Source organism: Anopheles marshallii, chromosome 2, assembly GCF_943734725.1.
Source record: "Anopheles marshallii chromosome 2, idAnoMarsDA_429_01, whole genome shotgun sequence".
Taxonomy (NCBI): Eukaryota; Metazoa; Arthropoda; class Insecta; order Diptera; family Culicidae; genus Anopheles; species Anopheles marshallii.
In genome coordinates, this window is record NC_071326.1 from 10,034,840 (window position 1) to 10,106,928 (window position 72,089).

A 72,089-nucleotide genomic window follows, 5' to 3' on the forward strand; every position below is an offset into this window, starting at 1 on the left:
GGAATGCGGTAGTCGCCACGGAAGCGCACTGGACGTCCTTTTTTTTCAGGTACCTTTTGGTGCTTCGCTTTGGTGTGCTTACGTGCTCGGTATTGTGTGGTAACTGGGACAGCATTATTGTAAAGGATGATTGAAATTTACCGCTTGATTGCATTTCGAAGTAGTGGCCTCGGACGGTTGTGCGCTAGAGCGCGTTCCACCTAATACACTTAGATACGAATCAATAAGCCAGTGATGGTGGTCGGAGAAGCGAACATGGAAACATGGAAAAGTGGCACAGATTTTGCAGTCAATTCAATGCGTGCACCAAAGGAATGCGTTTCCTGTGTCAAATTGAAGAAGGTTAAAGTTAGCTGGAAAAGGCAAGGGTATGATTTTCCAGCGAATTCCGGCATCGTTGAAATGTTCCTTAAATCCATTACTTGTACACGACAGCGCAATACATCGCATAATTTTCGGACGAATTCGTCAACCCCCCCTCCCGTTTTGGGTAATATTTATAGCGCTCTATGATAAGAATGACTATTTAACACGCCTGATTGTTCACCATAAATTGTGTGCCAGTTTATGTCCGCCGCGTGTCTGGTGCTGTGGGTAAATTTTATGCGGGTTTAAAGCCACCAGTCATCGTCGAAAGATGGCCCCGTAAACCGGCCGTTGTTCTTCACCCAGATTTTGCTGACGTCGGTCGAGGGTTGGACTCGGTTCGTCTCTGGTCGGACGCCGGTTCGTATTTGGCGCACGATTAACTCCCTGCCTTTTTGGCCAGGGACAGTACCATCTGCGTAGTTTTCTGTCAGCCGTATCGTCAAGCGTATTGCTCATCATAAACTTCCTGCTGTTCTTTTGTGCCGCGTTAACTGCTTGCCTTATCACTCGCGCTTCAGTCTCGGCTGAGTCCCTCGAGTGCTCATGTCACCTTTTCCGGCTACCGGGGTTGCCTCCCGCTGTAAGTGCTTTTACCATGGGGTCTATCAGAGTGGTCTTATTTCACCAACGTAACCTTCCAGCTTCACTTGGTCGACGGGGAGGAGTTCTAGGCTCCGCGCGCGAAAACGTAAACCCGCCGTCACGTTCCGGGGAACCCTTTCGTTGCGGATGAATTTTCAACTTTATGGTTGGTGAAAACAATAAAACCCTCCCAACCGGCTAACTGCCTTTGCACGGTAAAAACAAGCAGCAGCAATGACCGGTGCAACAACGAGAGGTAATGCGAAAGCTCACTTCCTGCAGTGCTATGTGAGCCGTGCTTAAAGTAAGCGTTGTGGGGTATATGGGGCAAAATCTTACCAAGAGAATAAGTCTCTTAAACCATGTCGTAACGTTTCCGGTGAGGTGTTTGTGTGTGTGTGTGTCGAGAGCAAAAGCGGACATGAAGATGAGCCCCAAGCACTTGCACAGAACAGTACTTTGAAGTGGTTATAGACGGTGCAGGCAACAACTTGCCGGCAGCTGGTATCGAGCCAGTTAAGGAAACGGTGCACTGTTTGCGGTTGGTATTGGACTTCCCCATTTCCCATTCAAAAGGTGGAAAATTGCACGATTCGGTGTGTTTTTGTGCACGGTACAGCTTCACCCGAAGCAGTTGACTGGTTTTGCAGGTTGAAGGTCTGTGCCACAAAGGACATATCGGAAGAATCCGATGGGAATTGATAAGAGCGCAAGGTGTAAGATACTTGAAGTAAGTGTAGCGTCTTTGAGTGCACTTCTTACATTGATCGTTTGCACTGTAAAACTGATACAGTCGTTCCAGGCAGCAACGTTCGAAAACAAAAGAAGACATCGAGCTGCAACGATACCAGACAGATCTTTAAGTTCCCTTTCATGGGGTAAATGCATAAGGAAAGTGTTTTAGGTGGTTTTAATAATATGTCTAAGGAAAGGTTTTTGCTGACTTAAAACCGTTGGGGCTTTGTTCGTTAAATCCTGTTATTATTAGCGTGATCGTTTAAATGCTCTGATGTTTGCCAGTCGGGTAGGTTGCATTCTGTAACGCAACCAACTAGCAGGGAGTAAAAACGAAATCAAATCAAATATTAAATAGTCTCTAGTGAAACATTAAACCACCTTCCCTAACTACCGCTTTTCACGAAAAAAGCTCCAGCGCTTGTACACTTTTCACCGACCATTGGACCAACTCCCTTAAGAAGCGAGAGGCAGCACATTAAAGTGCAGTAAAGCAAAGCAAAATACAATACGGGTTTAAAGTAGATGAAAAATGAAGACTCTGAGATTACTGTTACTTTATTGTTGCAGTAGTTACAAAAGGGAAGATGTAAAGTTATGATGCAATGTATCTATGGAAGGAGTGCGTGCAATTGTGCTGCATTAGTTTATGATGTATTTTGTCCATTGGTAAAAGAACATTCAATCCAAAATCCAACATCTAATAGCATCCAAAATCTTGCTGAAATCTGAAATAGAAGCATCAGACGAATCAGGTTCAAGTATGTAGCCTGTCTATAAACAAACCACTTCTAGACAATTCGTTGTACGGTTTTGAAAAACAGGGCATGAAAGATTAAAAGAAGACGTTTTTAAGAAAATAATGCAATTTTATGATGCATAATTATCGTTCGAGATCCTAAACTCTGAGAGCACTAACTCTCAGAATGACTCAAGGTTATCGAATGGAAGAATCTGTTCTGGAATCTGCTGTAAAAGAACCTGAGAAAACTCTGAATATGACCTTATTAGTCAAGGTACATCCTTCTAAGGAGAATAGATTACATACTTACTTACTTATCCGGTGTTTCAACCGACATTCGGTGTTGTCCTCGAAATCGAATAGAGATAGAAGAATAGATTGCAAGCATGTAAATTCATACTAGAAAGAAGAAGGCGAAAAGGATAGAGAAGAAGATATTTAGGTACTCCTAAATGTATTTAGGTACTCCTTTTAATAAAGTAAAGGTGCGGAAATAGGAACAAGACCTAAACCTTAATCATCTTAAAAATAGATTGGTTTGTAGGCCCCTTAGGTCTTGGTTAAGATGTCCTTAAGAGACGTTTCACACATTCTTTTAGATGTCCCCAAATGAATCCCAGTGATCTATTCAACCATGGAAGTCAAAAGAGAAATCAAGAATGGTCAGACATCACGGTCACATTTGAGACACATCTGTGATAAAGAAAGGGTGCCGAACCACGCTCAGGTGCATACCTTCAAGTTAGTCGACCACGAGGAACGCATTATTACTGGGCGTCTCCATCGCCATTCACGTACGAAAAAAGTGATGCAATTCTTTTGTAATGTATCCTAAATGTATTTTTATGTTCAAAATAAACGCATCCTTAACGCAAAATAAACGCATTTTGTTTTTTTTTGTTTGATGCATTGTGTGCATCCCAATTGATTGTAGTAAATTATAGCTGCTGGTAATTTCTGCTCTCCATACGTTTCAGTTTCAGTACGAAACTAATTTAGTAATTATCCGCATAATGGTACGATTTTTCCCATTAAGCGCATCATCACCGTTTATCCCCGAATAGCATTGCTGCCGACGGGCTGTGTGTCTTTGTGTTTCCTTCGCATGCGGAACAGAATTGGAGTGTAGCTTATTTGCCTGTTTACTGACGATTTTCCCTCCATTGTGTGACCGTAATCAGTGCCGGTGGGTGAAACCGACGAAACAAACGAAAGACGCAACAGGAACAGAGAGAAACCGGATGGAATTTATTGAAGCCTCATCGGGACGTAATTTTCCGCTGCGACCCTGCCAGTAATGTCTTAATCGTGTCCTCTCACGAATTAACACAGCTGTTAAGTGGGTGGGTAGTTTACATTTTCCCTTCCTTGCTCGTTTTCCACACTGAATCTACAGCTACACGCACACATACACATCCACATACACAGGGGCACTTACAAGAAGGTACGATTGGTGGAGTCGGGCGTCCGGAGAGAAGCGGCACCGTCAAAAAACGGTTTCACAAACAATCGTACGGCTTGAGGTCGGTGGTGGGAAAATTGTTCGTTCCGTGTCTTGCCAAGCCTTGCTCGCTTGTGGCGTACTTGGTGGCTTTTGCGTTCGGGTGTCATGTAGCTGATTTTCAAATTATAACAATATAGTGCCGGTACCGGAAAGGGTTTTGTTTGCTTGGCGCAGCCCCCGGTTCGTTCACTCGACTCCTCGCAAACAATCTCTTATAATGTCTCCTCCGACCTGCGTCCCATTATCCTGATCGAGCGTCGGGATCGTTAGGGTTGCTCGGAACGCTCAGACGGGCAATAACAATGGGCCCGGCTCGTTGTCATGGTGCTGATCGTGGTGCTTTAAAGTGGCTGTGTGTCTGCATACCGGATGTTCTACCACGCTGATGCTGCTGATAGGGTGAAAGTTTTCCAGGAAAGCGACAATATCCGCTTGGAAGCTGTGTTTTCGCCGGGCCGTATTTTTTGTGTTTAATAATTTTTTTGGGTTGCGGAAACTGAAGGATCTGAGTTTTAGCATTCAAAATTTGTACATGTTGTAAAACCGTATTTGAGTTTTATATCTTCCTTTTCAAGCGAGTTTCCGGTTTGTTACGGATACTTTTGTTGTGTAAGTTGATCATGGTAAATGAGTTGTAACCAATCAAAGTGTTATGCTGCCTGCGTTGCATGGGGATTATGAATGGAATAGAGTTGATATTGGTAATTGCCTCTTAGTAATGGTATCATATATGTATTTCACGATTTGGTCTAATATCAAAATAAAACTATTGTATTTCAATTCTAAAATTATAAAACATTTGTATTACAATAATAACTACGGTAATGAATTACTATTTACAGCTCGAATTGCAATAAAATACATTTATACAAACAGGTTTAAAATTTGTTCGTTTCTTTTGTTTAACCTAGTTGCAGCTTTGTACGAGAACCCCATTAAACGTATGACATTGAATGAAACGCACGTGAGCACACCGATGTGACACCGTACATATAAAGATCGGCACGAATCCACACGTGAGAGCGTAGAACCAACTCTAAACCACAAATCTTCGGTTAGATGAGATGTCGTACCAACCACTAGATATAGCGTACTAGGTCATTACTCTTCTAGCAATGCACCACTCCGACACAAGTGACTCTAATTAGCTATGCAATAGGATATAGTACGATCTCGAAAACGCAGCACCACCGGGCGCTGCTCGGGGAATATGAATGAATCAAGCTGCCGGAGAGGATTACTGGTAGTCAGAAAGTTTGAATTATGACGTTTCATTCAAGCACCAGATAAAAGAATGCATTAAAATTTAGACAAAAACTGAAATTGAAAAGCTAACAGATAGAATGTCCTATACACTACGCCCTGCTACGATGCATGAGCAAATAATGGTTGAAAATGGTGGGGCGTGCATGACATTCGCGAGTGTTAGATTTTGCATTTGAAATTGCATTGAGGTTTCTTGTCTCAGGAGATTTTTATGAGCCTTTGTTTCATAAGCAGAAGAATCATACAAATTGAAAATTCATATTGCTTTTGTGACGTACGGACGATTTCTCCAGAGAAATAATTCCTCAAATTGTGGTCTCAACTCAATGCTATATATTATTTCTCTACAATGTTATCCCTAAAACAACTTCCATATCAACAAGTTCCTTCAATGTGGACACAGCAAACAAAATATGTTAACAGTAATGAAGTCATCTAACAAAGTATGAACAGTTCATTACAAGATGGCAGTTTTCCGTGAGTGATTATGCAATCAAAATCTCCGGTCTTATTCACTTTACGATCCTTATGTGTCATTTCTATGGAGTTGCTATGAAAACTGTAACTAAACATAAATTAACGAAAAGGGTTTGCTTTGGGAATGCACTCAATTTATGACGGTCGATGCTCAATTCCGTGTCCCATCATGATACGTTAAGAAAGCTGGTACCAAATACCCTTCCCGCCCCGCGCTAGGCACGGAACAGGGACTTTAAATTGAATACTTTCATGTTCGCACTCATGTCCTTATTTATTGCTTCAATTAACTCTCGCCAAGCAAAACGCCCTGACCGGTGATGCATGTGCCAAGCCTCAGTCGAGACGCGGCGTGTGGTGAGCTCGGCGTAATAATGAGCACATAAATCCGTAATTTTACATGAATCTTCAGCAAGTTCATTAGCAAGTTGCTCCAGAGTGGGTAAGTGCAGCCATAAATTGCTAACCCATACCGGGAAGAATACCGGGAAATATAGAGTGGTTTGCTGAGTGAGAGCTACAAAAAGAACACAGTGTAATTAGAACACCAGCACGATATGACAGGGAGTTGTCTGCTCGTGTCATACATCAACAGTTCAACAACAATCTTGACGTAATAAAACATCGATTTGTATCAACGGTTTGTTTACCACGACATTTACACGATCGAATTAGACAGTACAATCAATATTACTTTCGAAAGCTTAAGTTAACGGGAACCGAGCTCCATTAGGGTGCGAATAATTTAATCGTTTGTACAATTTACCGTGAACAGCATCTGCATCCCCAATGCAAAACGCATCCAATGTGAACGTTGCACGCGAATAGTTCACGATCGTTCACCGTGCACTCTTTGCCGAAGCGATTTATTTCCACACATTGTAACGAAAGCATCGTCGATGGCCATAGCCAAGCACCACGGGGAAAGCTTCACTTTACATTCCCGTGCAGTAGCGATGGCACACTGCAATAACTTAACATTTGATGCTACTTTTATTACATTTTCAGGTACATTTAATACGTCATCTTATGTCGTGCGATGCGGAGATGGTCGTTTCACAACGTGCTGGGTTTAGTTCGAGTTTCGAAGCAATAGTGGTGGTAGTAGTTACCAGCAAACTGTACATGCACACCTCGACTGCGAGTGATTGATGGGCAATTAGGTGGAAAGAGCGATCTGGAATTGAAAAGTGAAGTAAAAGGCAAAACTCCACCATCAACCATCGCCATCGATTGTGGTTCAGTTCGGCCTGGTGGCAACGGTGAATGTTGTAGGAAGGATACCAAAAACTGTCACTCTGCCAGAAGGCGAAAGCGCAAGAGGAAGGTAACTATTGATTTTTATACTTCCACCTACAAGGGACGTGCTATGGACACCGAACCGTGAGTGTGGGCACAAAGTGGGCAGACAACCGGGCAGCGCTAACAAAACGTCAGCATGGTGGCGATATCATCGCTCAACGGGCAGTGTAGAAGAAATAAAACCCACCGGAGGAGCAAAACCGATCAACATAAACGCAGCACGGCAGCGGGTTTTGCGATCGTATCCCAATGCATACCAATTGCTGGTACATGCTCGAAGACATCTTTGGAACCTGCAACTCCTACGAATGGTGGAAAACGTCCATATCCGATCGATCGATCAGCTCCGATTGCAACTAGTTGCACATACGCTTGCCCCCTCGGTAGAAGTGGAGCGAAATAATCGGAACCACAACCGAGGCCACTGAACCGAGAAAACACCGAACGAAACCTACGTTGACGCTTGCGGTACAGAACCAATCCGATGCTCTGCCCCTTTTTTTCACACGAACCGGACTGAACGATATGTTATTCGAGTGGTAATTCGCTTCCCGCTGGCGTGGCTGTTCTTGTGCCGTGCTGCAATCCATTTCGGTATCTGTGGTCGATTTCTTGGAGATTCTCCATTTCTTCACTGTGCCCGGATGGCCTTCGGGTGTATGGCATGAATAAAATATCAAATGGAAAATTGCAAACATAAATCGTGTCAACTTACTTGCTCAACGTTCGCCGGTCACAGCAACGTTGGTGACTTTGTACTACCCTTACGTGCACAAGACGAAACACTTTTTAAGGATGCGTTTCTCGCCGATGCATCCATTCGCTCTGGAATAATGGCATTTTGTGATTAAATTTGTTCCCTTTCTCCGGTCAGTAACTACGTTAGACACGATAGTTGATTGTCCACTATCAGTTTAAGGGCTGAAACAAATCGTTTATGAATTGTGGCTCGCTAGTGATTGATTGTCATCGATGTCACAAAGTGCTGCGATGCTTTCGGAGAGCATGTAACCCGGGCAGGACATTTTTTGCGCTTTCGGATAAATTCGGATGCCCCACAACACTTTACGCATTCAATCACAGCTATGTTTGTGACAGGCTTGACATCCTCCAGCTTACCTGCAGCTGGTCCCGGCATGGAGCGCTTGTCAAAATTACTAGAGATTCCGGCAATTCCCCAAAAAACCCCGCACCATAAAATGTCTCTGATAAGACAATTCGGTCACCGTGTTCCCTGCGGCAATCAAAACTTGGAATCAAAACTACCCACGGTTAGGTTTGGCAAACAATCATTAATCAGTCCGATCATGTTTATCGATGCGGTTAACTTTGGCAACGGTATACGCGGTACCGAACCAGAAATCTAGCTCGAATGTTTGTTTTGTCGGTTCCCCTGCCGGTGTCGTGGTGCCACCCACTGGCATGGGCGGAACGACCAGCGTATAGCTGAATAGATTCGTGCCGAAAACTAGTTAGGATAAAAACCACGTTCAACCAAGTTCAATAGGCAAGAAACGAAGTCACAAAACTTTTGTCCATCTGGCACTGACGTGCTTGCCGTGGTACGGTGTTTGCGATGGGAAGTTTGATGCGAAACTCCCCCCGGGGCGGGCATTCGATTGCTGTGAATGGATGTACAAACAAAAGAACCACCGGCAGCTCGTTCCGCGAGCTGGACTGTCAAAACGTAACCGTAACGTCATGTTTCGCGTTGTGTCGGAATAAATAGTGTCACTTTTTATTAAGCCCGTCCGGGCCAACGGATGATGCTTGGTCGTGTGTGTGTGTGTCCCGGGCCTGGAGCACCTTAGGATGCGGAGGTATCAGGATAGAGCTCCTTATCGATCGTGTCGCCCATGCCCTCGCACAGTCCCGGGTAGGTTGTGCTGCAGCTGGCGGACGATTCGCTACCACCGGCACACTTGGCACACTGCGATCCCTTCCGGTAGACGGGCTCACCGTGCTCGTTGCTGTGTGAGTAGTTGCAGACGTAGTACACGTACGAGCGCTTCCTTGCGTCGTTGTAATAGCGCGTGGCACCGCAGCCAACCTTCGTAATGCGGTCACTAGCCATCTGCGCGAAATGTCCCACATCCACGCTGTTGGAAATAGGAAAACCCATGCCACGGGTGGAAAGTGAGTCGATAGCCGATGGATGTAGTAAAAGTAAACGCATGTCGGCATGAGTGCCGGTCAGACCCAAGCCCAATCGGTACAACTTACCCTTCGCCAACGGCGCGATAGTCATCCATGACGGTCTGATTGCTTTCGACGTACTCCTGCCACCACTTGTTGGTGAGATCGGTGATGGCTCGTTCCAGGTCGATGGTGACATTGCCCGTTCTCGACTTCCGGCCAATGTTCTGGCCCGCGTTCCGGTAGCGCTTGGTGCTGCGACATTCGTCGTGCAGGTACTGGCACGTACGAGCGTTATACTCGGCCAGGGTGGCCAGCTCATCGTCCCACACCTGAATGGTTCAATCAATCGCGTTGGTTACACCAAACCGTGGGAACAGTGGGAAAGAAACGAAAAGCACATGAAACAGGTACGTTCGAATGGAAGGATCTGCCATTGAGTTCGGATAGAACAACGGCACACAAAAAAAGTGATTTGAAAACTGTCATCCACCCGGGCGTTTTGGTCCTGTGATGGATCGGTGGTAAATTGCATTTGACGCGGGGGCGTCCATCTATCCCATTTTTCAACACGGCAAAAACTCTTTTATTTTGATTCGATATTCAGAGCACCTTTACGGAGAGCTGCATAAGGGCAGAGGTCGTTTGATGTGATTCTTAAAATTGGTGCTTCATGGTGGATCAATAAAATCACGATTGCATTGGGCGCCCTTATTGGGCGCCCGATTGCTCTGTTTGTTCAGCAAAGTCAATCGTGAAAGGTTCGAAGGTTAATCAAGAATTGTCATTTAATGGAGCTTTGAAACATTCTTGATTAATTAGACCATCCAATTTTCCGTTTTGTATAACCAGAGTAGATATTAGCTTCATCTATCTGAGGTTGGAGTTAAAAGATTGCAACTTCGTAGATGAAATTCACCGAATGCTCCAATGTTCTGACGAGTATTTGATACTATCTTCGTCATATTCATTTAATACAACTATTTGTAAATCTAAGAGTGTACATGAAGTACAAGCTCTTAAGCACACACAACCTTTATACACTGTTCATTCATTTTCAATGAACGTCCTGAAAACACTTTAACAATGCGCTAGTGTACAAACACGTACACCCTCGAGAGCCCACTTACCAGCACAGCCATCCTTTCCGCTCCGGCGAATCCCTCCATTTTTCCGCTCGCCAGCTCACTGCGCAACCCATTGTGCAGTTTCAGGATCAGCTCTTTCAGCGGTGGCTCCATGGTCACGAGCTGCACCGTCTCGGCGGGACAAAGTTCACCGAATTGGTCCGTGGCGTTACACCCGATATGGGCATGGTTTGGTTTGCACAGTGACTGATCGCAGTAATCACTACCGTCCGCGCTACTGTCGGCACTGTAAACAGGCGATGGTGCCGTCGCTAAGGCCATGGCCGCTAGTGCCATGAGCACGCTAAAACCGACACGCCACCGCGTGGTGGTTGCGCTTTCCGTACAGCTTTTCATTTCTCCCGATCCGTGGTTCCGGGACGCGGTGATCCGTTTACGGTGGAATCAAGTGTAACTAAGCGTTACATTAACGGTGGTCCTATTTATAAACACTTGACCACAATGGGAAGCTCCGCTTCGTGCGAAAGTCAATGGCGTAGTTGGGTGGGGGAGGGTGGGGAGATGGACATGCTGTTTGTTTCTCACGCACATCATTCAAATCGATCGGCTGTGACCTCGCACGTGCGTTTACGGTTCATCCGGGGTCGATGGAAATAAAGTTATTGCTAAATTATCATGATTGTCTTCGGGGCGAATTTATTTACCGAGTCGTTTTCCCACCGGTTAATTTGCACACTTGCACTCTCGTGGCATGAATTTGTGCGATAAATGAGCAAATGGTGTTCGCGTGATCATGCGGGCATTTGTATTTACATCCTTGATTTACTGATACCGGGCACGTTTCGGAGTGTCAAGCGAGCGTCGCTACCGATTCGAGACGTGGCAAATCGATTTTCAAATTAACCCAACATCGTAATCGTAATAGCTACTACATGAAGCGGAATGAGCTCCATATCTCTATTCGATTGTATCGCGCTTTGTGAAGCCGACAGATGAAAAAAAAAAACGCATTATAAGCAACCGCTGGAACGTTGTGAGTTACGCACGATAAACGCTTCATGCAACAAGTGTTTGCGGCAAAATTGGAAATGAACGCACAGCATAGCTCGCTTCGCAAACAACACATTTCGCCATTCCGGTTTGGGTACTGATATGGTTAAATTGATGATTCATTCGCCGGAGAAAAAAAGAACATCAATCATTGTGTGAATATTAATGCACGAAACAATCGTTCTCATCTCCAACAATCTCCACGTCACGTTTTGTTGGACGATTTTTTTCCAGTTTTCCAGCTCATCTATTCGTAAATGGTACAATGAGTAAGAGAGTTGTAGACGATGGCTGTTTTGCGTACTTATAAGGTATCTTGAGCTAGGTTAGAATAGCTTTCAAAGTCGCATTTTAGAATAAATTTCGTTATAGAACTTCCACCTAATGTTTGTATACGCTTCAAAGGCTTTGAAACTGGTCTAAAGCTGGTATAGCTTAGTAGAATATTTAAGCCATGTGTTAAAGACGTTAGCGAATAGATTGCTCGGTTTAATTCTTATTACACAACGATTCAACTAAGCCCGTCATCGTTGGACTGGACAATTAAATCTCCCAAAGAATGCTAAAATGATTGTGACTTTGCCTCCTGCCTGTTGAAACCCCTGTAATCCTTAGTTACATGACTATAATTCGAACCGAGCCATTTCCAACCGAGCACCACCGTAAAACCATAGACAACGATCACTTCATTTGAGAACCAATCGAACCATTAGTCGCTTTAGGTAAATCAGCATAATCTTGCAAAACTTTTCCAACCTAACGCCATCGCCAGGCGTAAATGAGCAAACAAACGGTCTGGAGAACAATTTCGCTAGCCTTCTCGGTGCCTTTCCCGGTTATGGCCGCAGCGAGCTGACCCTTCGGTGTTGCGTAACGATCACCATGGCTGCATTTGACTTTCCTCAAGTGACGCTTCAACGGACGTCTACATCGCCCCGTTTCATGCAAATTGTGTTCATCGGGCAAGCATACCTTGATTTTCCCACACTCCAGCGGTGCGGTTGTATCGTGGGTGGTCGTGTGGCGTACAGCCGTTGCGATGCGGCGCAACCCAGAGAGCGCTTCTGATGAGGGCGCTCGAGCATTGCATTTGACAATTATTCAAATGAAGTTATGAAAATGTAAACAAAACTCGACAAGCGGTACCTCAAATGCTGAGTGACGAAGGCGCGCTTCCGTTGCAGTAACCGGGCACGCAAAACTGACGAAGCCATTTGGCTACGACATGATTGGGTGGTCCGTTACGGTCGTGTGTATCATATCGGGCTACAGCATGCCTCAGTGTACAGCCACGCGCGGGCGCGGGCACGGTTACGCTGCCAGGCGGGCACTTTGTTTTAATGTGCCCAAGACTGTTAACTCAATTTCCGTTCCGCTGTGTGCCTGTTTGTAACGATGGGTTTCAATCCTCAAAGGATTCGCGTCGTACCGTTTTTCTCTTCGTTGGAGTTTTCCTGTCACCCACGTGCTTACGGTGGAGGACCTCATCTTCATCGTGCTTTTCCATGAGTTTTAAGTACTGGAGGGTTTTTTTTTCTTTGGTTTCTATTTTCAGTCGAAGCATTTTCACTCACAAATAAATGTGATATGCATACGGAGACAGAGAAGCCATCCATCAGCCGCATCAAAACGTGTATCCGTTGCCACCGTAACCGCGCTCCATGCTTAGCGATGGCATGCTATGTTTCCATCTTTCTAAAAATGATTGCCCTCCATGCTCACTTTCACTTCCGGGGTGAAGAAGCCGAGTCGCTGTCAAAGTTTTTTTTCTACTCAGCTCTCGCACATTCATAATGAATTAAAAATTACGAATTCGTAGTACGAAACGCTCACACGGCACCGACACCGTGCGCAATGTAATGTAATGTATTGTAATTTCTCAAATGGAAATGCATAAATGTTGAAACAACTACACGTGACATGGTTCGCGCTGTGCACAAAGTTTCGCTCGCTAACGCTCGCCTTACACCCGTGTTGTGCGTTATTGAGGGATTCTCGAAATGCGAACAAAGTCCCGCCGGGGGTAAAGTGCTTCCGGGTGGCACGGAATGCTGGCAGTGGATGCTGCGTCTAAATCGTAAGTGCGAGAAATGAATTCAATTTTATTCATTTGGTTTTGTTTGTATGATTCTGCAGTATGCCTTTCGAGGGTGGGAGCTTTCGGTCTGGCTGTTCGAAGAATCGTGCCACTCACTTTTCATCGCTTTTGTTTGCACGTTGTTTTCCCCCACCCCCTACAACAAAAATCTGCTCCGGCGTGTGAGCCATACTTCAGATTGAATGCGGAATGCTGATGGATCGAATGAGCCGGCTGGAAAGAAATTTATTTAACTACATTAAGTACATTTTCATGACGGAGCCGGTGCCTTGTGCGAGGGAGAAAATGAACTGGCAATTAATTCACAGAACGCATCATTCGCAACGTTTGTTGGACAAATTTCATCGCAAAGACACATCGCAAGTGTAAGATAATTCGGTGGAATTTGTCATGCAATGTGGTGTGCGTATGTTTCGAGTAAACAAATTAGTCAAATATCACGGCGAACGTGCGGCGGAATGGCTGTAGAAAAAATTTAAATGAATGCAACACAAATTTCGGATAACATTTCCCAGCATGTCGTTAATAAACGCACCAACAAAGGGACGGTATTGCTGCTTACTTTTCTCATTCCAAAAGTGCTTAATTTATTTTGGGAAAATTCACTTCCTTCCACGTTATTGGTTTAAGCATACATGGGTTTGCCGCATGTTTCACATCACTCGTATCCAGCGCACAGAACAATTCATGCATTGCAGACTCTACGCTAAACCTCCATCTTTTCCATAATCTCCATCCTAGTTCTCTCCTTCACTTTTCCTCACTCTCTCTCTCTCTCTCTCTCGTCACTCGTTTCTCTTGAGAGTGTGGAAACTTTTTTGGTTTTGATTGCTAGAAATCAGCGTTGAGATTTAGGAACAATAAAATGATAAAACTTTTAAATGCTTTCACACCACAGTTCACTGACACAGAGTTCCGTTTCGCACAGTAGATGCGACCCCGCCTCCCGATGCATTTCTCGCCATACTTTCAATAAAAAACCATCCAAAATTTGTATCAACATTTGTATCCAATAGAGAACATACTGAAAGCGTTACGAGCGATGATGCCGGGCCAAATCTTAACCCTTATGCACATCCTTTTTGCCGTAGCATATCGTTAGTGTGAAGGGTTTTGTTTAGTGTGTTGCAGTAGTAATCGTTTTTTGTTTTGTGGTTTTATGTTTGCCAAACTACCCGCAACCTTCTTACTCGCGATAGGAGCTTTGTTTTTTTTTTGTTTCTTTACTTTAATGCTTACATGTAGTACACATACACGTACACGTACACTCACACATACACATATTGAGAATTCTATTTTATTTGTGTTTTGCCTTTTTGCTTTTGTTAAATCTTAAATTTGCTTCAGGTTTTGCGCTTTGAAACATGCTTAGCTTTTTAATCGGCGCCCTTGTTTTGGTGCTGGCGCCCCCGGTGGTCAACCGGGATCGACCTGGCATGGTTGCAATTTTAAAGGTGCAAGTGCATGGTATTAAAAGTGCACGCTATGCATCAGATTTGCGCTATGGGTCATTTACTGTATCATTTGGTTATACACCGCCGCGTGGTGCTGATCGTTGCCTGATGACGGTATTAGGACGCTGGTTTTTGCGTTTGCTTAGCGATAATTGACATTTAAATTTAAATATTTACTCGGCTAGTTTAAACTCTGCAATCGGAAATGTTGAGTTAGTTGGATCATTGTTTACCTTCACGTTTAGTTCCAGCGTTCCACAGTTTGGCGTCCACATCTTATGTTTAAATTGTTGTTTGCTTTTGTTTAATTTCGCCTTTGTGAGCTTGGCGAGCGCTGTTGTGTGTGATGCATTCGTTAGATTAGCACGGCATTTCCATAAGTTTATCATAAATTTAGTTTGTTCTTTGGTTTACTGTTGCGACATTGAGAGATTTATTCAATTGTTTAAAGTGATTCCTACCTTGCCAAGGAGCGTGAAATTCTGAAATTTCATTGCACAACACGCTTTACGTTTTCGTTTACTGAACAACGGCTTTTCTTTTATGCTTGTTTGCTTGTTTATTAGCTTCACGTACTAATGGTTTATCGGCTGAGTTTATTAAAGATAGATTTTAAACGACAGGCATGCATGCAATTCCATTTGGATTTAGTATGACTACTACGACAGTTCCATCGATAACACGTATATTGTTTTAGGGAGACATCAGTTAAAGTACTTCTTTTACATATTAGTGTGTTTACAAGTGTTTGCTTTCAAACGGCATCAATTACGTAAGCATCTAGTGAACATTCGTTTGTTTGTTTTTTTTTTTAAGAGTTTTGTGTTAATCATGTGCAATTTTAAGTTGTTTTATGCAAAGCGCCTTCCTTGAGAAGCTATGTGTGAGGTGTTGTGTTTCGCAAATGTCCTTATAAATACCAGTTCGGCTTCGAGTATTAAGCAAATGTGATTATGTCGTATACAAAATATAAGAATACGTTATGAAGGTAAAATAATTGTAGCCTAATGTAATGATTTTGACAATCTGTTATCAGAAATCCATCTATTACTTTCGAATGACGGAAATAAATGCAATTGAATGAGTAACAGTTTCAACTAGTATTACCTAATCATTGATTTATGTTAGACATTTTAGCAAAAATATTAAAGGAAAAACGAATCAAGCTCTATAAATGGGCCACAGATAAAAAAAAACATCGTATCAGCTTAACGTCACGGCTTTAATGGAGAATTAAGTATTAAATTTAATGAAAATTTTTGACAAAAATAAGCTTAAGTCTTGGTTCGATTTCGTGTAGAGAGCTTTCAATTCAATTCAACTAGCTTTTTAACTTCAATCTTTTTAAAGCAAATATTTAAAAATGAATGAAAGAATAATATACTAAAAGTGATAGTAACATTTTGTTGTAAAAAAAACCTAATTAATTAAATTATCTGAGTGATATGAGTTTTCGCCCACATTTTAAGAATTAAACTCTAAAAACTTAGACTCAACATATTATTATACAAACTTTTATTATTTACATAATTTTGATTAACCAACTCAGTTTTTTTCGAACCTTGATGCTGCGGGTTCAACTGTGAAAATGAAGGGCAAATAACTTTACACGTTTTTTGAGTTATCAATATACTATCATTGCTCTTGATGATCGAATTTGGCTGCTACTGTTCAACAGGATAATTGAAAGAGAAAAGATAAAATTAAATTGAAATTATTCAGACCAATTCTATAATTACATCGAACCATTCTGTGGTGATTTTTGTTTGATTGATTATGACCATTATACGCTCTTTGCCTCAATTTTTCTCCATTTCTTTACGTACTATCCGTTAGTGTTGAGAGACAATCGACTTGTGTCACAAACTGGCGCTTGAGATAATTTTTATTTAGTTAGTGCATGTTCATGTTCGTGTGTGTAAAATATTTCATACAAAAACCTCTAAACCGTAAAAAATGTGTCAACGGGCATGAGACGTGGGTCAGAGTGATAACATTATCAGTGTAACGAACAATATTCACAACAAAATATGTGTATAAATATGTATCACTTGCAACGCGTCCGGTTGGGCAACGGGATTCAATGTAGTGTTTATGTTAGTTTGATCGTTTTAAAACTTACTTCCCTGGTGCATTATATGGGTCATATCGTTGAATAAAATTTAGTAACTATAATCTCTGCTTGTTTTAGTCGTTGTTTAACCGAGTAGCGGCATGAGTATCATGGCAAATTCATTAGTTGATGCTTAAGGGTTTGTTTTTTTTTGTTTTTGTTATTTTCAAATATAAATTATCTGTATATAAATTTTGTCTCTTTGTTTTCTCTCTTCGTTTACCTTCACGCGCTCCGAACCATGGTCGTATTGCGTATTTATACGGTAGCATTTTGCACTAGAAACTAACGTAATCGGCTTTCAACATGATTAAGTGCCGCAGCAATGTGCAGTCTGGGCTTTTTTGTGATTTTTCTTTTATATATATATTTCATTCCATTTTACTTACGGTTTGTCATCTGGTTCAACGTGTGTGAGTGTGTATGCATAATGTGAAACCTCTGTGTCCTCGATCTGGTACAAGTATTCCTGGATGATGGCAATGGTTTTGTAGGATTTCGGGGCGTGTCGTCATATGTTGATGATGCTGCGCATTGGTTGTTGTTGTGGGGGAACCTATTCGTTACTGGTTAGTAGAATCTTTAAAAAGGAAATAAAAGATTAAAAAGAATATCATGTTAGTTGAGGGCGAGTAAATGTATCATGCGGTAAGTAGAAAGGATGGAAATTATACTATGCATGCATTACTATGACAAAACCATATAAAACCAACAACAATCTAAACACAAATGTCACGACGGGAATTCTTACTCCATTATGTTTGAATTAAACATCAAACATTAAACATTTATTTTTATACAATTCATAATGCTGAATGCTGCTCTCAATTAATACTGTGTTGGATAAATTCCTTGTGAAGTGAATCAATTTCCATTGAGATCATTCATAAATGTCACGAAAAATGATTATTGCCATACCCGCTCAACCCAATCGGTTTCAATCGATCGATTTTGGACATTCCTACACACATTCACATGGGACCCCAAATCTGAAACAAGTCACGTGCCTGACTGATTTGTCAGCTGAGAAGGTACTCATCTGTCTGCTCTGCCACGTGAACGTCTTGATCTTTCATGCGTTAAGCATTTGTTATATTGGTACATCTCAGTCACTGAATCTGAGATAAGATGAATAGAAGAGGATCTTCTTGGCATGTTTTATCGTTTCTGTCAGATGGAGATAAGCTTATTAACCCAACCACAGTGAAACTATCAGCTTAGCTTAAAAATGAAAGAAACTTATAAAACAATCAAATAACAGATTTAAGAGTTTCCGAAGAAATATCAAACTGAAGGGAATAAATGGGTTTAAGGAAATGACAGGACGCCATAGTGTATCTTTAAAGATGTGATTCAGATTTCCTTTCCTTCAAGCTCCATCTTAAAGGACAATTTCCTGTAGCAACTTTCCAACCAATCGATGGATCATCGAAGAAAGAAATAATATTACCTGTCTGGAAGTTAAATCAATATCGAGTGTAACTTGGTACGGACACGGAATGGTAGCTTTACAGATAGTCAGGTAGGTTCCAGTCACGTACGCAAAACGTTTCTTGAATGGTAAAACAAGCAAGTCAAACAGGTAGACAAATTACTCGTTGTTTGAGCGAAATAGAGCAGTCAACCAGGTACGGTCAATATTATTCCTACGTGGGCTTTCCTACTTATAATGTAGTTTGCAGACCTATCAGACATCCGGACATTTTAAGGTGCGATTTGGAACTCCTCAAGAAAGTCAATTTCTTTGATTCATGAACTATTGTCAAATTCTTTGCGTGAACTCAGCTTTACAAAACCTTCTTACCTTCTTGCTCAGGAGATTCAATGTGCTGTTCTAAAATGAATCTCCATAAACTTTACTTTAGATGTCACCAAGAGAAAGGTTCGTCCTAACCTAAACCGAGTCATCGCCGTTTTCCTTCATAACAAATTGATTGATGAGGCATTACGTGTTGATTGGGTATGACCGATCGCCAACAACTCATCCGTTGACAAGGAGAATTTAAATCAAATTAAAAAACAAAACGCATATCCAGCACTCACGTTTAAAAGTTTCCTTAGTCACTCACGCAAACACACGCACGCACGCACGCACACACACACCTTTTGGTTAGACGCTTCGCGAGCGATTCTAGTGCTTACTTTGGCGGCCTCTTTAAGCACCCTGCAGAATGTTTTCTTTGACCACGCCGGTGCCCGCATTTGGCTGCAATAAATCCAGCGGTGGTTGAAGAATGAGCGGCGAAGTGATCACCTGTATCGGTCTGAGTAGAGGATGAGGACACACAGATGCAGTTAGTACAGGGTCGGGTCGGGTAGTGTGGTGATGGTGGTGGCGGTGTTACTATACATGGGCGAGCACGAGGACTTTGAAACATGGTGCATGGAAGCGAAATGAAAATGGAAAAAACGAAAAACACAAACGATCATCCGATACAAGCGCAATTAACGTAGTCATTCATATCCCATCCAATTTCAGACCAGCTAAGCGGAAATGTGGAGTGTAAGGATACTGGCACAGGTGTATAGAAACTAGCGGACACTGACGGTTGGAATCAGGTGTACAATTTTTCATTTTCCAAACCTAATCTCCCACCCACTCGGTGGTGCTGCTCCGTTCAATTTGCTCATGTGCATAATTAGTGCATTCAGGCGCGAGGCGTTCTTCTTCGCGCGCAGTAATTGGAAGCACGAAAAGTGGAGAACAGGGTAAAATAAACAACAAAACCCCAAACAATGGCTAAAGCTTACAGCTTTTTGCTCCATAATTTCGCAAAATGCGCGGGAAAAATTCCCGAACTCTCACTACCACTGCGTCCACTGCGGAATAATCAACCATAATAGATGTAAAACAAACACACGCGCAGACACACGTAAAAAGCTACGTAAAAGAAAGCAAAATTGGAATTGGAAAGCATGCGGGAGAGCGGAAGCAGGTGTTTTGGAAGGGGGGCAGGCGGTGGGGAACATCGATGGAATGGGTTGCGGAACTTACTCGCCAATCGGTTGAGCCGTTCGGGAACCGTGCAGGGCCTGGGCCGTGCGTGCACGTGCAATCAGCGTCATCACGGTGCGCTTGGTGGGGTTCATAGTCGATCGTGGTCCTCCCAGCAGGGGTCGCTTACGTGCTGCACCAGTACCAGGAAGCATGAAAAAACACAAAAGGAAGACACACAAACACACGTACAGACACGTGAATGAAGTTTTTCTCGTACAATTTTTGCCGCCCGTATTCACCGGGAAAAAGCTGGCGCAAAAGGTAAGCGACGGAAACACCATCACTCTTGGTTTGCGTTGAGCGGAGGTTTTTTTTTGTCTACTTTAGTGAAAATTAAAACGGCCAGCAAGCTATCGGGCGATTCACTCGAATACAGGGGTCAGTTGGGAAATTTAGATTTTTCTCTGCATCTCCCCGCTGAGTTCCGGATTTTTCAGTTTCACTCCCCCCTCCCCCCCATTACTTTTTGATAGTTTTTTTTTTCGTCCTTTCGCCCCCGTTCAGTGTTGGGACGAACTTACCTAAGCTGACGGCTTTTACGCCGCGCAACGCCGGATGCAGGAATGCATTGGCCGATTCGACGAACGCCAACGTTTGCGCTTCCAGGTCACTCGTAGGTAAAGCTGTGGAGAAGAAAAGTTTAATTGGTAAAGAAAAACACTGCCCCCGATGAAGGAAAGACAAAAAGAGAGCAAAGCACACTGCCGGACCGCATGTGTTGCTTTCCATTCGAGAACGGATTGCTGCTTAAAGCTGCATTACTCGACACTCAGTGTCAGGGCAAAGTAGAGGTGCACAAAAGGTAAAAAGGTAGAAAAAAAAAACTTTGCTAAACGTTGCCGCAGATGGGCTTAGCGTGGTGGCGCGTTGTACAACTTTTGCAAACATTAATTACTGTCAGGGCGATTTGCTTGCTGGAACGTGTCGTGTTTTTCCTTGCAAAGCTGCACCAGGAGCATATAAAAGGACCTTACGGAACCGAAAGCTTATTATACGTTGTACAAAGCAGCAGAGTTCGGCTTTAATAGCGTTACTTCATTTATTTGTACGGCAGACAAAAGAGAGAGAGAGAGAGAGAAAAAGTGGCTCCAACTTCATGACGTTGGGAGACTTTTGCTGATCAAACAGACTCTTAATCCTTCCACTTCCGGCTTAGGCAGCAATTAATCTACCGAACACACGCGAGGGGGACGGTGCAATATTGGAGTGCTTACAGTTCACAAAATGATTCGCCGACGTCATGTTCACGTCCATCGGCTGCAGGAGGCTGCTCATGTCCGCATCGTTCGAAAGGAACTGGTTCTGCGATTGTTGGTGCTGATGGTGTTGCGATTGCTGCTGCTGCTGCTGTTGCTGCTGCTGATTATGGTGGTGTTGATGGTGCTGTAAGGTGAAGAAAAGACGCACACATGTAAGCACCGTGTGGTTGCGAAAGTTTGGACGAATGAGTTCAACTCACCGTCAGCGAGTTCGTCACATGCTGCAGTTCCGACACGACGGACGATGGTTGCGTGCTACCATTGCTGGTAAGTTCCGTTCCGACACCAACGACGGCCGAGGCATTACTTCCGGTCCCGAGCCCGGTGACGCCGTTCGGGACGACCTGGGCAGCGCTGACCACACCGTTCAGCCCCGTACCGTTGCTGAGCGGGCCGTTGCTAGTAGGCATGGTTCCGTTGGTGGTGCTTCCGGTGCTTCCGGTGCTACAACTGCTTCCGCTGCTGCTGATGCTCATCCCATTGGTGGGCAAACCATTACCACAGCCACCGTTGAGTGTGTTATCGTGGGCTGAGGTTAGATTACTGGTCGCTGTATGGGGATGGGAAAAGTAAGATACGTCCTCCATATTATCACGTAATAGCTGCGACCCGGACTAGGGCACTGAAGGGACTTACCGTTTTGTGAATTTAATGCCTGCATTTCCCACATTTGCTCCTGTCGAATATCGTCATGGTAATCCTGAGGAGAATTAAAAATAAGTGGAAAACAGCATTAATCTGGCTTGTCGGTAATTTGAAACCTAACACCCATAAATAATATAACAAAAAAAAAACATGCCGGTAATCATGCCGCCCATCTTAAGCCGTGTGAAAAACTGCATTAAATCAGGTGACAACCGGCGAGGACAATTTGTCTTATTAGCATTCATTTTTCACTCAACTTTTTCCCAACGATAAACAGACACAGCAAGTGGCACCTTTATACAACACTAAAAAAAAGACGATCTCACTGCAACTCGCGCAAAGAAAACATAACTCAGCACAAATGGCGAAGGCGGACGTGTTTGCAGGCAACCAGTCCCATGCAGCATCCAGCACGATGGATGCAGTTCTTGTGTGCACTTGCAAAACCAAGCTTGGATGGGATGGCATAAAACATGGTCCGGGCGCGACGAAAGCATCCGCCAATGATAGCGTATCATCATGCAAATGTCACAAAACACTTCTTCGCTTCGAAAGAAAGGTTGAGTGTGGTTGAATGATCTGTTGTTTTTTTTTTTATTTTTTGTTTATTCCCGTCCCATTAAGCTGTATCTGGCCTTCCCCCGGTTACAGCATCACAAAGAAGAACTGTGAGCACTCGCGACCCGGACTGCATATACCATTACCATGGCATATTTCTATAAAATATGCAAATGAATTGTACCAGTTTTTGTGACAAGTTGAAGCCATTACCTTTGAGTGGGGCGGCCAAGTATCATGCTCGGCATTCCGGGATGGCGAGCATGTAGCGACCGCTGCCGTGATACGTGCGCTCTTTTACGGTAGTTTCTGTTGCACTCTGCATCCTTTCCTCATTTATCATGGATTGTGAGCGCGAAGCACATGATACAACACGATTGTTCTGTGTGTTTGTGTGTGAGTGTGCAGTGTTCTGTCACCCTTAACATTATGCGTTTCAGGGTGGCTAGTGTGCGCAGAAAAACTCCAGGCAATTGCACTGGCATTGCAGAATTCGGATTCGGTATGTTATGCTATAGTTATTTCCTTTTTCCAAAGTAGGCCATAAAAACAGATTGAAAATGAACAACGTTCGCATGCCCAGATTGAGGAAAGTCAGTAGGCATACGAAGACCCGATCATAACTCATTTAAACGGTGTGATTCAGCGTGTAAAATTCTAATGTTACAACTACGTTCGACACTAACGGTACACATTTGTTTTTATTTTTGTGAAAACTTCCTACTTGCCTTGAAAGAACCATAGCGAGCGTTTTTTTTTTTACTCACTACAAAGCAACAATCGAAATAACAACGTTGAAAGTCGACACAAAAGAAGCATCTACGGCAAGAGCGTCATTATAGCCGGAGGTGCATCGTTTGAAGTATGGGGAAAACGGATACATTTGAAACTGCTAGGAAAGTACTGTATGCAAAAGGAAACGAAGCATGCATTGTCTTTGCTTCGGTAATTTGGATAAAACATGTAACGTAAGAGCTATGATTTTTCGTCAATGCAATGATGATGTATGAGAGATGTACTATTTGACATGGAACACATTGCCAGAACGATCTTTTTTAACTTACGTTAAAAAAAACGCTTTCGTTGGAATAGTTGGAAAGTTTGTAAAGTTGATTATATTGAAAGGACCTTTTCTTCCTGTAGATAACATGCCTTTGGATTTATTTTTGCAGGAAAACAAATATTTAAACTTGAGATAATGTTGTTTTTGAAGCGTTGATATTAAAATAATTAATTGAAAAAACTTATTACCACTGTAAATATCGTAATGCAATTTTCCTCTCATAACTTCAAACAACAAGATCCAAGATTACACCTGCCGCAGATGCTTTGCTTCGGTTCAACTTAACTGCAAATGAAGCATTCCGGAATCCTTTCGCTTGTTATAAACGGATTATAATGCTGACAGTTTAAGCTTTGGTGCTTTGCTTAGCGTTGTTGAATAGTGCCACAAGGTCGCTGAATGCATACCACCCAGAAGTGCATTCTGCAGTGGCCCGTTTCTTAGCGTCAATGACATTGCCGGACCGGAGAAATCGTTCCCACCGGACCGGAGCACTTGTAGCAACTAAAGAAGTGATTTTTGAATCCTCTTTCTGCAGAGTAATCCGCTTAGCAAGTAAAATCTTGGCACATGGACCTTGGAACCGTAATGGTAACTTTTGAAGCTATTGAAGGACTTAAAAGTCACGCTTCGGTGCAGGATGTTCATGGAGAATTCAGCAAATGTATGGCTCGTAGTCAATCTCGCACCAAATCGAGTGACTTGAGGAATGAGGTCAAAGTTGGTAAAAAATGAATACTTTCTATTTTAGAACTTACAAAAATGTGTGAACTGTATGCGGGCCTATAAAATGGAATTTAAAAACGTTGTCTAAAAACAATAAATATGTCATTTACCCATCCACTGCTAAAAACATTGATGGATCAAAGCCGGATACGTAATGCTCACACTGATGCCATTCTTCTAATGAACGAAATTCTTCCAAATTTTCGATCCACAGCCAAAGGTCGTTCGAAAAGAGCTCAGTGTTCAGCTCAGTGGATTGAAAAGTTTCATCGGCAAACGATTACGCCCAAAGATATGTTGAAGGGTGCGTGCCGTAGGATAGGAGCGTAAGTGAGTAATTGCGAAGAGAATTATGCCCGCAGGCAAGAGCCTCACACAGCCGGCTGCTGTTGTCGGGCTGGGAAAAGTTTAACAACGACGTGTAGATGGTTATTGACGCTGATCATCCACTGCCTGCCGAGCTAATGGAGCATTAAAAAGCAATTCGGAAGATAGATTTAGGCCAGGCATGCTATTTTCACGCCTTCCCGCGTGTTTTTGTTGTTGTTGTTGCGTCTGAATTGATGCTGGAATGTCTAGGAATTTGGAAATGCTTTTCAAAGATTTGGATTTGGCAGGAAGCAACATCCGTTTCAGGTATGTTGAAAATGCTACCTCTTGACTTTAATATAGAAGGAATTTCTCTTGCTTTGTAGCATGGGCTTCAATTTGTAAATAGTTACGCGCAAGTGATTTTTTTTTCTATTTCATTTACGCTCTACGATAGCTAGTCTGCCATCGTAAGCGATACTCGTTTGAAATAGCTTCCAGTTATAGTACAATTAAATTTGCCAAACAAAGTTTCAGCGTTGAAACTGACGTCCGACGCCATTCCGTTGCATGAGGTTACTCCTTCGTTCCGCGAGCTCTTCCTTCAAACATCAAACGACTTCACTTAGAGTGTGCCGTAGAAAGACCGGTCGGACCGAAATTTGTAACGTTGGAAGCCAAAGCAAATCAAACTGGCGTCCTTTGCGCGACCATAGAACTGTTTAATTAACGACCCCTACGATGCCGACGGCTTTCTACGTCTTCTCGAATTCGAACAACTTTGTTTGCCACCGTTCGCAGCACCATGGGCGCAAGCGGAACGCAACGGGAACCGCTGGCAAGGAAGGATTAGCAAACTTGAAAAGCGACAAAACTTCGTCTGAGCAGCGCAGCGTACCAGGACCGTCACTTTGCTGCTCCATTACAATGGATAATTGTGTTCTATTGGACGGAAACGGATCACGTTGCTGTGTATTTGCATCATCGGCACAGAGACCGTTCGTACTAGCGACGTCGGTAGGGGATTGCTGTTGATCTCATCATGGTATCCTTCTGTGGAGATGGATGCTAATTTTCTAAGCCAAAAGTGAACTATTTGCGCCGACAGGGTAGACAAGTGCAGCAGGCAAGCTCGAAATAATATAAGTGGGCAGCGATACAAAGAGAAGTGCAACCTTTCCCAGTTGGTGGTACATCGGATGTAAATCTCACCAGGATATATATATCATTCAAAGTGTCTGAATGTATGATTGATATGCACTGTGAAACGTCAGTCACATTCATCAACTTGCAGATCTTGCAAATGTATCCTTCAGGCTGGTTTTGTAATTTACTTAATAAAATATGAATTAATTACCCTTGAACCGTAAAGTTCTTAACCACCTTGAATTTATATTATTTTGAGCTACGCTTTAAGATGTTGACTAATGACTTTATGTCTGTTGAAAGAAGAACATTATCATTACTATTTCAAACCAACGAGAGCTGTTTCCCGATTGCTTCACTCGAAAGTACATCATCACATCATCCCTGTCACTGTCTATAACCAGCTCTGAGCGGTAAAGCGCGATCAACGTGTAGTAATTGCATTTGTTCAAACCGAACCGAGCGCCACCTTATTGTTCTTTCGAATGGTGGAGCGTACTGCTTTAATCCGATAAAACTTCCCCGAGCTGCAAAATATTTAACCTAAAAACACTGCACTTCAAGAAGCATAATTTGGCAAGTGGATGAAGTCATCCAAGAGCGAAAGGAGCGAATATATATAAAATCTGCACGTTTCGATTCCGTTTTTTTTTGCATTCAATTCCGGTTTTTTTTTTGAACGGAGATCGATAGAAATACGATCGGCTACACGACCAGGAACAGGTTTTTCCTGCTTGTGCCGGATACGTAGTGTCTGAAGCGTCTTGAAATTGGATTTTGCGATAAATCGGCACAGCCAGTGAAGCTCATCTTGATCGGAGAGTAAACTCTGTCTTATGGGCGTACGGTCACGAACGCGGGCCAGCCAGTTCTTCCGTTTGGTTCCGAGTGCCGGGGACGACGCACAAACATCGACGCGGAAGTTCTTCAATCATACCGCTTCAAGAGCGAAAGAAAACCGCTCGGAATAGCAACAACTTTAAGCATTTCGGCACGTTCGCACATTCGAATGTCACGTGCAGAAGGCAAGCGTGTCGACCACACCCCGTGGTGTCCCCGTGCTCGGCCGGAGAAGTCCCTCCATAGCGTGGCATAGTTTTCTTTCGTGCAGCCAAGACTTCCGTCTCGAGGTTCATCATCAATTGGAAGCTCTCTTCAAGGACACTCCACACAGAGCTCGGGCTTCGAACGGTTGCCGAAAGAGGAAGTATATCTCACCTCATTTTGCCAGCTCATTCCGTTTGGTCGAACTCGGTACGGTTCCGTGGTTGAGTTCGTGCCGAATTGCAAAGCGTTCGGCGATCCAATCGAACGATACCATCGGTTTGTATTTCATCAACCTATCAGCCCGGTTCGCCACTTGAATGGCGCGGTTGATCCGGACGGGCAGAGCATCTCGATAATGCAAATCGTTCAGGGTTGTGCCATTCGGGTCGGGATACGGATATGCGAGGAATAAGAGAATCTGCATTTTAAATACCGCACGTAATTTGTGTTTCAATGAGCAGCGAATTACGATGTGCAAATGTGTGCATTCTGGACATTCTTATGTAAATCTGGGGTTAGAATTTACAATGCACATTTGGGCGAGCGAAATTATTCGTTTGGTCTTATGGTTGTGGAGCTTGCATCAGTGTAATACTTTGACAATTATTTTCTATGCAAAAACAGTTAGAACAAATTGGACAATTATTGAGAGTCCCGTTGCCAAATATTCCTACTTTGCATAGCGGTATTTTTTAAATAATTGTCGATATAAATAATAACAAATTCTTACAATTTCTTGTTTCAAATTCAAATACATTCGATTTGATTACATCTTTTAATTCATTCATGTATAACAAATGCAGCGACCTCTTGTCACACACTCCCTCCTGCTACAGCCTATAAACAAAGCAAATTAGAGCGAAGCCTCCACTCATCATCACATTATGGGAAGCATTTTAATGCCAGCCAAGGTACTTAACTTCGATTTAGTCAGGGATGGTAGGCAGATGAAAAATGACATCTTCATGCGCTTTTGTGTGGGTTGTGATTATGCTTGAGCTTCCATCCTCGACAGCTTAAGCAGAACAGCAGAGCGGCGAAACGTCGAGCTCAAGCACGGCTCCAGCAGCGCCCGGTAAGATGCTAAGCGATAAAGATGCTAGTAGTGATGGTGTGTAGCAGGCACTTCCGATTAGTCGCTTTCAACTTTCGGCTTCACCGGTACAGCCTGCGTCCATCGTTTCGGTGTGACCCGGGAACTGCCATCGTCTTGACCGAGGGGAACCCATTTATCAAACCACCTGAACCGTTTTATTAGCGGTAGCAACATGCATCCATCACCTCATGGACGTAGTTTCCCTCCCGGCTTGGTCCATCTACATCATGTGGTCGGAACGGAATCGGCAATCCCGCAGGGAACGGCAGCTTTCAGCTCGGGCACTTTATGACTTGCTCTTTTGACCGTGACTTGGGTTCGCCCAGAGTTCGCCAGCGCAACTTTGACTTTGAGTTGCCGCACATTGCTGTCCGCACACCGGGAGTTCCACGTACCTTCGCTTTAGCTTACCGTTTTGTTAGCTTATTGTTTCGATAGGTGATTTTTAAAGAACATTGTGTAATCCTTACTCCACTTCCGGAATCGCTCCTTGTTCGATTATTTATCATCTCCATCGTTTGTATATTGATTATCGCAACAGTGCCGTAAAGTAGACTTGCCGTAGCACGCAGGTGTCGTTATTTCGGTACCGGTTGATGATGAATTTATGAGCAAATTAATTAACCCGGGAGTAGCAACTGTGATTCGGCAGCTGTAGCCCGGCGTACGAGATATCACCCGTGCGAGGCGACGTTGATATTATTGAGAGTGACATAAGTTGGCCGACAGGCAGCTAATCCAGTTAATTAGAATTTATGTGACACCGCTGCCCGATTCCCCTGCAAAGCCATTAATTTCAGCCCAAACGGACAAAGAAAATGCTTCTTCCGAGTATCGCAATGTCTGACATTGAAGGTCAGATCTACTGGTTGAATGCAAATGTTTGCTCTGGGATGGATATTTGTTGAAATAATCGTCGAACTGATATCGTAAGTTCGAAGAACGCAACGACCGCGATAACAAAGGATCACTTTCCAAATCTTCATTAGCACTTTGGGCAAAAAGTTATTCATTAATTCAACAAATTCATCAACACCCCCACCATATCTCATTGCAGTTGGTAATGGCACAGCCAAACGGAAAGATGCAATAAAATTGTGCCACAGGTTTTTTGTTTTGTTTTCGTGACGCTTTTTATCCACTCAGCGTGGAACTGCACACATACACGTATAGTGCGTATTTCATTCAACGGTGTCCCATACCATGCATGAGATAGCTCGTAGTGTCGTTGAAACGATTTGCCATTCTGACGTCGTGAGGCGTAATTTATGAGGTGGAAATGTGATTTAGCCGTCGTCTCATGGTGTGTTTTTCCGACGCATTGCTACAGCCACAACGGTCTACTTTTACGGTTCCCGGTTTGCTTCGCACGGTACGGTGTACGTTTTTCTGATTGTTTTGATTTCCCGGCAGGATACATTTGCCCGCAAAAATGCAAAGCTTCTGTGCTGCATTAAAATGCATGACCTGACGTGCATTGTCTTAGTCTTGGTCTGTCATTGGATGACTGGTGAAAAGCGAAAAGAGTGTATTTTGAAACAGTCTCGGCCGAAACACATAACGAACAGATACACAATGGAAGTCTCCCGGGACATTTCTTCTAGAAGCGGTACAGTGGCATGGGTTTACTTTGTGTGTGTGACATTTAGCTCGCACGAAGGAACGATCAAAGTCAGTTTTGACGGCTCTGGCTACGAGAAGCACAATGGTTCGTGATGTTGCGACTTTGTATTGGCACCATTTTAATGTTTCCTTGCTTCGTTTCTAATTTTGTGGTTCAAAATAGGGTATCGTTTTTATACGCACTACTAAAAAATCAATTGACAAACGTTACCATTACATGGTTTCGACAGGTAATACTGTAACATCAAAGCCCATGAAAGGCAGGGCCGTAAACCATCCGACCAAAAGATGGTACCACCGTGCAATCAACTAACCGCTTCCATTTTCGAGCCGATCAAGAAAGTGACTGGAGCTAATTGATTTTGGGGTGCTTTCATTGGCAGGTTGGCAAACCCACCTCCGGTAAAGGCATCAAACAGGAACGTGCACAAAAGGTCTGAAGATCTGAAGAAAGCTTCAAACACAAAAGGGATTGCTGGTCGGTATCTGCAGATTGTTTTACTGCAAAGGACCATTTGCTTAAGTCAGTGTACCGTTAAGTTGATATCGAAGTTAATTGGAAACGTAGAACAAGCTAAATTTTCGCGCTGAGTTCCAAATGGCACCCACCAACGGAATGCCTTACGTGTTAGCGTGTTTTGATGATTTCGGGAACATCATTTGTTACCTTGCCACATTAGATTTAACATTCTTGTTTACTATGTTCGGCGACCCGTTAAGAATAGCTCGAAACCTTGAAACCATTTAACAATTGTCATTAGGACGTATGACATCCCTCAAGGATCTTGTTTTCAATTCCCGATACCGGGTCAGTTTCTTCGAGGTCTTTTCACGTGCTGGAATGTTATTCCAGCATCTAACAGTGGCTCACAACGAAAATCCCGGGGCACCAAGGACACAGATCTCCAGCTTCTTTCCCGCCAGCATATGGAGCGGCGTCTCCCTCCAGTGGGACGAAGAATGAAAAGTGCCTGTTCGGCAAATTTCATTTTCGGCATCATGTCCCTGCTTGTTTGCTAGTTTGCTCGCCCCGAACTGGTCCTGCGCTGAAACCTTTAGGAACGATAATAAAGGCGCACTAGCGGCTTACGACAAACAATCGAATGGTTGGATGGTGCTTGGTCAAAAGCGACGTGAAAGCCTTACGCATTTCATGTTACAATTTAAATGGATTCCTTTGATATCATCCTTCGTAATGGAAACAGATGAAATCGACCAGTGACCAGTCTGGAGCAAACATCGATGAAGGAATGGCCAATGATGGAAACAGCAGCAGTGGCCCTTTGCCTTTACAAACATACGAATGAAGTTTGTCGTTTTTTCTCAGGAGAAACTTCAGATTTTTTTTTTGCTAGTGCAAGCAGTTATGGTGAAACCTTTCATCACAACATTATGGTGCTGATTTCTGTTGCGGATGTAGTAGAATTTTGTGTTGGTCACCAAACCAATCGCATGGAACAAATTTTGTGCTGTAACATTGGGTTTAATGATCTACTCATTGATCAAGAGTTAAGGTGAACTATACTTAGCAGGATTGAACAGCACAAATTAATGCTGTTCCACATGACTATGGATAAAAACCGAAGCTGCAATATGATTGTTTGCATTTATGTACCATATGTTGACTTAGATAGCATTTTTAGATGCTTTACAAGAATAATTCTGGGTGTACACCAAGAAAATAAACGAAAAATCAAATAATAAATCAGTGTTAAAGAGTCGATTTTTTTAACAGTATAACATCAGTACAGTGAGTGCACAATAAACCCACTGCAATGGCCGATTAAACACAACGGAAAACTTTTCCAGCACTAAAAATAATGGCTGTAGTATTTATTATGATGAAGGAGAAAGTTTTACTCAAAAGTATTGGTCAATGCTTTGAAGTTGAGCAAAACAGAAATGCGGTCAGATTATTCTACAATTGAAAAGAAATCAGTGTAATGTAGCCGGATTGATATTGACAAAGTTTAAGCACTTGAGTCTCTGCATCCAATCGTTTATTAAATCATATCTTTTCGAAGAGCGCATCATAGGCATGAACATTTCTTAAGAATGTTTATGACCGTTTCATTCCGATTCCTTCACTAGATAGGAAGTTTTGAAAGTCCATCTAAAAGTATTACAAGTTGATGCAGAAGTAATAGTGTAGCGAAACGTTGCATAAAATAATAGTTTTCAATGTAAGTCTTATCTTCTTCCGACAGCTGATAAGTTTCTTGCAAGAAGAGGGTTTCAGTAGAATATTCTGTGGAGCATTTGCAATAGGAAACGTGACATGAAACGACAACCGGTAAGTGAAGAGCCCTATGGACCTGTAGTTGATTCTGTTCAATTTTCTTTTTCTGTTTTAATGTTGATCCTTACAGTAGCAACTTGCAGGAAACCACTTTAATTTGAGCTTCAGCTAGCATTTTACTGCCCACACCGTCTTTAACGCTGATAAGCACTTCCATCTGATGTAATAATATTGCACCAAAGGGATTTTTTCCTGAGGAAGTCTGAGGCTTCCTCTTGTACATTAACCAAACAACACCACCAACACTAACAACCACCCACTGTGACTTAACTTCCGATCCTCAACCGCACCTACCTAGTCGTTACCGTAGCCGCTATCTTACGCGCAACGATAAAACAAAGACATACATCTTGGGATTTGACTCAAACAAACTCTCGCCGCCTTCGTTGGAGTGAAAACTACATACCTACTCCGTTTCCCATAAGGCAAAGTGATCAGCTTTAAGGGTTAAGTGCGCTTTTAAAGCTTTATTAACCTGTTTTTGCCACTAAAAGCATTCGCTAGCAGCTGCACGAACGACGCATCCACCATTCGGTCGGTCACTGTACGATAGCGTAAAAGGGATGTAAAAGTAGTTCGGAAAGTAGTACAGCTTGTGATTCCGCCATCAGAGTGATGGCACGAAATCGGTTTTCGTTTCCACCGGCATGAACGTCGCCAGCACTCTCGACGCGTGAAAAGTTTTCCCGGACAAGACGGGGTCACTCTGCTATTGTTTACAGTATTGGTACTTACCGGAACCAGAAACCGGCGCACTTCCGCCAGGGCATACGCGATACGAGCGTGTGCTTCCGCCGGTGCGGTGTAGGTCGAGATTTCCACGTGCAGGTCCTCGGATAGATGCGCGTACCGTGGATCACCGCTGAGACGTAGCTCCTCTTCCTGGGCGATGAGTATGAAGCAGGAACGATGAAACAACAGACAGCAGGGAGGTTTAATAATCGATACAATGCGGTCGTACCAGCCCTTCCGATGACACACCGGATGACAGATACGGTGAGCTACCAGGCTTACCTTCTTTCGGTCGCGCATCGATCCCTTGCCTAGCACGGCCATTTTGCACATCGTTTCTTCCTGCAGCCGTTTGAGTGAGTTTCCCTTTGGGCCGAGTAGTTTACCGACAAAGTTAAACTGTGGAAAACAGTAATCAAACGCATGGAAAACACCATGAACAACCATCGGCTACAGAAGATTACGATGGAATTTTGAATCGTTCCAAAAGGCTTTCTTACTTCAGGAGTTTCTTTCCAAACCTTGTTCATACAAAATTTATAGTATAAACACCCTAATGTTTTAAGTCTTCTTTACCCGACTCTTGAGTGATATAAACAATGCTTAAACAAACGTAAATACCTAACAGTAGTTGTTAGGAATATATGGAAGAATAAATTTGAATAATTATTTTTTTGCTGCAATGCAATATTATTTGCTACTTGAAGATGTTTAAAACAAGCTCTACCACACCTTTGGATGGTCTCGAACAGGAACTTGTACTCGAACTGCAATTTTGATTGGTCGGTCTCGCGTTATGTCCAACATTTTCTTTTTCTCGTGTACTACTGTGGGCGAACCTGGAAAAGAAAATAGGGGAAAAGATGGTAATTAATTTTATTTATTCAGGCAACTGCGTTGCAAAGTCTCTCGACAAATAATTTGTATTTTTTTTCCCCTTTTAACTCATAAATTAAACATTGTGCGTGAAGTTTGATTGTGCTACAAATTGCTCAGTGTTTGTTTTCGTCCAAGAAAACCCTTATTGATTGTTTGTTTACGCGATGAAGGTTTTCCGATATGAATGTTTGCCCTTTCGCCGTGCTGTGGCTTTCGTCATGCTTCATTAGAGACGCTGCTTTCGTGCACTCAAAGTCGTTATCCTTTTACGTGCCTGGGCCACCGTTATGCTTGAACGATCGAGTCGCTTTCTTCGGGATGGCCGCACATAATGAATGCGGGAGGATAATTTTCACATCCTTTCTGATTAGAATGCCCCATACTGCGTTCTGACCGGAAAAGGGTGAGTGTACGTAACCAACCGCGGTAAGCTGCAACAGTGGCCACTGATTGATATTCATCACTTCACTTTTAACGGGATAAAACATGGTGAAAAGGGATTTTTTTGTTCTAGCATGCGGTCTACCCGGGTATCAACCCACACTATAAGGCTCTTCTGGTAACGAGCACAATGAAAAATAGTCGTCGTTAATTTACGTAACGTGAATGGAAAGTAAATGCGTAAAAGGTACATTGGGTGTGGGAAGAAAAAATCATCATCACCACAACGGAATGCTTCATCACTTAGATTTGGTTGGTTTTTGGAGGAGGTTTTTTTTTGCTAGGAATGGTGGCATTTATCTACCAGCCAGCGAAACGACCGAAAATGCTGGGTGGAGAAGAAAAACTGTATCAATAAATTCAAATAACATCTTTCTTTCTAAAATCATTACCATCGACCATGCGCCTCCATCCCGCGGGCCAAGAACCAAACGACCATGCGTCTCCATTTCGTAACGCGAACCATCAACCATGCGTCTCCATAAGAGGATTTCTTTTTGGCTCAACGTCACGTCGCTCGTGATATGCGAGCAACGTTGCGGAAGAAATGGTATTTTTTTTTATACGAAACGCATCCATTTCACTGGACGGTACATGAACTACGTAACTTCGCGAAGGGTTGCGAACGAAAATGAGGGTGGCCTATGTTTACGGATTTGCATTTTCCCTCGAAGGTACTGGGAACGATTCGTACAGCTTGAAATTGGACTGTAAGATTTAAATATCATTCCAGCGGGCATGTCACGAGATGATCACGAGTGGTGAATATATCGTACCATAACCATCTCGTACTTCCCACGATGCTATCGCGTGCAGAAGCTGAGGAAGAACTGCACGGCCCCCAAAGAGGATATTTTGCCAGGGCATCAGGTTCTGACAGCTTACGTTTGTGATAAGCGACTAGATAATATTTTTTACTTGATGTGCGTACAGAAACCCACTCGTCAAACGGCGTGTGTATGTGGGTGGTAACGATTGCAACATGGAAGTTAAACTGCCTCCTTCTGGGAATTGAACACAATTTAATACACTGCACAGCGAGTGTTGCGGGCAACCGTCACGGAACACGGTTTTAAACAACCTTGTTGGGGATTCAAAAATTTCCTCGAAACAGAATGTAATGTTAAGACTTCTGGTCTAATCTCTATCCCAAACGACACGATACCTGTCGAGTGGCAATCGTGAGCAATTGCTTGCTCTTCGTGTACTATCACCAAGCTTCACTGAACATCTGACCGCACAGGCGAAGGCAACTCGTTTCCAGGGAACGCATATTTTATCAGGAAAGTTTCATGCGGTTGAATATTGATTTGCAGACGCAAAATGCCACCATACGACAGCTCAGGTTCTCGGTTACGGCGAACGATAAGTCGACGTAAAACTCAAAAACTTGAAATGTACGCAAAACCGCAACACCACAACATTAATGGGATGTACCTTCCGCACACGTTGGTATGAGAGACGGACGGAAATTTACGAGCACTGTCGCTAACATTCCGAGTGCGTGTCAACCGGCACTTACATGCGTATCTTCTTTTTCCGGCACACGTACCAAATTTGGTCCCGCCACCGAAGTAGAAGCTCCCCCCCAGTCGGAGATTTATACATCGGTAAAATCAAACAAACTGTTCACACATCCCTATCGACATGTTCACAACCGCGCAGACACGGCGCGACAGGTACAAATGTAAGACAGTGAGCGCGCTTCCTTTTGCAGTCGATGGTACGTGCCACTTTGCTGTTATGAGGTACACGAAAGAATGTGTCCTCGAGCGGTACCGCTGGGAAAATGCTGCACTCGATAACTGAATCAATCGTCGAGTTGTGGGCTCTGCAGGAGTGTGCTCGAACGCAAGGGACGCGTACAGTGTTGAAATGTGTGAAGATAACATTAAAAGTGAGCTATCTCGCATGGTATAATATTGATGTTCATGTTTGGCAAGGCAAGATTCTAATGCATGTTGTCTAGCTTCAAAGAATGTGATGGCAGTATGCCATACAGTTCAAGGCATTTTAAATAAATGTATGAACATAGCAGCCTGCGCGACGTCACCATAAAAGGGATTTATTTTCGGCCGGTTGATACTCGTCACATTTTAGACACCTGAAATGTAATAATTTATTCGCAACATGAGCTCAGTTTCGGTTCCGTTCGCGAATGTTGCACGCGAAGGTTTCCATCTTTTTGTTTTGGTAGCGATCAATCAGCATACATCTGTTGCGTGCAGTGTATTAATCAAATTTCTCTACTTTAATGTCACGCTGCACTGCAGACGGGTGTGTGCCGGGTGTAGTGAATGGAGTAAAATTTAATTTCCGGGTTGTGACATGCGGAAGCGAACGAGCTTAATGTAGTATCGGGAGAAATAGAATTGCTAAAGCTGGGTGGCAAAAATTCCTTCCTTCAAAGTGATAAACATTCAATGTTAAGCGCATACAAAGTGTGTTTTTAAGCTATTCCATCAAGTTGTCAATGGTTTGCATATCGGACAGATTGCATTCGTGCTGGTTATATTCAATGTGATTATTTTTTTTGTTTGTATTTTAAGATGTCATAAGTCGTTAAGAATAGCATTTAAAATTCTTACATTAAATATTCTACCATTCCTATGTTTAAGGCAGTTAGGAATAAAACTGAGGGTAGGGAAAAACTATACAATCCAGCTGGCTTTTTGTGAAACAGAAGGAGATATTGTAAATAAATGATTAAAATATAGAAATAGAAACCCATCTAAAATAAAGCGGCCCAAGAGAGTCTTCACTTCCCTTTTCCACGTTGTTCGATCGCCAAAGGTGTACCTTTCAATGTCAAGTCGAACGTATAAAAGCTTAAAAAATCCATGATATCTTAAAAGAGAGAAAAAAAAACAACAAATCGCTATTGAGTGGACAGCGCTACCAAAATAAAATTCTCCGTCCGTGTTCAACTGATTTGACATGCTATCGGAAACATTCATGCTTGACGCAGAAAAACGTTTCCTTTCTGTTGCGGATGCGAGTGTATGGTGCGGTTTTTTTACTTTGCAAATTTCGCCAAATCCTCTAGCCTTGTTTGGGATTTTGTTTCTTTCTCCTCGGGCTATGTAAACGTGCTTGTACCACTTTATTTTCGCTGCAGCTCTTTGTTTTGCCTCGATTCGGCTGCCCTGCGGTTGCAAGGTTTTTATTCGAATGAATAAATTTTGCACAACATAATCAATGGGAGGTTATTGGTGCGGTTTCGTATTGCTCAGCGAAACAATCGAGCTACATTTACATATCCTCGAAGCGATCGCAGAAAAATATTGTCGAGTTCTTCGAAACAATAAAAGGCACACGGTTCGCGTTTTTTTTTCTAGCATATTTTATATGAGGGAAAGGTTATGAATTACTATCACCACGATTTAATTCAATACAAACGATGCATGATTTAAAAATAGGGCGGAAAAACAAATGGCATTTAGTAATGCAGCTTGACGGTTATCAACTAATTCCAGTAAATATTAAATAAACACCTTAAGGGATAGTTTTGAACCATCTGACAAGATGTATTTCCGGTACCTTGCACGTTTCAATTTGTGTGCTGACTAAGGTAGAGATAATTTTTCATGCCCTCCTCTAACGGTTTAGTATTGAATCTCATCAAATGTTGGGTCCAATAAAGCCAAAAGAATTTGAACGATACAAAGGTCCGCACAAAAAAAAAAGCCTTCCGGACGAGCTGGACTTACGCGTCGATATGCTGGTGGTTATCGGATCGATGTCGAATCGTCTCCGACTCCAGCACATGGGATTAGAATTGAGATTCTCGATCGAAAAGGAAATCGGTCCTTCGGAGTGAAAAAGACTAAGACTAAGCGTAAGAGATTCGACCATGATATGCCAATGGATCGGCGTAGGAATCCTGTTATTGGATTAATCAAGGGTGGTTATCTTTCGTCCCCGGCAGAGGGTGGAGAAGCAAGAGCGGCTCGGGACAATATCCAACAACTTTCCCTCTTCTGCAAACTTTATAAACCTCCAGAGCGTACCACCATCAGCGACAGCAACGAGGGTTTCCGGTCGGGCTGCCCTCGAGTATGGATATTCTGTCCATTAAATCCGCTCCACTCGGCCCTCAGATTTCGGTCGATTTCTCCTGCACAGCCCAGTGTGCGGCGGTTCGCCTTGTTTCGCTGCCTCCATTTCGATGATCCGCTTTCGCAGAATAACTTCCGGAATAAACTGCTCAGCCATAAAAATACTTCTTTTATTGGCTTCAAATTGATCCCAAACGGAGACCTTTAAGAGTGTAGGCTTCACGAGTGAGTGTGTTTCGAGCTTTTGGTTGCGTGGTGTGCGGTGTTTTGTTCTCCATCCTGCCAGAGTCCATATTTTTATCGCTTTAGCATCTCACCGTCGTAACGATGCATCTTAGCGGTGTGCGTCGGCGACGGGCGAACACCATTCATCTTACAGTTTTACGATTACACGAGTGATGATGGATCCGATTGGAATAATTCATCTTCATCCCGGCCCGGCCGTAAACATCATCGTTATCGTTGAGGTAGGCGATAAGTTTTATTACGTTATGTTAAAATGTTTCCACCCCGAAACGCTGTAATTACATGTCATCAGGTTATTGCTTTTGTTTGATGCACCGGAAAAAACAAAATGCAGGGAAAGAACGGCTCCAAACCGTTCGTTTAATATTTATGGCATATGTTTGCCGCTCCCCAAACAACATGCACACTGAAATTGTTTTGTTTTGATCCGACCACCGTCAAGTGGGCGTTAAATTTGGATTGGAATTGATTTTGGCTTCGAGATAAACTGAACGTTGTGCTAATAATGCATTAGCACTCGGGCACACAACTAAAATTATCGCCAACTCTGGTTGAGTGAATTGGGAATAGCATCATAATCAGCCCCGCATTCCAGAGCACCCAGAGCTCGAGGGAGTAGTAGCGAATGTTTGTTGTCCACCGAAATGGTTGCCCAAGTCAAACGGAAGGCAATATCAATCTCAGTCCTCGCCGTAGGGCAATAGTTTAATTAAACCAACCGTTTCCATCCGGTGTTGAGTATTGGTTCGCGGTTTAATTATCATTCGCGCTTGATTGGAGACAAGCCAGCTCCAGAATCTGGATCTTCGGAAACGCATTACCTCTAGCACAAATATGAGTTTATTGGTACAATGCCTTCTGAATATTTCCCAGTTACTCTTAACTTTTTCTTGAAAAACGGTCTTTCGAGTTATAATTGCAGCTTCGCAAGTATAGCGTGGCAACTTAGCTCACCTTAATTTAGTTAAATTGTTTCGAGAAGGCGTCCTTTTGCACCCAAAACTCATTAGAAACATGCTGTTTCAATATCTCTTACAGGAACGGAGAAATTGCTTCCTGCTCAGTGCCCCAAAAGTGCCAAAGAAGGAAATGCACTCAACGTACGAACATCTCGTAATTTGCAACTCCACCTGAGCACAATGTCGAACCATTCTTCCGACACATGGCACTCTGGGTGCACCGTGGTTTGTGAAAGCGCCCGTGCCACGACCGTGCACGATGCATCACTTCGTCTCGGGAGCCTAGTGTGAAGGAATTGTTACCGTACTGCTCGCCATCCAAACATACAGCAATGCACTCCTGGCGGTACTTTGGTCGTTGGCTCGCAAATATGTGCACGATGCACCTCGTGAAAAGCGGAGGTTTACTACATTTTGAATGAGCTCCAAATTGGAGTGTCGTCGGGTTGCCTTGGAGGATACAGCGCAGGTGGCGTAACGACATGTGCATTAACTCCTCTGGAGCACCGTTTTGCTGGCGGGATGGTTTCATTACACCGCTGCCCGGCTGACTGTAAGCAAAAACTTTGTCCCTTCAACTTGGCTGTTGGCTCTCCAGCATTTTCTGGAAAATGCCAGGGAAAGTGTTCAAAAGAAAGGAGGAGTTCACAAGACAAATTTAGGACCAAGCTGCTCATTATGTACCGTTGCTGGTTTCGATGCTTAGACGAATGATGGACATGCTGGTTTGTGTTCATAAAAATAACCCTTTTAGCATAAGTCATTATGCATGCTTCATGTTTCTTAAATGCAGTCGAGGAAAAAGTATCATAATTTGCTTAGCGGCAGACACTTACCGGAGCTGCTGCTGTTGCTGTTTCGACTGGACCGGTCATCGTGAAGTCCCATGCTGGTTTTCATCATGTTATCCATTACACTGGCGATTTCCATGCTATACTCACACACCTGCACATGCACTCCACCAGTATAATCTTTTGATTGGTCAAATTCTTGCTAGTATATATCTAACTTACTTCACTTGCACATCGTTTAACGACTATTTTCACAAACATGAAACTATGTGCTCACAAAATTTAAAAAACATTCGAATTAAAATAAGTCGATTTGAAATGGTTTAAAAGAAAGAGAATGTAAAATTACAGTAAAAAATGATAATCGATTTGCAATATCGAATCGATCAGCAATAGTATATTGTTCCCTGAAAAGAGATAGAAGGAAAGAAGATTATTGTACTAAGTTTATCTATTTTGCATTAAATTTTACTTATAATATCGAAAAACATTGTTATGTTAAGATGATTTATACTAAAACTGACAGGGAAAAACATAATGCTGATTATTCTATTACACAGTGTACTATCAAGCTGTCAAGAGCAGCAGCAGCAGCAGGTGCTATCACGCAGAACCAACCGAAGCAGCGCCAGGTTAAGTTCCTCGTAGCGAAACTTTACTGCTCTGCCCAAGCGACTTCGCCTAGCTGTCCGTTCTGACCATGCCAACAACTCACTGACTGGCTGGTTGAGGGAAAAAGTTATTCAACACTTCCCTAGTCAGTCGCCTTTACCCTGCAAAACGCATCGTTTTGTAATGCTGCACAGAACTGGAATGTTGCTGTCCCCCATTGGAAGGGGAACGGCAGCCGCTGGACTGGGGGCAGCACAAATTATTTAAAAAAAAACTCACCCCCCCAAGCGGCAAAGTTATCGTTTCGCATTGGCAGTACTGATGATTCAATTTATCAATGAGGAAGCATGAACTTCGTCAACTTCGTTATCAACTACGGTGCAACTGGCAGCACCATCAGCTGAAAGTTGTGGCATAGTTGAGAAGCGTGAGCTACGTTTTTCGCCACATCATTTGCCCGTGCATCATGCAGTTGGAATAGATAGAGATGCACAATAGATAGAGTTGGGCAAAGTTCATTTTCTCATTCAGATATACAAAAATAAGCATCAACCTAAACATTACAACACTTCGTTGTAAGCACTACAAACCGTGTATTTGTTGTACACACCGAGAATGGTTTATTCGTAGCTTTGTTTTTATATTTCCATAGAATAAGTCAAAGAGAAAATTTACATAGTATTGTTGGAATATGTATTATTTTATTTTCAGTAACTAAGAGTTTTAATAGTTGAATTTAAGAATGCTTTCAAGCGATTTTTAACAACCTTGTTCTCGTTTAAAGTATTTTAACCAAACAAACAGTTCCTTTCAATGAGCACATGGGACAAAAGATATAACATAATGGCTTTACACAACAATAAAAAAACTCCTTTTTCTCACTACCACACCAATGCATTGGTAACGAGTAAATTATGAGGTTAATCAAGAGTTGATTAAAAAATTTAAATCTTCATTAATCTATCCCAATGGCTTTTTTATCGCGCCAAACCGAATCTGCACTCATCAACGGGTGTGGATGAAAAGCACATGGCTTTTCAAAACCCGTCCCGTGGCATTTTCTCTCCCATCCACATTGCAACTCATTCCATTTGGGTGGAAATGGACATCCCGTCGCATCGCATTCATTCCATCAGCCAAAATGGCCAGACACTGCGACCCAAAAATTCCAACCACACACACATACAGATGTAAACTAAAAAATCCAATTTATACCCTGCTATCACTCCATTAAGCGTCACACGTTTCGAAGAAACCTGAGCAAGAAGACCCCCCGCTGCTTCCATCCCCCTCCCCTCCCCCTCTACCACTACCCATCAAATGGGTCGGTGCACCGTTGACATGGGAATTCATTAAGCGAATTTCCGAGCAGATACAATTCGTTACTTTTATTTGGAAAGTCTCTGTTGGTTGTTGAGTTTATTGGTCACAATAGGAACAATTCGGTTTTATACAAAATACACCTGGGCATCGTTGTTTGTTTGCTGCAGTTTTATGTTACCTGGGTCATTGTCATTTGCCCGTGCAGCGATACAGAAAAATGCGTAATCTGGAACAATTTCGTGTTTTTTTGTTTTGTTTTTGCTGCGCTGTAACCGTACGATGCAATCGAATCAACGGACATCAACGGACAACGTATGCCGATGGGATGGCGCATCAGACAATTGGTTGGTCTCAGTGGTATTAATTTGGATGGTTGTTGGTAACATGACATAAAATAAAATGAGCAAACATTAAAAAAACATGACTGCCAAAAGGTCATACGATCAGGAGAATAAAAAAAAAACAGTTCTGCAAAGCTACCATTTTTGCTCTACCCTTTTATTTACTCGTTAGAATACCAAGCAGTTAGCCATTTTTTTAAAGTCGTTACAGCTTTTATTAATCAATATGACAATTCGCTGCACCTACCTCATTATTGTTGACTTACTTTTCACTCACCACTGTGCAGTGAGTTGTGCAACACCGCGAGAAAAAGATTAAATTAATTATTAGTTTACTTTTCAGGACACTTTCATTTGCTGTCAATGAATGTCGGGGAAACCTTACTTTTACAGCCATTGAAACATGCTGCAAGGTGTAATAGCAGCACCGTGACCGGCATAGTGCGAACGTTAACTATTCACCGCTATCTCCACTGTAAAACTCATCTCAGGAAAAACCTCATCAATCACGAACCCACGCAACCGCACTCCTGCTCCCAAAAATCCTTACCCATCACTATGTTTCCTCGCACAAATGGCAAATGAATGAAACTCAATCCCGTCTGGTTGTTTTAAGCTCAGCCCTGTTCCCATTTTCTCGCATTTTATTCGTCCCTTTCCAGAGGGCGTGCAGTGTCTTTGCCTTTGGAAAGTTCACACTATTCACGGTTCGTGCTTGTGGGTTCGAGCTTGCAAATCCCGCCACAGGGACACTGATAGCATGATAGCAAACGGGTACGGGCTGCATCCCGGGTATTGGCCACTGTAGCTCGTTCGGTAGGGTATAAAATAGCAATTTTCAATTTATATCAATTTTAAACCCACCAACGGTAACGCATACTCCTGCCGCCAGTGTTTCCCACCGTTTGCAATACGAACGGTGCTGTCAAAGCGTTGGACATTTTACCTTACTCCACGCCAGCTGCGCATTCCCGACGGGTCCTGATCTGCCTGATCTATGCGAGGAGTTTCCGGTTGATCGGTTAAAATTTCCTCACATTCTAGCGCAACGGTCCGCTTGGATGCAAGGTGATGAGCACCCGAAGAGAGAAACCGTAATAGCAGCAGCCCCAGCTGATAGAAAACCCACATTGCACCATGCAAGGCGACCATGCTGGTTGATGAAAAACGGTGGCAAACCACCGCTTGGGAAAATGCGGGGAAAAAAGCCACCGAGAACAAACTGCTCGCCCAGATAATCGTTGCTCTTGTGCATGCGAACACTGGGAGCACGGTGTAGGAATGTTGCTATTTCCCAGCGAGTTGGTAGGATGCGGGAAGGTTGTTTGAGGTTTGAAATGTTCCTTTGGCGATAAATGAGTTATCTCCTTCACACGTAGCGTTACCATCGATATGCTTACATGGTAGAGGAAACATGTCACAGCCAGGCAGAATTTTATCACCAACCATACCAATACTCATTGGAGGGTATCAGTTACCGGTTTTACTTTTTGTGCCCATTATGCATTACATTATGCATTCTTTAGTCGATCAGGGAATACGCAGAAGCATTCGAACGATTCAGATTTTTCAGTAACAATTTCAATAAGGTAATATGAAAAGCTAAATAAAACAATTTCATAAGACGCATTTCATTACGTCTCAAAAAGTAAAGTAAAAAGAAGTGATTGATAATAAAAGAACTGTATGTTCTACTGCGTAGTGAAGACTTTGTGACTTTTACAACTCATGTAAGTGAACGAAAGGTTGATGCATCAAACAAAAACATAATACCGATCCGTCGATAGACCGACAGATACAGTAGTGGAATGCGGCATTGACGAAGAATAAAAACCAAATTCGTGCGACCGATCGTTGGAAAAAAGCAACCTGGCCCAAAATAAATGGCTGATGTTTTTAATTATACATGAAGTTAAGTTCAAGCGCTTCCTGTGGTTGAAGATTAGCGAATATAACAAAATACTTTCTACAGGATTCATGATGTTAAGAATTGTGAGTGGGTTTTTATTTCAGTCTGTCCAAATCCAATTGACTGTTTGAGTCAATTCTGCTGAGGAACTGAGATTCAACACCACGGAATGGCTTATTATAAAAGCTTTCCCGAAGATTACCCTATTTCCCCAGCTTTCTCAGACAAACAGAAAAGAAAAAGCAGAAAAAAACAAGCCGGCACACGGCAAATTAAATGATCTGTTAAAAATTGACTGATCAGTACAGATCAGGTGATCAACAAGATAACAACATAACTGAACTTAGCGCTGATTAGTATTCGCAAAGGTTCTGGTCAGCTGGAGTAAGGGCGCCTGGTAGTAATATCTTTCATCCAAATCGTTGTTACAATACAGGAGCACGAAGCCAAGAAGTATCATGTTTTGTGTTACGTAATCAATGGACAAACCCTAGTTTACTTTGATTGCGATTTTTTTGGTACAAAAGTTTAAGCATTTAATCTATGTAACGAGTTTCCATGGATTAAATGTGGTAATGTTTGCCCACCATTTCCATATTTAAAGTAAATTCCCCAGTGTGACACGCATTTTTTGTACATATTATACTATTAATGAATTACTTTGCTATGTAAGGCTTACGTTACCCAAACGCTGCTAATGCTCGAAACTTTTGCGGCAGGGGCCAAAATAACCGTACACTCTCTATGAGCGTCTGTAATGGAACCCTTAATGAACATAATGCAGTGGGACGTACTTTTGTGTCTAATTGTTAAAATTAATCTTTCGCAAAACCGCACAACTTTTCCGTTTCCATGTTCTACAGCACTCACCCGACGGCGTCCCGTGAGCAATCTCCACATCTATTACCACTATGGGCAGACCGGCAGCATACCAAACAACTGAACCAGGCACCAAAGGAAAAGCTTCCCTTTGGTCGCAAAATTAGAAAAACACCAAAAACCCATCCGCATTCGGGTCCATCAACATGTTTTGCGTGTTTTGCCCCCTTTTACTCTCGACTCTCGAATTTTCCATGAGTGCATTCTAATGCTTTACTCATTCTCTCTTTTTTATCTCCGGTCTCGCTCTCCTCACATTCGCTTGTACATTGGAACAGACAAGTGAATGTAACCTGCACACTGGGGACCAATAGAGGGGGCATCCGTTTTACGCCGCTTCCTGACACACTCTATCACTCCCGGATGTCACCCATTTGCGCAAATGTTGTACTGACACAACATTTTTGAGTTTTGGGTCCGTTTCCCTACGGTAGGTTTTTTTTACAGTCTCAATACCTCAACCCCTTTGAGGCGAGAAAGATCAGCTTAGGTTAAGCTTTGTATCTCGAATCCAGCCGGGAGAAAACGGATGAGCTAATTAATTTTGTTTCGTGCAGTCGGTCCGTCTCTCGTGTAGGGTCGTCATGTTTCATCGAATAGATCCTTTTTTGGTACCTTTTTCTAGAGTTGTGTGTGAGGGTTTTTTTTTGCTAAATTTGTGTGAGAGTGATGCGATAGTATGCGACAGACAGTAAGCAGCAGGCAGCAGTCGTTCTTACCCGAAGCGATGTCTGGGCGGTAAAGGCGGAACTTAGAAACAAAATGACATTACCACAATCAATCCCTTTGTGGGTTTTGTGGTTTACTGTTATGCTAAATTAGCATAAAAACAATGGTGGAGGTTGTTGGTCGATTTTTAATATAATTTTGAAGTTTTCTATTCTGGTGATTCTTCGTGCGAAATTTGTTTTAAAACCACAGTTACAATGCAATGCGTCAATATTTATGAAGCCAATCTGTGGTATGATCAAGGTGGCATGGACAAATAAAAGTAGAATATTAACACTCCAAATATCATTAAAGTGTATGAAACTGTTTTTATTTCATAGCTCAGGGAGCAAACGACGGTCAGTCGATTCTACCACTTGTCAGATACACTAGTAACCATTCGGCAAGAAAGTCGAACGATCGACTCTCGTGCAATCAGATCTAGTTCACCAGGCGAACGAAGTCATCATACCATACGATGTTAAAACCCCCTCGGGAGGGTAAAGACTGTCAGTCGCGTCTGGTCAACAGAAAAGCCCCCCTTCCCCCAAATAGTTCGGGGATAATTATTCCAATCGAGAAAATCTGATAATCATACTGGTGTGCTATTTTCACCCTTGACCAATTTCCATTGCTTCCCGCACATGGGGCCAGACTTTTCGAAAGCTACACGTCGAAAACGGACAGCGGCTACTACCAAATGCAGGAAACGCTTCTGGCTCGTCTTCAGTCCGAGCATGTTTCCGGCAGGCTCGTTACCACTCATTTCCGGTTGGCCACTCGTCGACATCACTAATTCAGCACATCTTTCCCAACAGTTTGACAAAAGCGCCTGATAAAAGCTAGATGATTGGTGTTTGAACGTTCCCTCCACTGTATGACACCTTTTGGAAAGTGGCTACGGTCCAATAATTGCTCTACTAATTTCTTAACCGATTGCCAGACGCTGATGACAGCAAATTACTGAATGGTGATTGGCGATTTCCAGGTTCGAACCGTTTCATTGTGTCATACAATCTATTTAAGATTATTTGACCGAATGGAGAGCATTGCATAGATAATCACGTGCCGCTTGTTGAAATGTTGAAGATCATGGTCGGCAGCTTTATTCTTCTATTCAATCGCTTACTAAATTCGATTCGAACGTTCATTTAAGAAGAGATAAAAGTCCTTCGAATAAACAATGTAAAGCACCCTGCACAATTCATCATGAAAGTTCTGCTGATGTTTCCTTGACAAAATCGGTTGTAGTTTTGTGATTGTCTAATGATGGGGCGGCCCATAGTTGTGATTGGTGGCGGTGCCGGTTTTTCTCATGACAGGACCGGTCCAAAATCCCATCAGGCTACGGGTAAATTATGTTAAAGAATGCCAGAAATAGTACGCACAGATCTCTTGAGGTTGTTGCGCCGTTAAATAGGAAGAATTGTCTGATAACGTATGTACAGTGAAGTCGGTAAAATTTAATTGAATAACTCAAATACAGATGCAAAGTCCATAGTCTCTAGAGCCCCTCGCCCAGATTGGTGGCAAATCTTTAACAACACAAGTTCACAATATCATAGAAAGACTGATAGCTTAAAACTGGATAATTTTCAATAAGCCATAGATAAAATCTATAGATTTACTAATGTCATTTATTAACTGATTTTGTGAAGAAAAACAAGTATAAATTGGTTGTGCGACAGTATTTAAAAGCCCTTTTCTGCTTACCGAGTAACATTAAGACGTACGTACAACTTTATGTCAATGTTCGCTTTGAAGTCTTCCAATGAATTACGACGTCAAATATCGACTTAAAACCGAAGGCTCACATTTAAGCGCTCCTAAAAGGATCTAAAAAAACGTTGCTATCCCGAAACATTCCATGAACTGAAAATCTGTCATTTGTATCTAAAATCTTCATGTGAATGGTTTTGCAGTAGGCCTGAACACAGTTTGTGGGTTGTAAAGCAATAGGCTTTACCAACCTCACCTCGGTTACTGCTTGTATGATTTAACACAACAGAATACATCCCACTCATCGTTCTTACCGTCATTTTTTCATCAAACAGTTTTCTAATCCTATTTTTCTTACAACATAAATTCCTACCCTCGAAAACACCTGTCACCAACCGCAAAAACCAAGGGCAAAGGTTGTAATGCGCACGATGGAACCGCTGCCGATCTGGAAAGGGTTGTTTTATTTATTTACTTTTTTGAGTCAATTCCATTGAGTTCGCAGGATCAAAGCAAACCCAACACAAAACAAGCCCCCCAATTCGTACGCCACAGCAAACGAATCAATTGATCTTTCCTGTCAACAAGCAAGCAACAAAGAAATGCGATTTGTTCTTCTTGCGAAACCAGTTAAATCCATCGGTACAAGGATGAGCGATCCTAAAGATGATTGTAAATTTTGGCAAAACTTTGCCTTTGATAACCACACTGGGGGGCCCGGGCCCAGCCTCAAGTGTTTAGCAGTGGTGATTTGTAGACAGCACCGCAGGTTAAGTGCGTACGTTTCGGCGACCTATTGACCTTAGCATCTCGTGGCGGAAAAGGCCGGCCACCTTACCGCTGTGAAGCAGAAGATATCTTTCAAACGCTGTCAGCTGCCGTCAATTCATCAGCAATATTAATCAGCGTTGAAATTTGCCTCCAACGTCAACACCTCGCAGTGGCTGTTGGGCAAAACATCAACAAACCACCGGGCGACTCCATCCGCAACCGTACCGGGGCCCGGTGGCACTTGGGCACGGTTTTAAATCGCATGCTGGTACGCCGTGCAGCATTCTGCGCGTGATCCGCCTCAATTCCTGCTTGTGATTAATTTGCGCAATATTAATGATAATCGTTGAATAAATTACAAGCACCGTCTTCACGCGAAGCTGTCCTTCGCTGTTTGTTTAGAAATGCTTCGGCTAGCAGGCGGAAGCAGCGACTTACAGTGTTTTCATTCCTTTCCGACTTAGCTTTTATTTTTCTCCTCTCCCAGTACGGTACCAACGGCATCGACAAGCGAATAATGCCGGAGATGAGTAAATCGCAGTCTAATGAAATCAGCAGCAAACAGCTGTTATCCTGGAGAACTTATTAAACGATATTTTGTTTTGTGCAGTCATTGTTCTTATTTTTCAGTGTTTGAAGCACAAAAAAAATGTTCAAAATTGAGCCCCAAACAATTAAGAACATGATGAGATATGGTAGGTTATTAAACATTTTCATTATGATATTAGTGATGACAAATATCAATCCATGACCAAGCTGTAGTCTGTCCTACGGAGCACCCGAACATTATGTTTTGAATATTTTGTTATCTTACACACTAGTTTTATTTTAAATTTATATTACGTTATGACGGACAACATAGAAACAGCATCAATATATCTTTTGAAGTAAACCAAACAGTTCAACAGTTTCATACAAAAGGTTTCAGATTGACAGTGCTCACGCTCGCGCATTGTTTCCAGCGCCCAGGCGGCTTGTCTTTCCGGATCTCTATTTATTGTGCGGTTTTTGTGTTGGAAAGTGGCCATAAAGAATGAATTAATCTCCTACCGATTTCTCCTCCGTTAAGTGCTTTTCCCGGAGGCAAAGTGCTTGACGTCCTTGTGGTTCGTTTCTTTCACTACAGCTTTCAAGTGGCAGTTCTTACGCTCGTGACGCTCCATTCAAGTGGAATAATGATTTTCCTGCCAGCGCTGCGTCTGCGCTACCTGATGCCTTCCCTTTGCCTTGTGGGCGATCGAAGTTCCACCGCCGTATCCATCAAACCTGACCTCATTTTCGGTGGGTGTGGGTTCCCATGAGGTAATTTTATCTCCTCACTTACGGTTTGCAAGGCCTAGAAATTATCCTATCTAATCTGATCTTAACAGAGTCATTGTCGATGCATCATTCATTCGGACGCTTACGCACACATACGGTTTCCCCGTGTCTGTCCATTTCTTACCTTCATAAATTTGCCAAAATAACGCTTAACTGCCTCGATTTCGTTGGTAGCAGTTTGCGTACGATTAATTTTACCCGTGAGGACTCATTGTGGTTTTTATGGTACGAAGGATAAACCTAGTCTAGGGTTCGTCATAAAACGAATGGAGGATTAACTACAGCGTTACCTCACAATTATACGCTCCTAGATAGCAGTGTACCGAAGATTAAAGGTGAATATGTTTCAGGGCAATTAATGGTATGAAGGAGCCGCTGTATCCTGCGCTCAGTAATTAAAGCTACATTTTCCCCAAAATCTGCGACGGATTCTTGGAACTTGAATAACCTTGATTGAAGAACTATTTTTGTGCAGCAACTCAGCATATGTCTGCGAGATTGTTTCAGTAGCATTGACGGAATCACTTTAAAAGTGCCTACTGCGTTGTACAACGATTAAAATCAATTTATTTGTATCACTCTCTCTCCAAAGGCAAACGCTGCAACATTTAACGACCGTTGCCCAACAATGAAACCAACCAGATCCATGGACGTGGAGTTTATGCAAATGCTGGCCTAAAAATTACTCAATTTCCCTTCTGCCGGAACTGTTTGACATGGCTGGTCGGGTCAGCGTGAGAGGCGCTTTGTTTGCGATGCAAAACCGTGAAAGGTGCGCCAAGCTGAAAGGAAGTTGTGTTTTTCGTAACCAATTTTCCCTCCATTCTCCCTCGGCGAACGGACGGGATTTTCGGGGCGATGAAACCACTGCTGGTTAGGCTACAAATTGCAAATTCTCATTGGCGTTACCAGTGGTAAGTGCCCGTGGGTTCGTAATCAAGGGTTATGAGAATTCATTCTGCTGTGTTCGACGTTGTACTGGCAGCCGGCCACTACAGCGAACGTTCTGGAACGGCGGTACGAATCGGTACCTTACGCTTGCTTCCTTAACCACAATCAATAGCAATAATAATGATTCGGCAACTCGTGCGCTACGAACCATTTAATTACATTTTCCCCGAAGGAATTAAACTCCCGCCTCGAAGAATGTGTTTCCTTTTCGCATGCGTCGTCTGCAGCGGCACTAATTTTACATTTCAATTTATTTCACCCAAGCAAAGCCTCAAAATGACCCTCATTTCGTCTTCTAGGTGCTATCAATGAGCGATGGGAATGGTTCAGTTGTGCTGGCGAACGGTTTACACCTTATGGTTGTTGTTTTTTTTTATTCAATTTGGCTTTGTTAGAAAATAGCAGCGCGTTCGTACATAATTTATGAAGCTTAATAAATGAATGGTTTTTGGAAGAGTGGTTCTGTCAGTCCCTCGTTCAAAATAAAGTGGGCGTAAAATTGTGTCATACCCTTGTGGTTGTATAGGCATCCAAGGAAAAGGAAAATAACGAAGCCTCAACAAAAAATACTATGTTTATAATGAGAGAAAAGAAAATTGATTTCAAGTGATAATAAATGGGTGAAAATAACTTATATATATGACATGGGTACATAATATCCCTCTTCACTAGGTAAATAGTGTACTATAATTAACTATAAACTTCAACTTCTTTTTAAATTGCTCCAAAGCTTCCAACGTAGACCTTTTTTGTACAAAACGAGCCCAACCATTTGAATTCAGGGTGCATTACAAGGCATAAACTATTCATTAATACTCCGAGCCCATTTAAACCAACAATGATATCAGTATGCTATCCGAAGCATAATGTGTCAGGACAGTTTCACTACAAACCGTTACCGTACGTCAGGTTTTTTCCACCAGTCATGTAATGATGTGCGAATGTAACCAAAGAAAAATAAACCTTCGCCTCCTACTTCCTACTGAGTATGCGTGATTGTCACTGTCCGTATCGAATTTATTCATTTCCCTCCCTTAGCGTACTTTGTTTACGTTCGCCTGTCATTTACGGAACATAATTACAATCAGGCCGCGGGAATGAAAGCTTGTAACCTTCCCGAGCATCCCAGGGCAGCAAGTAATTTATTTTTTAATGAAAATAAATTAATTCAGCATCGATCAACTTCGTTACAAATTCATCTCATTTAGTAAACATCAGCTGCAAATTTACTAAGCGTGTAGGAAGGAGCGCAGTGTGTCAGTGATCAGCTCAAGAGGCAATGTACGGGAAAGAAGAATCTTTCGCACGTGTCCAACGTTTCGAGGTGGAGGGTTCGAAAATTTGTTCGAAAACCGGCCTTCGATGAACATGAAGCAACTTAATTTCATTTTGTCTATGCCTGCAGCCATTCCGGCCAGAGCGCGTGTGTGGAGGCGTGCAAATGAACGGGAATGTAAATGTTGTTGCCGATGTTTGGGTTTCGTTATTCGCTTTTTATCATTCTCATTTACTAGGAGACACACCGAAACTCTAACCTCTCGAACGTTTAATGATGGTGGGTTGAAAGGAAAGCACCCTAGCTTCCCGGAATGATGTACACGTGGTGCCTCGGGGCAACATTTTCAATATAAACGCCAACAGCTGCTGGAACTAGCGGCATTGAACCGCTGTAACCGTGTACACACATTTACAAGCAAAAATCCAACAGCAAAAAAATGTCAATAAGACGATGTTGTTCAAATTTTTTACCATTTTCCGGCTACCGTCTGCTATTTAGATTGACAAGCGCAGAAAATGTGATAGGCGACCAAGAAGCGAGCGAGTGAAAGAAGCTGGGGAGCAAATAACGGCCATCCGCTGGGTAGCAGAAAATCGATGTAACGGTTGAGTTACTAAATCAATTTAAAACCCCTTTCAATCGATTTGGTTGATTGAATGAATTTTTGACATAATTCTTACAGCTGCTTCTAGGGTTTTGGGGTACATAGCGAAGGAATTTTTGGTCGAAATAAGAAAAGGAAATTTTTCATCATCAAACATCGTCTTTCCCGGCACCCTTTACAGCTCATTCCATTGTTTTGTATTAAAGCCAGATACTAAAATAAATGCATGCAGTACTATGAATGTTGTAGATGGAAATATGTAAATGAACCCTACCAGTTGCGAAGTGCCAGTTCAGCGAGATAACTGCCAAGACTTTATATCACCCAAGCGCTAATTAGTAGCCTAGTCGAGTCAAATTATTCCACAACTCACGCCACCCACGCCAAGCCTTTCGCACTGTTTTTCTCCCTGTGAAGGCCGTAGTTTGAATGCAAAACAGTTAAAAGTAACAGTCGATTCAAATGCTCGATGTCATGCCCACATCCGAAGGGGGCTTTACAGCATTTGTCAACACTTCATCACTGGTTGGCACCGTTTGTAGTCGCAATATTTGAAGCATAAATTTCCACATAAATTAAAATATCCTATTCACACGTTAATAATGATCCTGCGTGGACGCTGGTACCACAGACGGCCGAGAACAAAAACACAGCGAAGACACCAAATGCGTTCGGCACTGAGAGCACAGCAAACTTGAGTCGGACAAAAAGAATAACACTCCTACGGTTCCTCGACGGTACGTGGGCAACGGCGAGATGTACGAGAAATTTCCTTCGCGCACGTGCTTCGCTCACAACAACCGGGCCCCGGGCCAAAACGACCCCACCGTACCACCGTTCCTCCACCGTTTGCTGCGGTTGCCAAAGGCCACACCAAATGCTAACACGCACACACGCGCACTAGCCGGTTTGCATGCGAACCGGAGATGGGCATCTTTTCTCTTCCACGGCGACAGCCTGTTGCGACGTACGGGGATGCTGTACGTCCGCCTTCCTTTGCTCTGTCACAATCCAGAACCTTCAGTAAAGCTCACCCACTTAGGCTTAGAAGAAGCAATGCACACACAAACCCACAGCAAACCTTCAACTACAAACACCCGAGCCAGACCAACAATCGGAACAGACGAGTGCGCGCGTCCTCACTGCCGAAAGGATCTCGTTGAACTGACGGCTCCGGTCGTTGTCAGTTGTGCATTAGGACTAGCTACACTCGCTGCGTAGGCTCCAGCATCCGCGATTGCTGGTGTAACGCTCATCTTCGGCTCCCGAAAGCTTCTTCTCGGCCGGTGCTCGGATCGTTCGGGACAGTCATCGAGAAAGCTTCCCGTCAGATCAACTCACGTCTCACCGGGTAGTGCTGTGGAAGGCTCTCATCTGCTCTCACGCGTATTGCGATTAACCTGATGTTGCTCATGCCGGGTTTGCTTTGATTATTTACCACACGTAACCATCAGCTTCCGGTTTTTTAGTTCATAGCATACTTTTTCCATCCATAGCAGATAAAGCATCAGTCGGGGTTTGCTGTAAGTAATGGAATTCAGATGGATAGTTGGGGGCATTCTGTTTTAATTCTTTCCCGTAAGCTTTCTCGCTTCACACCACCAACAGTCCATGCAAATACGCCCAATCGAAAAAGACATATTTACAATGAAATCCCAGGACACGTTACATAATGATCGGTTTATGTTCAAACTAACAGCGGAAGTTACACAAATATAAACCTCTGATTGTACCGCACTGTTTCATATTGTCAAGAGAAGAAGTAGGTGTAAAAACTTAAGTGGTCATAATTTAAATTTGCTCGACAGTACATGGTGAGTAGAGAGATTAAAATTGCCCCGGATCAAACAAATAATTAATTTGATTAAATTATGTAGCTTTAATGGAATTGAGTGCATGTGTTGATTGCCGTATGTAATTCGTTGCATAATGTACTTACAGTGATTAAAAATTGTATTAAAATTTAATTCCATTAATCATATCCTGTTCTGCATATTAATGATTTATTCATTACTTAATGGACATCCTTTAAACCAGAAATGACAAACATACGGAGGTCTTCCAATCCTGCCCACGGAGGAACTTTGATCCTTCATGTAGCGCACACAAAACAATACTTTTACTGCATTTACATATTTTATTAATTTATTATAGTGATTAATTCAGTATCAAAAATCATTCTCTTCAGGATTCCTAGTAGAAGAACTTTTGATACGATGAAATCTGGCTAACAGCCTGATCAGCGAAATTTTTTAATGTTCAGTATCAAGTTTTTTTGTTAATATGTCTAATAAAACTAACTTATCGAGGCGTTGCTTTTTGGTTGGCATTTATATCTCTCAACATCAAGTGACTGGGATTGCGTGAGATGCAGTCTATTAATGCGCAAAAATTGTTTCGCGATCTGCACTTCGCAAGGAAGGTACGTGCAAATGTACTTTGGAAATGTCATTCTAGACATTTAGAAATGTCTATCACTTTGACAGTTCGAAACATGAAGACACTTATTTGATGCCGGATCTTAGGGCTGTCATTATCTTCGTATCTGTTAGACGCAGTTTATAAGGATCTTGTGAGATGAACAATGATCCTACAATATTAAATTTTCCAAACCGAAGAGCTGAATCGAAGCGCATAATGTCGAAGTAAAAAAGTTCATTACGAAAATTGCATTCCTCCAGAGCGGGGACAGAAGGACTGCAACAGATAAAATACACAGCTTAGAAGTTCGTTATCTTGAAGGCGATAACCGACCTAAAATGAACGATCCAAAATGTGTTTGACACCACTGCTTTAGATCGTGTTTGTCTTGGGTTTGTTTTCACTTGTTTTTCATTAACCATTTATATAGCTTATGCAATGTATTTTTAACCCAATTAAACGATTCTATGGTGTATCTACTACAAAATGCTTCTGTGTTACAAAACACATTTCACTCATTACACTGCAATATAGACCTAAATTACCCAACAATCAACGTGCGCATTATACATCACACCCGATACGATGTTTGCGTAATCATAAATCATAGAGCCGAGCTCCATTCAGCGCATGGTGCACCAATTTCGCTACAGGAATCCTGCATCTTTGTGCAAATAAACTTAAAAGCTCCAATTAAAATCCCCCCGCTCCAGCGTATTTGCTCATCGACTGATACAAACCGGGCCCGAAAGCAACAGGAGAAAGAAACGTGCCCGAGGCGGGTTCTCTCATTGATGATATCAGCTCATGATCGTAGCACTTCACCATTCATTACCAGCCGAATGAACCGCCGAACCAGAGCCGTAACTACATCGTTGCAGGAAGCAGGAAACATAAAGCGCCCGGGTCCGGATGCACTACTGGCCAATGCTTCGCCCACTCAATGTTGGACCCATTCCAAAGATTGCTTCACTCTTCCTGGAGGCTCTTCCACTCAAAACGACCCTTTAATTATCGCAAGTGTTCTTCTAGTGTGATTCACACCCTCGGTATGGGCCACATCCTATCCGCCGGCTCCATGGTTTTGACGTTGGCTGATGGCTGCAGCTAGCTGTCATTAAATGGAAACCATTGCTGTTGAATCTATATCTTTTGCAACGCTTACTGATAGCAAGTAAACCGTTCCATTTCGAAAGAACGCTGATATTGATGTAGTAATTAATGCTTCGCAGCCATCCTTACCCAGTGTAGGTGTGTGTGTATGTATGTACATGTTGATTCCATGGGAGGAAAAGTATTCTATGTTATGATACTCGATATCAATGGATGAGAGAGCTTGAAGCGAACTTAATACCGTACTAATCAAATATGAATCGGTCTACTTTCAGCGTGGTTTATCATTTAACCTAGCTAGTAGCTAGCTGTTCTATACACAAACACACACACACCACGTGAGAAGCTTTCTACTCGACAACTCAATGCCGCATAATGCTGTAACGTTAGAGAAGTAAAGTTCTTTTCGATCTTTCTTATCTTGTGTTTATACAACGACATGCGTGTTGTACAAAGCATTCAATTTAGTCGATGTGGTGCAAAGGTGATTAGACTGAGATCAAAAGATTAGTTCCGATGGGAAGATGTAGCGCAAAAGGACCTCATAATGCGATCGGTGGAAAAAACTAATTGAAATACCATCGGTGTTATTTTAATGCTTAAGCCTAGGTGGAATTCTAGGCAAAGAACTTATTCGGAGTTGTAATCTTATGTTGCCGTACATCCCGTCATTATAATTGGTGTTATGAATGCTTTGACACTTGCTTTTCGTTTTTCGTTAAGCCGATTATGGAATTTTTGGTTTGTGTTTGCATTTGTGTTTGCAATTTATTCTTTACGTACAGTGTTAAAAAGGATTTAAATGTATCCAATGAAGGGAAAACAACTCAAAAATGTCACTGCGTATAAAATATTCGTAGGATCGAAGGATATCTAGCAGTTGTCTTACCGATACCACCACTGCATAAATTCGATACGGGTTTCTACAGGAAACTAATCACAATTCGATTATAATTTGCAATGTATATGCACCGATCCAGGTTCAAATCGACATCGACCTAACGCTGTCATGTTGCCTCTTATTCATGCACAACAATCGCATCGTTCACCACACTGTCATTGTTCAGGATGTCGCAAAGTTTCGCAGTCGCATGTGCATACATTCTGAGACTCCCAGGCATACCGTACGATGTCGTATGCGATTGCGAGTACGGTGCACACTCGGTCTCGGCGTGTTGCAGACTGGTTGATTAAGTTTCGTTACGTCAGTTCGAGAACCGCTAATAGGATTAGAAGGTGTTGCTCGTGGTCGGAATAGTTTGTCGTCGGGTCTATTGCCACATACATCGTTCGAGTACAAAGGGGATGCTTATGTTGTATGCGTTCAGGTTCTTATTCTTAACGCTGTTAACTATTTGATGGCTTCCACAGACAGTGATTGCATGTTGGTCTCGCTGGATGCACCGAGTCCATGTGTAATTATTAAACTCATTTTGCTAATATTTCATGTCTTCCAGGGAAAAGAAAGATCAGCATGTAACTGTAGTTGTGAAAATGGGTGAAGCTCAAAACCCATTTTTATTAGCTTCGTTGGTCATAACGAAGCAAACAAAGGCCATCGTAATGAGCATAAAGAAAACCTCTTTTTTTCTCTTGCTGTAAAACCATAACCGGAAGCATCGCCAAACTTTCCAACCAATTCACACTGCAATGGTCTAGCAGAATTTGGGAAAAAATTGTACAGCGAACAATTTTAAAATCATTACCAACATAACAGCTTCCGCTGCTGGTCCGAAGAATGATGAAATAAAAGGGCCCGGCAACACGCGAAACAAAACCATTCCCGCTGGCACGAATAATACCCGCAAAACCGAACTTTTGCTGTTCGTACCGAAAATTTGCCCAGTTTTTAGCTGCATTTTTAAACAAGTTTTACGTGCGCTCGGTGGTTCGGTGTGGTGTGCCTTTGCCTTTTTTTTTTCAATGCTGTGTTTTTCTTCAAAAAGTTATCCAAACCATGAAACCAAACGCCGCTCCATTGAGCCGGTACGTGCATATCGGTGGTAATGAGTCGTGATAAATGAAACAACAAGTAAGCGCCACCGAAAAGCATTTTGCGGTAGTGAATACAGCAAACCCAACAAACAACGGGGAAGGGCGCAAAGCAACTTTTCCCATAAATTATCCACCTCATCGGAAAATCGGACAGAACATTGATTTATGCAGGCAGTGTTTGGTTGAAAGTGAAATCGAGCGCAAATCATCACACGGTGCTTTGATCGGAGCACATCATATCAGTGATCAATTGCATTATTCTCGGTTGGATGGGTTTGCAATTAGCTTTTCTTTTTGTTTCACGCACATTCATTCTCATTACTAAGTTTATGAGAAATTCTGGTGATTGCACCAGCAAAACAATTCACCAAAATTAGAATTTGTGGAACATTTTGGAAACAGATGGACAATCATCCGACAAACATTACACCGACATTGTAGTTCATGTCTTTTGCAGTTTTGTTCGCTTATTTTTCTTCGTCTCTTTGCCGGTTTACGATGCTCCTCGAAATTCATGCATCAAACATCTTCACGTCTTTATTCCTACGTAATCATAAAGAATACAACCGTAACCGTGTTTCATCGTCAATAAACGAGCCGAGCAAATCGTACGAGCACACCTGTAATAGGCTCATGTCCAATATGAATCTGCCGATGCTTCGTGCTCTCGGCTCAGTAGCCCTTGAATTGCCCATTTATTGCCGGATAGGACCGTCTGTCAAAGGGAGCCTAGCTCGTAAACACGCTGCTGCACTTCGAGCCATTTGCAACGGGAATAAAATCAACAAAAAATCTCAAATATTCAACGACACGTTCATAAACAATAAAATTCGGCTCCCATCGGCAGGATTGTTTATTATTTTCGGAAGATTCTGGAAGTGTTATTAATAATTTTTACTTCTCTTTGACACCAACAATAACTATCGGAATGGTGCCATATTGTAATACAACTCTTATTTGAATCGAAAGCCTTTTTTCTGCAAAATAAAGGGATATTCCACACCGTAAGAAAAGGTACGGCAAAAGGAAATGTGTCACCTTTCGAAAGATTTGCCCTAAAGCAGCAACCGTTTGCCTCTATTTCTATCACTCCCTCGTGTCACATTCCATGCGCTCGCGTAGCCATTTTGTCACCATTCTGTCATCATTTACCTCCGTAAATGGGACGCCATATAGCGATCCCGAAAAACTCTTACACCCCTTACACAAGCCTTTATCACCCACGTTAGACACCCACCATTGCCTCAATCTACTTCAACCACTCCATCCCCAGATCGACCGGCCGGTCAGTAAACTAACACAATAACACGCAAACGCCGTTCATGAACGCAACAGTCACCCCTCATCTGATCCTCGGGGAGGGCTAAATGTTTTGTGCCAGCGCTAGTACAGCAGTACGGCAAGACAATCTGCACGCCCTGTTTTGGAGCGTTGAAGAAAAAAACGGGCGCTTCGCACCGATAATGATGATGCTTCAGCGCTGGGTCCGACGTTTCACCGTTTCCCCAATGGGCCAATAGTCAACACCTTTTTTGTGTCATCGCGGAAAATCTTGGTCCCTTTGTCCCCGGGTACCGGGTTTTGGGATGCTGTTTTCAACTCACATACTCACAATTCTCATTCCTTTAATGGGGGGGCATCTGTGTGGAGGTGAATGTGCCCGTGCCATTGTGTCCTTGCGCATGGGTATGTGTGGCCTGGTCCGAATGCTGTGTGGATCATAATTTTATTGTCCGCCGGGTAGACCGGAGGCCCGTTCATCCGTCATGATGTTATGGTTTTGGAAGAACTAGATTTCAAATGATTCCTTTGAGGTTACCATCATCGGAAAACTCACCAACCGCCGCAGGATGTAGAGAAGAGCTGAGAAAACAACGAAACAGGCAAGCTTTCCCAGCCAGAGCATTTTTTGACTGGAGGGATCCCGGACCCGGGCCCTTCTCGACCGATCCAGCGGAAGCATTACGTGACGGAAAACTTATCCTTCCTTTCGCATCGAATGAACCGCATCAGCAGGACAAAAAGCGGACGAAAGTCTGGCGCAGGACGTGTCATAAACCGATGACAGGGTTCGTGGCTACCAGCAACAGCTCCGGCCAGGATTACGGCCGACCGTATCGTGATTTTCACGACACTGTTAATGTCTTGCACGGTCGTCGAAACGCGCTCGGAAGGACAAGTATCGAACCGTCTCACTCTATCTTTCTTTTCGGTCTTACGCTAGCGACGGGAAGCGTTTGCTGGTGGGGACTAATCCACTGCCATTTGCTCCCGCTCGTAGGCAGGTTATGTCTCTAAACCCTTTGGTGACATATTTTTTATCCAGCCATGTCTTTCACTTCACCGTGAAAATCCCGTCGGCCTCGACGCATCACACTACCCGTCCGTCGAAACCGATGGCCATTCCGGAAACGATCTGTTAATTGAATCCAACGAGTGCCTCGAGAGGGAAGGCTCGTACTAAATTATGACCACGGCACATTTGCGCTCGGTGCGACACAAAATCATTAGCCGTGCCTCTCGGCTTTGTTTTGGGCCGGGTGCTTAATTCTAATGAACGCGGTACATGCTTTTGCGTTATTGTTTTCCTGCCGGTCAACAGGCTTCAGCATACTTCAGGTGGGCAGTTCGTTTTTACTGCTACGGGGACATTCCAGCCATTTTCTGGCGGGATGGCTTATTCTTCGCCGTAAAAAAGGGACATCATTCCACCGGTACGAAAATAAAGATTAACTTTAGCAAAACGGTCAACGTGGGGATTGGGATTTTCCGGCGATTGCGAACCGGTTCCGGATGGATTATTACGATTCACGCTCAGATCTCGGTGTATTTCCTATGCTATGCAGGTGAGCAAACAATTCTCATCGCATTTACGTGCGATTAAAAATATTCAAAGCTCATTACTAGTGACCGAAAGGTACATTTAATGGGCAATTAGGGTCACGCGGAAAGGGTCACCGTGGCTCAATTCTTTCAGTTTAAATTCTTTAACGTTTATGAAATGGATTGGGGTTTTAAATTGGTAAATAATTTTGCACATTTCAAATGGCTGCCTGCAAAACTGGGAAATCGCCATGAAATCATCTCAATTGGTTGTGTGACAACGACAAACTTCAATTTGATAGCTCCTTTTCCTTTGACCTGAATCTGTCAGCGTTTGATGAAGATCAACTTGGGATGCCTTCTACAAGTACAAATTAAGTGGATAGAACACAGACTGCAAAGAGGGTTTAATAGAACTCCTTTCAGTCAAAGTACCTTCGTTAAATTCATAAAAGTCTAAGATTGCCCAAACTTATAACTCATACTATCTTGTATGCAACAGGATTGTGTTATGAAGCTTTAATATACTATAAGCAATTTGTGTGTATTTAAAAGGAAATGAAAATCGCGATAATCAAACAATTTAAAACTGATGTAGCTTTTATTGTTCTCGAAACTATTTCTTGGTTATTTGCTTCCTTTCTTTGTGAGAACGCTCTATGATCAGATCTTAACGTCGACGGTAACAAGGAAGAAGCGAAACATTTTCAAGATACACTCGGCAATACTTTTACTTCTTTGAGTATCATCTGCACGGGAACAAGTGCAACAGTACAGCGAACCGCGCAAAGAAGCACCCACCGTCTGCTATCAGCTCCATCAGTGTGATGGAGTTTCCCGAAGTCAATCAGTGAGTTATGGGAAAAGTTTCTGATCAATTAGCGATAAAGCGTTGCATACCATTTTCAAACGGGGCCACAACCGACAAACTAGTGTTTTCACGGTTATTAGAAAATTTCTAAAAAAAATTGTTCCCCAACTTCAATTGAGTTTACCATTTTACAGCGGCAAGTATAACATTTTACTGCATTTCACGAAATAAGTGACACCGCGTTAAGTTGTTTTATATTTTATTTAGATTAAACAAGACATTTAGTACTGTGTGTTGAGTTATTGCAAAGCTAGTTAGCGCTTCAGTGCGGAAAAAATTAGCTAATTATATTGTTTTTTTTTTACGGAAACGCAGCAAACATTGCCAGCAACTTGAGTTACAAAGAAAGAACCATTTGCCATTCCTGCCTGCAGTCTGTCATGCACCCATCTCGGTGTATTGCTGCGTAAATTAGCCTGGTGGAGCATGCTGTTACTGGCAGACGACCATCCGTTTCGCTCCCGAAAGCCTGTACGGTTGTTGTGTTTCGCTACAGTCCCAAAAGCAAGACGCTACTAGTGACGGCTGCTGCTCCAGCTGCACAACTGGCCTTGCTGGGAACCTTTGAGTAGATAATTCCCGACACTGGCCATGGTCGTGTTCGGTAAACATTGCTTCAGCTTCCATTACTTCATTTTCCTTGACAGGTCCTCGGCCACGGCCACGGTTGTGGTACTTTCTTTGGCGTTCCTTTTTTTTTGCCAAGCGCAACTATCTAATCACAATCACAAAAACAACCCAAAAAAGACCAGCAGCAAAAAAAAACCCCCACACACACACACACATACAAACTCCTCCAGGAAGGAAGACATTTCGTGCCAGTGCAAAAGTTCTTTGTGAGCGAGGGCAGCTGTTTTGCCTATCGCACGCTGCCGGCCATTAGTCGATGGTTGGATCATTCCATTTATCATTCTGTTGTTGTTTCATCTGATGCCCTGCGTACGGTACGGAACGGTGGATCATAAATATTAATCACTGGAAATCTTGCATTCCCCAGGAGCAAAAGAGACCGAACTCGTATCGATAGTGGCAGAAGCGGGACCTGTGTGGACCCTGCACGCTGCACGGAAAGTGTTTAAAAGTCAATTTATGCCACAACTGGTCGGGCAGGGTCGGTCTCTGTCCGGGAAGCTGTATCGTGCAGTTGGAATAAAGAAAACATAAGTACACCGAAACTAATCCCACTTTTCCAGTAAGAGTGCTTCCCAATTTCATAAAAGGAAATCGTTCCTTTCGTAGGTCGTTGCAGTTAATTAACTAGCTGGAAGTTGTTTTGTTAATTGATGAACTTTGTATGTAGCGTGTGTATAAAAAAAAGAGAAATTTTCATTTTTGAAGCATATAAAGCTATTTGGATGAAAAATTCACATTATAACCAACAACTTTTAGTAAAAGCAGCTTTGATTCATCAAAATGTTGAACCACTACAATACATCACTTGCATGCCACTTCATAGACATCTTATTAGCACCATTTCACACTGACATTTTGCCTTTCAATCAAAAACCTACCATTACAAACACTCCAGGAACAAGTCGATGCTCGTAAAACGGACCGAGGCGAAAGATCGTATAAATTCATGGTTCATAAATTCATGCAAATCTTTCGTGCACCTGAGGGAGTCTTTCCGGGAAATGCGACCGAAAACCCCTTTTCATGGTGCCCACATCTAATCCCGTTTGAAGAGTTACGCCTTGGCCCGGTGTGCTTCATCTTTAAAATCTTCCGGCTGCCTTTCGGTCGGTCGGTCGGTCGGTCGGTCCACTTGTAAAGTCAACGGGATCGGAGGGCATCCTAGGTCGATTATGGTACGGTCTTGGAGCGTGTTGAAATATCTCTATCATTCATAAGCGATCGTTAGTATTAATGAAGTGTAAATTTTAATAAAACGCAACCAGCAACCAAGCCGACACAAATGAACAGCTCGAAGGTCCAGGTTTGTGTGTAGCGGTTGGTTGTCGGAATTACGTGCCTAGCTCACGCAAAGCATTTGGGAAATCAGAAATTGACCTCGGATAGTTCTGCTTCTAATGCTGCATATTGCATAGCATACATAATTATGATTGATGGTTCATCTGAGATAGCTTAGCACTGCAAAGTGTTACATCAATAATTCAATTCCATCTTGACGAAAAAGAAACGCTTGGTATAGTGCATTTTATTACGATGAACCAGAAACGCTTACTTGCTTTTAATTACTAAGCATAATGTTCTAACCTACAGCGGAAATTAACTGAACTTCTCATCGTTTATCGTAGTAAGGAATAAATAATGGTCGGTCGCAATTCAACAGAATTTTTGTACATTTGACAAGGAGAGCAGAAAATGTATAAAAATATTTCAATCTTTTCCTTTAGCTCGCTGTGATCCTTTCGTAGGACAAGATACATCCGACGCAATGAAGTCACGCTCATCCCCAACATCTGCACATGTTCATTCGCAAACATGTTTAATATATTTTAGCCCGTCCTCTCTACACGACCGCACCGCACACCGTACCGGTGTAAATAGATTTCCCAACCCATCCCGCGGCCACGTTCTACCATCCCGAAAAGGGAAAGTGAAATTTTGACGCATGTTTTCGACAATCCTTACAGTTTCCATCGCGCCAGCCGTTGGCGCGCGAAAAAAGAATCCTTTCAATCCTTGACGGGCATTTATGATTCCTTTCGTCAGTCTGGCAAGCTCGCTCCCAAGCGCTGAACATTTTAGTGCTCGTGGCTTTAGCTTCATTCCATCACACATACAAACACATACAAACACACACACTTCGTTCGCTTCCCGCGGACCATGACGCATTGCATTAACATTCTTTGGCCACATCGTTTACCGCCACACCATCGCGTTCGGTATCATCAACAGGCTTCATCATTCGCGGATGAAGCCGATTCTCCCGCCCGGCGCAAGAGTGTCACAGCGGCACAAAACAGGGAATGAACAGAAATGAAGCGCGGCAGTCCATAAATTTCCACTCGCTTGCACGTTCGGAGCTTGTGTGTGAGCTTCGACAATAACAACAACAACATCAACAACACAAAAGCAAAATCTCTCACCCTTTCGAAAAGTGAAATGTTGGGGAGCTTTACTGCTCCTCATATGAGTGGAGTTGGCCTGAACACACACCAACACACGGAAAACCATCCTCATCTGGTGACCCTTTTGCCCTACATCATTTCACTGCACAGCAATTCGAGCGTTCTGGAATAGCACGGGGAGGGAATTGTAAACCAGACGAACGTGCGCGGATGGCGGTAAAAAATGAACGTTGATGCGATGCATGAACATTGATAACGCTTTATGAACTCATCATCATTTTATCGAATCTCCGCCTCGTCTGCTTTCGCCGCACCAACGCACCAGTCTCGCTTGATTGAGTGGTTCTCAACGACGGCCAACTTAAACCGGCATCAACCGCATTCTTCGCAGCCCGAAACTATGCGGAGGAATGGTGCATTCTTCCATTGAAGCATCCCGTACGACAAAACCAAGAACAGAATGGCAAATGATAGGGTGTGTGAGTGGGTCAAAAGACGTGCTCCCCGTCGATGACTTTCGTCGCTGACGGAATGACAGTGAAAATGAGCTGCCACCGTGCTAGAAGTGGACATTTTTTACTACGGAAATCCTAATGAAGAATGATGCTGCTGGAATGTGCTGACCAGGCGTGGACACATGGCTCATTACGCCGGATGAAACACTTCATCGAAGATTCCGGTGCTTCGGAACGAGTTTTGCGAATCTCCAGCTCCATTACTCGGCAAAAAAATCTACTAAAGGATTTATCACCAATAAGTATTGTTCAAAACGCTTGAAAGTGTAAACTAAACAAGAACCTACCGCTATTGGTTCAGTTAGTGTTATTCATGTATCATTTATTGATGACATTAAATTTCTAAACGTTGATGGATTGATGGACTTAAATTGACTTTAATTTATTAGTTATTCTTTCGTTCCTTTTCCGGATAATTTAAAAAATGAAAATAATGTTTCATACAGAAAGTATCGAATCTACTTGGTAATTTTGCAATTCTACTTCGAATTCTTCTGAATAACATTTCCTTAAAGTGTCAGAAAATTGTTTAAAAACTCTAAGAAACATATGTTAGCAAATTTCAAAGCAATCAATTACGAAGAACGAAGCTTCTACACAACGGGTGTACTCGTCTCATATGTTCTCCTTTAGCACGTTTACCGCAAAGCAAGCCATAATTTCTCGAAAATCTAACAACCAATTGATTTTTGGTTTCCATCTCGTGTTATTTCTACAATTTCCCCCTACTTGACGAGAACTTTTATGTTGATATTCATTCCTCTATGTTTGATTACCATAATGTGCATACTTTCGCCTGAAAAATCCAACGTTTGAGGTAAGTTTCTTTTCCAACTATCCCATGAATGACCTTTTTCTAAGACTTCTCAGTGTTTATATCGTCTCAATTTAGAGAACCGTAAAAAGTGTCATAAATTACCCAATTATTACGAACACAGCGATAGAAACTAATATTGAAGGAAAGAAAGAGAAACTCAAGCTCAGCTCGTCGTTTCTTAAACACATTTCTGGCAAACGCATTACCTGTTGGTTGCCAAGAATGTTTCCTCTTGAAATCAGTCCCTTCTTACAACTTACTATTCCCACAGAAACCCTTTCTCCCCAAAGATGCTCCACGCGGAACGCACGGAGCCTTCGAGTACCCGAAGGATTTTTATTCGAACCATACAACAATTGTTGCTTCGCATGCTACCATCTGTAAATCGCCAGCAGACTGCCAACACCCGTCGGGGAAACTACATGCGGACGATGAAACTGTGCGGAGATCCCAGGGCTTCGATAGCAAAACCACCGTTTCCGTGCCGGTTTTGGATTTACAGTACATCGTTGAAATTCGCTTCAACGCGCACCCATTCGCTTCGCAGTCCAATTCCATTAAATTGATGCGATTTAATTCCCCATTTCGCGAGCGCCACCGTCACAGAACGCGAACCCACTATCGTTTCGGTTTCATTCTGTTTGGTACAGACATTTACTTGCTTTACATTACTTGCCAACGGAGACAAGCCGCGACCAGGGTGGGTGTGTATGGATGAAGAAGAAGAAAAAGTTACAGCATAAAATCCCACCCAAAACATACAAAACAGCACCACTATTGTTCCGTCGCGCATTCCTTTCCCCAAGGGTTGATATTCCGTCGATGGCGTCACTGTTCTTGGCCGCACTGTGATAACGCTTCTATTTTTGTACCGCTCGTTTTTATTATCTTCTCCAAAATAACTTCATGTGCGAATTGTACTTGGCACTGGTTTTTATGCCACCACATCGGTGTATTTGGCCTCCGCCACTACACTACTGTTCCCGTGCTGTTCATTTTGAGATTCTGCAGAAGCATCTTCATGTTTTCGCGTTGTATTTTTTGTCGAAAGACAGAGAGAGAGAGAGAGAGAGTGGGGATTAAACGAACACGGATACTAGCCACACACACACACACACGCGCGCATACATGTACACAAATGGAATGAACCACACACCGGCCAAACAACACTGTATGCTTTCGTATCAACCTTTCCACCGCTCAAACTGCAGTGCCAGATGATAAATGGTTTAACGAAAGACTTTCCACTTCCAAACATCCAGACATCCTCAGCCTGCTGTGATGTCTATTACGACCACCACAACCGTTAGTGTTTCTTGCGAGTTTTGGAAAAGCGTACCGTAAGCAACACCACGCTTAGGAGCGGTATTTATCGCGAACGAATCCCGCCAGAATTGAAGGATATAATTTGTTCTACAGCAGATTATCCTTGTGTGGGGCGTGTGGTTTTGTGGAGAATAGAAACAGACAGGGCGAGCGGTGCAGAAATCGTCCCAACGACCAATACCGTAAGCAATAGAAGCAGACGCAGACCGCAGACGTTAAATTAGCGCCACTATCTGCGGTACTGAATGAAACATTGCGATACAAGTACTCGTCGGTAGAGTGGACTGTCCAAACCATATGTCGGACAGGTTTCTTATCTAATGAATTACTTGACGGTTCTGGAATGGCGTTCCTGGATTTACGGGATGAAAAAGCAACTAGAGCATGATGTACTTGTTACAAATCTAGCCTCGAAGTGGAGAGCATGAGTTGAGTTAGAACGTGAATGGTAGAGTAATGAGACATTAGTTTTGTGGCTAACACCATTAATTTTAAGCACATTGGTTGGATTCTGATCCGTCTGTTGTTTGCAAGGCAATGCTTCAGAGCATTCATACCGAGCACTTCCCCAAAACAGATCTCACTACTTACATCCCAAATGCCGCACAATGTCACGTTTTTGTTTTTAATGCTTCGTGTGGCAAATCTTCAAAACACGCTGCGGATAGCTTACGCGGGGGCAAGGTGCTGACACCATACATCTCCTGCTTCTTATGCTCACAAAAAAGATCTTAAGGTCCCTGCGAAGGCACGCCGGACACGCTTTATCTCTGCCAACTCAACCGTGTGTGACTCGACTCGATTAACTCGGTGCACGCGGTACGGTAAGTAGGGTCGGGACCATCCGGTCGACGTTCTGGGCGGAAAGATGAACAGTCTGGCCAAACCTGCAGGCAGTTCAGCTATGACTTAGTATTCACCGTGAAGCTGGTTGTGGTTTGGCCGTAACGTTTCTACCTGACTCCAGAATGCAGAACGTCCCAACCCTTTGAAGACGTTTTCCTACGCCGCAATTCGCTTCCACGGTATATGCCATGCATAGCTGACTGACGGCAAGCCTTTCGCTACGTCCAATAACTCCACCACGCTACTAATCCGTTACTGAAGAGTGAGGTTAACGGCTTGGAAGTGAATCTTCGCTCCGGACCATTGACCCATTAGTAATCCTCAATCGTCTCCCACTCGAGGTTCAAAAACCCCGTCCACGAGTACAGCCTGTCTTCCGTACCTGTTGGAGCATTCGGGCAAGTATTCCGCTACCCGTGGTTCCATCCAACGTCACGTAGGCAGGAAATGGGAAGCTGTTCAGTATACTCCTTCACCCCCGTTTTTCCGAAAACAGAAGAACTCAATAGAGGGTGTTTTTTCTGTTACTTCGAACATCTTTAAACGAACAGCGGACAGAGGCACACAGCCGAGAAGGCCGCTACCAAAGGCGTTGCCTGACTAAAGCTGAATTGAGCGCGTAGGTAAATGTAGCGTCTAATTTATTCAACCCAAAGGACATCCTCCACCGTGCGGCCGTGTGCCATCGGACAGAAGGGATGCAGACGTGGAAAAATGCGATGTTTCGTCGGAGTTGATGATTGCGTACTCCCGTGGCAGGTTGGCGGTGCTTCGGTTGATTAAGATTTTACAGAGCTAAGCCTTTTACGTGGTCTCATTACCGGCTCGCAGCTCCGTTGCGGGCTTAGGAAATTTCTCATGGGGTAACAAAATATATTGAAACAGCAAAAGTACGGAAAACACGCAAATGTATCGGTGCTCTTACAGGATGGTAGGGGAAAAAAATGCTAATGGTTATTAAAAATTTAACAGTTCACTTCTCTTGCAACGGTGCTTCATATTGATTTTAACGCAATTTCTTTAAAGATGTTTTAAAAGAACTTCAACGAAAGGAAATATTTAAATTCGACCCCGGAGTAAATTATTTGCTTTGCTTTCGGTGCTCCACTTTTTTCATCCATTCTTACAGGGTGAGAGAGGACCATCAATATTTCGGGACGAAAAAAAAAGGAAAATGTGGAAACTTTTTAACAGAACACCAACAGCCAACGGTAATTTTCTACAACCCATCGAATTTCCACGACAATACCCCATCCAATTATTGTTCAAAGCGGAGCAAATAAATTGCACTGAGAAATGATAAGCAAAGTAAATAGCGCCTGGTAGTGCACATTGACGGCGAGACCATCTCGAGCAGTGCTGCCCTCAGTGCACAGAGTTCCATTTCAATTTTTGATTAGCATAGCAAAACGATGGGTATGAAAGATACAGCACTCCTTACGGGTTTGCAATTCATTTTGAAATGCCCTATACTGGATGGGAATGGTAATGGAAGAATCAGAGTCGAGAAGAAATCATGTTTTATTAGCCTTTGGAAAAAGGAGTCTGTTAGCTGAGTATGGTTTAATAGTTTTTATGTTGCAAGTTAGCTTATCTTGAAAGGCAAAAATTTCAATAGAACACACCTGAGCATGCAAAAGCACAATCATTTTTATCATACAAAAATAACCCCAGAGACAGAATCGCATAGATCACTTTATTCCATAATATTAAGCTCATTGTATAAAAGCAACACCACTTTATCAGCTGTTGGTTAAGTGGTTCTGCACGCTTTGTCTACACTGGAAGGGCAATAAAATCTCTTGACAATTTTATTTCTTCTACCCGTGTTGTTTTATGGCACTCGGACATGTTTCATTGATTTGATTGATTCACTGCTAGTGTCGGTCGATGAATATGCACTCAAACACTTGGTCTAGAACAGTTCACAGCAAAATCTGCTAAGCCTGTAAAAACTTAAAGGAGCTTTCGGTTGGCGTAAGTTTCCGCTAAGCACCTCGTTGCCTCAACCCGAATCATCGTAGGATCTTTGCACTCCAAGCATAACCTTCGATTCAGGTATCTCTTTTAAGGAAAGCGAACCTGGCTGTGTGCTGCATTTTATCACCATTTTCACCCGGAAGCATCGATCCTGATGGAGATGAAACCGAGTGAGGTAAGATCCAGTCAAGTATAAAGTTGTTTTCTTAGGAAAATTTATGTCTCACCTCGGTGAGGCAAAATGTTTCGAGACCCTTCTTGCCCGATCCATGACCCTGCGATGGAGGAAAATACCATCCCAGATCCAGAAGCACCACGATCCCAACCAGGTGTGGTGAGAAGCATATCACATTGCAAACCGTTTGCATGTGCTCAATACAACGAAGCAATGGTTTCGTTTTCCCCACATATTCCAGGCACAAATCTGGAGCTTTTCACAAGCTTAAAAAAGACAACAAAGAATACGGAATTGAAAACCAACTTTCCACCTCACTATGCACTTGCATGTTTGGTTGCAATGTATCGCTATGCTTGACGTTTCCCATCGATAGCCTTTGATGGTACGTGCTGTTACGATCACCACTGTTCGCTTGGGGGGCAAGAGAAAGCTTTCCACATCAACAATTTCCGCCGGTGTTACATTGAGTGTAAAGTTTAGGGGATGTGGGGATTAGATTAGCCGCACTGTTGGGTGACATTTTGCCGCGTTGATAAATAATACAAACCGCACAATGCAGTGTTCTTGTTTATTCATTACGAGGATGGACGTTGAAGTTTTGCGTGTGAAGAATATGACATGCTGATGTACAGAACATATAACTAAGCCATTTCTGTAATTCACACAAAATTTAGTTATCGAATGCTACAACAATTAAGAAACAACATTCAAATGAGACTCTGCTGCCGTTTAGATGTCCATAGACCTGATAGACAAAGCGTAACAACTGCCGCTGCAAGTCGAATTCCATGCCCGCAAATATTTACCTTCCAGATGTTGATACAATTGTGCTCATTCCAATGAACTGAATACGAATACCGTTTACAAACTGTGTCCACACAGGATTGATTTATGCAGCACTCACTCGAAACCCAAGGTTGGTTTTAGGTACATTCTCGATTTGAGGCATTACAGCGTACAGCTAATGTGTACACCACAGGTGTACTACTGGCAAACAACACAATTACCAATCAGGTGTATTTGCGGTTCGCATACACATTCTACACACATATTCTTAATCTAAACGCTTATCATCCTCGCTTGATTTATCTCCCAACCAGCACCACACTGTAGCAATGTCCAACAGACAAACCCAAGACAAAATGCAGCGATCGAGTTGACAAAGCCTCCCAGTTAATCAATCTTCCGTTATGGTCACGGGGATCTCTCGGCTCCACTACCTCAGCCACCATTAGCACCGACCAGTAAGCTAACAAATTCACCGACCAAACAATCAATCAGACATGATGAGCTGGCCGAAGATTCGTGGTTTAACCCTCCGTCTGCACGACACATACAGGCGAGCGAGGCAAACGACTTCTTGTAGGCTCGCCAACCTTCTGGGATCAACTGAGGGCCATGGATGAATGTTGCCTCGGTAGCTACATGAATTATGCAATCGGTGATGATGGTGATGATGACTCGTAATTGACCTGCGTTGTATGATGAAGTGCCGCCAAAGGCCGGTGTAGCCATCCTCAAGCGTCCACCGTTTCAGTAATCCGTTCGGCTTATCGTCGCTCTAGGACACGGCACTGCTCTATCGTTGGTGCCCACACAGCATGAAGCATTTTTTTCATGATAACGTACAAAATTAGTGAATGCTATGAATGGTCATTCTTATGCCGGTGGAGGCTTTGTATGGCTTTTATCGGGATGGTTCCAGCCATGTTTGTTCTAAACGCTGTGAGTTGCTGGACATATCAGTAAGAAGCGTTACTGACTTACGACGGCACATGAGTCATTGAATCGTTCAATCATAATGCTCTTTATCGGCAATGAAGGAACGTTTGCATGTCAATTTTGCTGATGGTGCTATTGAAAGACCTTAGCAGAGCAGATGGAGTTCTTCGGAAACGATGATTCCATGTACAACAAAGAAAAAATCAACAGTCCGTTGTATTTGACAATGTCACTGGACGA

General features: G+C 42.9%; 2 protein-coding genes across 2 annotated transcripts; both read right to left on the reverse strand.

The window, feature by feature from the left end:
* Positions 1 to 8,784: 8,784 nt before the first annotated feature.
* On the reverse strand, positions 8,785 to 10,597 carry LOC128719178 (antigen 5 like allergen Cul n 1-like). The gene is made up of 3 exons (XM_053812800.1): positions 10,244 to 10,597; positions 9,201 to 9,445; positions 8,785 to 9,076 (listed from the first exon to the last, which is right to left on the reverse strand). The coding sequence occupies exons 1-3, from the start codon at positions 10,595 to 10,597 to the stop codon at positions 8,785 to 8,787; spliced, it is 891 nt and encodes a 296-aa protein (XP_053668775.1).
* An 8,474-nt stretch (positions 10,598 to 19,071) lies between these two features.
* On the reverse strand, positions 19,072 to 39,930 carry LOC128710374 (uncharacterized). Its single transcript, XM_053805426.1, has 10 exons — positions 39,837 to 39,930; positions 33,150 to 33,256; positions 32,700 to 32,816; positions 32,421 to 32,567; positions 21,810 to 21,873; positions 21,374 to 21,723; positions 21,129 to 21,297; positions 20,436 to 20,537; positions 19,912 to 20,044; positions 19,072 to 19,180 (listed from the first exon to the last, which is right to left on the reverse strand). The coding sequence occupies exons 1-10, from the start codon at positions 39,928 to 39,930 to the stop codon at positions 19,072 to 19,074; spliced, it is 1,392 nt and encodes a 463-aa protein (XP_053661401.1).
* Between the last annotated feature and the right edge of the window lie 32,159 nt (positions 39,931 to 72,089).

Coding starts and splice junctions, on each gene's coding strand:
- LOC128719178 (XM_053812800.1), bottom strand. CDS start 10,597: ATGAAAAGCTGTACGGAAAGCGCAACCACCACGCGGTGGCGTGTCGGT. Junction 9,446..10,243: donor CGGAAAGGATGGCTGTGCTG/GTAAGTGGGCTC, acceptor TGAACCATTCAG/GTGTGGGACGATGAGCTGGC. Junction 9,077..9,200: donor TATCGCGCCGTTGGCGAAGG/GTAAGTTGTACC, acceptor TATTTCCAACAG/CGTGGATGTGGGACATTTCG.
- LOC128710374 (XM_053805426.1), bottom strand. CDS start 39,930: ATGGAAATCGCCAGTGTAATGGATAACATGATGAAAACCAGCATGGGA. Junction 33,257..39,836: donor CAGCAACAGCAGCAGCTCCG/GTAAGTGTCTGC, acceptor TTTCTTTTCCAG/GTTCGCCCACAGTAGTACAC. Junction 21,298..21,373: donor ATGTGACGAACTCGCTGACG/GTGAGTTGAACT, acceptor TTCACCTTACAG/CACCATCAACACCACCATAA.